General features: G+C 45.2%; 1 protein-coding gene across 1 annotated transcript; it reads left to right on the forward strand.

Moving 5' to 3' along the window:
* The first annotated feature begins 30453 nt into the window (after positions 1 to 30453).
* LOC119385295 (uncharacterized) lies at positions 30454 to 52880 on the forward strand. The gene is made up of 5 exons (XM_037652768.2): positions 30454 to 30555; positions 36434 to 36566; positions 42695 to 42843; positions 47644 to 47776; positions 52480 to 52880. The coding sequence occupies exons 1-5, from the start codon at positions 30513 to 30515 to the stop codon at positions 52733 to 52735; spliced, it is 714 nt and encodes a 237-aa protein (XP_037508696.1). The 5' UTR covers positions 30454 to 30512; the 3' UTR covers positions 52736 to 52880.
* The last annotated feature ends 19209 nt before the right edge of the window (positions 52881 to 72089 follow it).

Below are 72089 nucleotides of genomic sequence, written 5' to 3' on the forward strand. Positions count from 1 at the left end.
ATCGAAGAGAAACAAAGAAGGCTGTCCAGTTCCGCACTTATTCCTTCAGGCTTGGCACCACTACTGCGAGGCTGCCTTACTTTCTTCTGTCGATTTTTCTCTTCCTCTTTCTTTCTTTCTTTCTCTCTCTCTTTCTTTCTTGCTATTTCCTATCTCTACTTCTCTCACTCTCTTTCCGTGTTCGTTTTCGTTTGACACTCGCACCTGCTGTACACCGTAGGGGGGCTTGCCCAATTCCTGTGGCGTATACCCGTCTGAGGAGGTTTCCACGACGGAGAACAAGTTACCGATAGCTTAAACAGCTTCGCTGCTCAAAGAATGTTACACTGAGTGCCACAGATAACGCTTTCAACAATCATTTGCTTATCGTGTATAAGTATGCATGTTTGATTTATAGACATTCCTGCGCACGCAAGAGTGTGTCGTCTATGGTGGTGGCGGGAAGGTTCTGTAGAGTTCATATATTAAGTGCGTGTGTGGGAGGGGGGGGGGGTTACTCGCTTCATGGAGGCTGCTGTAGACTGATACTACAATGTGAGACACGTACACAGCGTAGCGGCATCAAATGGTGGTCTCTAGTCGATACTGTTGAAAATACAAGTGGAGCACGTTCCGTATACGAGCAGGCTTGCGGGGCGCGAACCGGCGAAATGTGCGTCTGTCTCGCAGTGCGCTTGCATGTGAACAAATGATCAACTGCTTGTTCCCCCTAAGTAAGGCATGAAAATATTTGAAGCGCTACATTCTAGGAGTCACTGTTTGATGCAAATGAGAGACCGTTCAACCGTAAATGCCGCTGGAGCCAACGTTTATAATATGATATGAGAACTTGTTTTCGGCAGGACTAAGTCCTTTTCTCGATACGGTGGCCCCAGCGACATTATCTGCTGAACGATTTCTCATCACATCAAGCCTCCATCATCTCCTGAACACGCCTCTCGCTGAGTGGAGATAATGGAGTTTTAACCTTACATTTACCGCTGAACTTAACACCGCCTGAGGTAACGCGAAGCAGCCGCAATGTGACCCGACGTGAAGCGTATACACCCAATTAAAGTAAAATATGCATTGTAAACGCATGGAACCCTCAACAGTTGAATCTCTCAAATGTTGAATTTGTTCGGTTCCCTGCTTGCCTATTTATTCCGTTCGCTCTGCAGGAAGTTCTCGTTTAATGCACGTTAAAATGCTAACAGTAAAAAGAAAGATCAGCATGATCCCACGCACTGGGGTAATCGATGCTACGCGAAGTAGTGTGCGAGGGGCCGGCTATGTCACATTGTTTGACGTTAATACTCAGTTACAAGGTGCACCGACAATGATTTTGTAAATGGAGTAATTTTCCGCGCGATGCGAATTTACCCGGACACGCTGACTACGCAGTAGTGCCTTTAGGCACTACTGCGTATAATCCAAAGAAATGTTGGCAATCGCGTGCGGGCGCAGACATCAGTTGCATCGTAGAGATTAATGATCGAAAACACTGGCGGTGCCTGTCGAAACCAGCATCAGTGGGTTGGGTCGAGCGACGGCACACTCTAAGAGTGATCAACAGCACCGCCCGTGGTGTGTGCAAGACTCGCAAAACGATGGCATACACACGAGAAGACACCGACATCAAAGCGAAGTTTGTTGCGCTGTGAAAAAGCACCAAGCGCCTCAACGCGCTGGACTGTTCGCGGACATCTCTTCAGTAAACTATCAGCGTTGTGGAAATCTCTCCAAACGTTTGCACGCAGGACATATTTGCACACGGGATAGTCTCAAGGGTGTTCTATTCATTCCATATAGTGAGACATGCGCCTCTGGCCTAGTACACTCTATGAAAAAAAGAGTCCTTTGACTCCTTTAGGAGACTCCTGTCTTGCCAAAAATGTAACTCTCTTTCGAGAGTCACGTGAATCCTCTTAGTATATCATTATACTTTCGTCGGAGAGTCGTGGGACACGAAAGAGAGTTAACGGGCCTCTTTTAAGAGAGTAATGTACGTGGAGAGACGGGACTCACCGAAAAAAAATAACACATATTCCTGTTTTTTTCTGTTTCTTATATAAAGGCAGTGTGAGCATCACGTTTCTGTACCGGAGGCCCCGAGCTGAAATACAGCCGTTAAAACATTTCCATTTATTAACATGTAATGACGTCAACACGTTGGAGGTTATAGTCTGTTACAAGCTAGGAATAAGCACGTATAAACTCCGCCCACGAGGCCGCACGGCACTTTTTTTGCATGTCTGCGTTCTGTAAAGGAACTATTTCCTAATGAATGGCAATAATTCTTACGCATAAAGAATTTTTTTTCTCAATACTGCGTTACCATTTAAATAAATACCAGTAAGCTAGAAAGCAAAACTTGTAACGGCGCGGATGTTTGCGTCAGCATAACAATATGTGTTGTTTAAGTCGTACCCACCGCTGCGGGAATTTCTGAGTCTGCGTGCACATCTTAAAGGGGAGGCTTTGAGCAGTGCCGATTACGGTATATAACATACCATAGCGCATTTAATATAACGTATAACGTAAGCTAACTGTTTCTTTCTGTTTGTATAAGACGTAACAACGACATTTGTGAGATTATTAGCAACTGTTGTTCTTCACAAAACTTTCGTCTCTTTCCATCACTGTTTGCTGTGACCATGGTAACTGTGACTGAAAGTGATGTGTGGTGAAGTCATCTGAAATTGTCTTTGTGAGTTTCGATTGCTGTGGCGCCGTCAGCATCGCATCTGCATCTCGAGTCGTCGTGCTTCTGATCGCGTTTGAGGTAAACGCGAAAGCGACATTTAGCGGACTTGTCACATCACCCGTGAAGCCAGCATCACCAATACAAAAAAGTGGTATTGTTCCATGCAAATATTTCAGTAGCCTCAGCAAATGTGCGTTACTCTTGTTCGTGTACTACTTCTTTCAGTGCATCGGAAGGCCCCCAGTAGCGGACACTGCAGCATGGTTTCCCACGTGCGGAGTTTTACAAGCAGTGGCTAGTACGCCATGTATCCCGCAGCAACCGCTTGCCACACGATCAGAAGAGAAATTGGTCGCTCACATCACGTCGTCGCTCACATCACGTTCAAACCGAGGCGATCTACGCGGCCGAAGTGGCATTTACGAAAAAGACAATGTCGGATTGCTGTTACTTCGACAGCATGGACTGGCCTGCACATGGCACTGGGAATGCATTGTGAAGGGAAGATAAGGAGGTGTGACAAAAACATGATGGAAACAGCTTTGAGGCGTATTTCAGGTGCGCCGTCTAGGAACATCTTTATAATTCCGGCCTCACAATGCATAAGACACCCTACCATATTTGCAGAAAACGGTGGTGGTGTAATGTGGTGTGTTCGCGAACCATTTCGGCAGAGGCAGTCACAGACAAACAAGCTTTATGACGTCTATACAAGTTACTTTTTTTCAGCTAAATGATGCACTTGCATACGCAAGACGAATCCGTGCCATGAAATTGCCACCGCACCACTGTGCAGCTGAGGTAATGGTGGACGCTGTGTTACACAGCTCAAGAAAAAGCACTTGTGCAGGCTGGCACCGTGGCCTTGCAGTGCCAATTTGTGAGGTTCCTGGATTGACAGTAGAGCACATTCTACCGCACAAGAAAACCGAGAAGGAAGTGTTCGAGCTAGAAATTGCGTCCTGGTGACCTCCTTAACAAAGATGTAAAGAAGAGTAATGGAACTTTATGGGCACGAAGGCGGTCACCGCATTACATGTCATAAAAGGAGCGATTAAATATTCTACAGTTCGTGATAAAGCAAGACTTCATGAAAGATGACATTTGGGCTACATTAGACCAAGACCGTGGCTTGTCTAATGCAGCTAAGGAAACGGTTCAGCACTATTTCACCTACACTGTGAAAGCAAGGCAGATCAACACAAGTACAGAAACCATGTGGCATTTCGTCTCTCATGCCCTGGTTTTACCACCAGAGCTTCAGGAAAGCTTCAATGTAAACATTACCATATACAGGGTGTCCCAGCTATCACGCAGCACAATTTAAGAAAAAAGGAACGGCGTTACGCGAATCAAACCTACAGCATATTCTTCTTAGTACACTAGAGTAGCCACTGCTATTTTTTTCGTTAATGAGGTTTAATTAATTAGTCATAATTATATTTCTAACTCGACAAGTACTCGCCTAATTGTCAAAATGTCAATGAGGCGTATGTAGGCATGTTCAAATGGCATCTAACTGTGCTACTTTCAACAACGTGCTAATTGCGCGCTCATTTTTTCCGGCTGAAAAAGAAAGCCCGCTAAATATGAAAAATAACACGTGACTACGCTCCCACCCGCAAAGGAAACCAGCGCCCTCAAATAAGCTTACTGCAAACAACCGCTTTGCCTGTTGCCTGTTGCGAAAGACAGCGTTCCGCATTTTGGCAAGGGTCCAGGTCGGGCGCCAGCGATATGCGTGCAATTTCGCTGGGATTCAATCCGTTCGATAGTACGCCGCAATCATCCATATTTCAAGGTCGACTGTTCTCATTGATAACGCGGCAGGTGTTCTTATTACGGCCTGACTCTGTAACACCAAGCGGTGCGTTTCTTAGGGCGGGGAATGGCAGATAGGGCGATGCGTTTTTTTTTCTTTCTGCATTTTTTCCTTGATACTGCCTGCCTCATAGGGCGCCTGTTTGAGGGCGCTGGTTCCCGACGCGCGCAACACTCTAGTCACGTGTCACTTTTCATATTTCGCGGGCTTTCTTGATCAAGCGGAAAAAATGAGCGCGCAATTAGCACGTTGTTGAAAGTAGCGCAGTTAGATGCCATTTGAACATGCCTACATACGCTTCATTGACATTTTGACAATTAGGCGAGTACTTGTCGAGTTAGAAATATAATTATGACTAATTAATTAAACCTCATTAACGAAAAAAATAGCAGTGGCTACTCTAGTGTACTAGGAACAATATGCTGTAGGTTTGATTCGCGTAACGCCGTTCCTCTTTTCTTAAATCGTGCTGCGTGATAGCTGGGGCACCCTGTATATACACAGGAATCTGCAAGTCTAGCTGAATGGTTATATGAAGTGAAGAAATTACAAATGACAACATAAACAATAAACAGCTGCTAACTGTTCAATAGCCGAAATGTGTAACTCCAACAAACATCGCCTATCATTCAGTGAACAGCTCTAATATGATTGGTTTCGTACTTGAACTCTGCATCTCTGTTCATCTGGAAGTAAATAGCAGTCCTGTTAAACAGAACATATTTTTCTCGGACTCTGCATGTTTTGTTTCATGACAGTGTACTGTATAGTTTAATATAAACAATCACTGCGTAATACATGCACACAAATACAAGCCAAATGCAAAAAGGGCGTGTAAGAAGAAAGTAAGAATTTCACATATGATATAGTTAAGTATGATACAACACCATTAAAAAAGAAAGCTTTTTGTTTTCACTCAATAATAGTTTTAGCGGCGTCACTTCAGTTGCGATCACGCCTAATCACGATCGATCACAATCGAAAGTTCCTGTGTCAGAGCGATATTATGTAGCTCGTATCATTGCGGCTTGCAGACAACGATTACATTGCAAGTCGTTTTTCATGGAAGGCGTTCGTGTATCGAGCATAGGAAAATGGCTCACGCAACAGGCACTTTAAGCTAGCACATCCTTTCAGGCTGGGTAATGAACTCCGCTAACACGACTCAACTGCGCTGACAGGCACACGCCACATAATCACACACGCACCGGATGACCACAATTCTCTTATTGTAATGCACAAGCCACTGTATATCCTACACACCTGGTTTGTTTACTTTCGCAAAGTGTGGGGCTAATGTGTTATGTCGATCGCTCTTTTATTGCGATAGCAATTGTATGGGCACTCTCGGCGGGTTTTTGCCGTCAGCGTCGCTGTCGCCGTCAGGTTCCGTATATGTATATGTATATATATATATATATATATATATATATATATATATATATATATATATATATATATATATATATACGTAAGATCCACAAAGAAAAATGTTTCAGAAGAAATATATTCCGAAGCGCGCGACCGGGGATTCGAACCTGCGACCCCTAGCTCCGCAGCGCGCCGCGTTTGACAACTCTGCCACGCAGCATGAGTACTGCAGCATACCAACGCCGAGCTATTTATATACACCATTTACCGCTAGCGGTACGTAGAGCTCGGAGGTGCTTCAGTGTGTTCGCTATCACCTGCGAGATGGCTCTAAGGGTACGCTTTAAACGTCGTCGCCTCACTCGTGTTTCGTGGGAGTTTGGGTGTGCGCACGCCTACTACCTGCACTTTAACCTACAAGGCGTTGTCGTCCGTGCTCGCGGGCTTATGTAGTGAAGAGGGGGGAGGAGGGTTGTACGTCTTGCGCTTTCACCGCAGTTTGCGTTGAAGCTATAGACCGCACGGAGGTCACTTTGCTCGTTGCAGCGGCTACGCCTACGAAAGGAGTGAGCTGCTAGCTAGAAGAGCTGAAGTAGGGGCTAGTTGGTTGTGCATAATCGACACTTGCAGGGCGCTACTGAGACACAAAGAAGTAACAGCTGTGACAGTTGTTACCTTGCGCTCGTCCTGTGTATACCTGTGCGTTCTTTTCGTGCGTCCTTCTCTGCGTTTGAGCAGCGCGCTGCATGTGTCGAGCTGTGACTGTTGTTACTTCGCGCTCGTCCTGCGTGTGTTCTTTTCTTGCGTCCTTTGTGCTTGAGCAGCGCACTGCAAGTTTCCAGCGGCTTGCCGTTCTTCGTGTGACATTCCAATTTGTTGCTATCGCGTTCATTGTTTCGCCCTTGCGGCAAAACTGTGACTTTTCTCTCATGCTATGCCCACCCTTACACCACTCATGTAGGTGCACTGCACACCAAAGCATAAAAGATCACCAAAGTTCCCACGATGCGAACTCCAAGTAATACATATACACATGTGGCAAAGCTAATGCCATGACCTTCGCGGGCGGTCCATCATACACAGACATGCACATTCCGATTTCACCTTCATGTCACTGCACAGGAATGAACACGACAATGGGTAAGTGTGGTGACCCTCAGGCGATATCCATGGCGCATCCGAGTGATGCATGCCGTGTTGCAACTTGCTTCTGCCGAAACGACAGTACGCGATAAAACGTTGTAGAACATTGCGAGCTGCTGCCGCTTCGGTGTACTTCAAACGCGGCACAATCATAAACTTCTACTGCATCGAATAACGGCCGGCGACGATGATGATGGGTGCGTGCGGGTAACAGTACGAAAGAGCTTTTGAGAGAAACAAACACCAAAGGAAAATCGCATTCGCGGCTCTCAGTCTCGGTGCTGCGGCGTGTCGTCCCTTGTCGCGAACGGCGCCATGTTGCACTTTTCATTGGTTTGTCTAAACCGTTACGTCATAGGAAAAAGCGGCCGTAATTGGACGCGTATATTACAAATGGATGGTGATACAGCTTACTTTTTATTCTTAATCTGTCACCGACTCTAAGATAGATAGATGCAGTCAAAACACCTTCAATTTGCGACGGTATGCTTCCCATTTAAAAACAGCGGAACACTTGATTTGTCCGGTCTCGCGTTATACGCAACAAAAATGAAAATAGCTCTCACTCAACATAGCAAGAATTGTAATGGTTTGCGTAAAGCACCACTGTAAGCTTACTAAATTATTGAAATAACTACGCACTGCTTCTACTATTATAACAGCTGCTACTGCCTAGCGCGCAGCACAATTCTGCTCTGGATAGAGTGAGGCCATCAAACCTGTTTGCCTATCTAATACTCTGTTGTTTACTACTAGAGGTTTTAGCAGAAGCTAGGTGAATATATTTGTTGCACTTCCAGAAGCTGTCCGACGACGGATCCACAACATTTCCGGCGTCAAAGGAAACAACTGCGTTAAAGGAAACTAATCCACACCGCACGCCCACAGAGCGGCAGAGTCATTTGGCAAAAGAGTTCTTTGTTAAAGTAAAGTAGGGAGCCACAGTGAGAGAAAAGGATTGATATTGATGCTGACCAGGGGCGGGTTGGGGGGGGGGGGGGTTGAAACCCCCCCCCCGAAATTTTTCAGTTTTGCTTGCGTATATATACACGCGCACATACAAACGCACGCACGAACATACATAAAGTATGGTTGACCCCCCCCCCCCCCGCGAAAAAATTCCTGGCTACGCCCCTGATGCTGACTTTCTACATCTAATGATAACTGTGAAAAAAAAAAACATACGACGTTATTTCTCAGAACCTTGCCTTTGCTGTCGGCAAATGTGACAGCGTGTGATGACTTTATGCACACATTAGAGCTTTTTTTCGGAAAAGCTTAAGCTATCTCTTTTTGATGCATGCTGCAGGCTAGCGGGGCATAATGACACAACCAAGGATAATAGCAAAAGTTACCATTTGCAATTAGCGCATTCTAAGTAGTAACAGCGGCCTTCCACGCATGCCTCACGGGCGCATTCGCTGCTGCTTGTGCACTGAATCCATAGATAGCTTAGTGTTTAGAAGAACAGAAAGTTGGGCGAGTTTGTACTGATCCATGAAGATACTTGGAAGCGCCAAACCCACAAAATACACAAGAAGAACTAGACAAGACGAGCGCTCGTCTTGTCCAGTTCTTCGTGTGTATTTTGTGTGTTTTGCGCTTCCAAGTACCTTCATGGCTTAGTATTCTTTTGATTCGCAACGTCTTGTGTACCGAGCACTGTCATAATCCCCTCGTGCGAGTCGCGTGGTAGACCAAATTTACTTTTTTTCCTAGTTGTTATACTTGTCAACTGAATCAGTGCATTCTGATTCGCTTTGTTTTGCCTTTGTTTTCTATTATTGCTGCTTGGGCACGGTTCTTCAACTTCTGTCAACCAGTCTTCGCTTTGAGATAAGGTGACAATTGTGCGCACCTGTGGATTCTTTTATTGCAACTTTATTATTTTTAGCACTGCCAGAGTTAAGCTCTATAGATGTGTAACGGATTTTTCCCGAATTTCACAATAAAAATTATTTCGACAACGGCTCTTTGAGAGCTCCTTTTTTTGTTGTTGAAACAGCATGGGATGTTCTCGTCTTTATCGCGCCAATTATCCTAGATAAGACGACAGAAACTGCGTACAGCGGCAACAACCAATCAGCTCCATCAGAAATATTTCGCCACCCGCGAAGGCCTCCTTGGTGAGTTATACCCCCGTCTTACAGAGCATTAGTGAGATAATGTAACGACAGTAAATAATAAGCGGCGGCAAGCACGCCCTCTGCAAGAATTTAGCTACTGCATGATGGAAAGAAACAAAAAGGAAAGCGACTCGTTGATTGAAAATGCCACTCATACACTGCAGTGCACTCTCCCGGAAAAGTGAATGAGCTGATTTCTCGATGCTCCCCAGGAAGCCTCCAAGTGACGGGCACTCAGTCCGCATTTTTTCTCCTCTTCAGTGCCCATTCTGAAATCAACGCTATTGTCTGGGCAAAGCAGGTGTACGTGCAGGAGAACCTCCAATCAATATATATCGCGCAACTCAACTGGTGCACTTGCTATAGTTAGGTTAACACTGACGGCTGGTTTGTCCCGTATCCCCTTTTACAAAACTCTGTACCACCAATCGTCTCTATAACACGGTGAACGTTTCATATTTCATACTATTCCCTCTCCTCCTTCAACTGGCACGACAACTTTCCCGCAGGGCACCTTCTTAGTCATTCGCACGGCCACTCTACCCAGAACGTACGCTCGGTTTTGCTTCTCAAGCAGCTTCAGGCGGCATAAGTACGCAGGTGTTTGAGCTAAACGTGAAAGGGACCGCCACGTGCACTATTGCCGCGGGACAATGTGCTTGCGTTTCCTTTTCGATGGCAGCTGACGTTGACAGCCACGTGCGCGTATATCAATAAGCTATAACTAAAATTCAGGCTTTATAATTGCCAAAACAGCATCGAGGAAGCAGCGCGTATGTCACACGCTCAGAAATACTTGTGCTGGCCGCAGCGGTATAGGCGTGTGCATGGTATCCATGAGACAGCTGGTATGGCATCAGCATCGCCACAATCTGCTGCTGTTGACAGGCCGCGCTAATGACATCCCAACGAGAGGGCTCCTGCTTTTTTTTGTTGCAGTCGGTTAAAGAAAACGCGAGCAATGGAGATGGATTCAGTCAGAGCCTTCAGGACATGTCGCGAGTGAGAATGCCCGTGAGCATGTCCTCAAAATGGACAGGAGAGTTGAAAGCTCCCCTTCCCCCCCCCTCCGAAAAAGAACACGCACGTATACCTATACGATGAAAGTTCACCATCTGCGCGACGGCGTTTGTTCATATACGGAGGACGATCGATGAAATATCCTGCACCTCTTCCCCCCAAAAGAAATTCACGTCTAGGGCTCGAAGTGGTAAAACCAACATAGGATGGTGAAGCACGACATAGTTTGCGACCTCGCACTATTTCTTGGCCACTTTGGGTTCTTCAGAGTGCATCTAAATATAAGCCCGCAAGCGTTTTTGTATTTCGCAGAAATATAAATGCGGCTGTCATTGCTGGGAATCGAACCAGCAGTGCAAGGCCACGGCGGGAGGGGTCTGACCCTCGTGTGAGTATTTGCGTGTGTGCATGTGTTTCTGCGCATCTATACGTACACAAACATCTAACGTTTCGAGGGTAAAGGGGGCGCTTCCCCCCCTCTCCTCGTATAGCTATAGGCCTGTGCCAACAATATCTCTGCACATAAGGTAGTACCACTTACGCTGCACTAAATATCTCTAGTAAGGTTGTAGAGGTTTTACTGATTTAAGAATATATCAGACAAAGATATATAAAACGCTAGGCTTGTATTGATGCAGCAAAACATCGTCAGATCAGGCAGGCTAGGTGACTATTTGTCGCTGCCCTGTTTCATAGGGTGCCAATAAAGAACGACATTATATGGCGGCGTATTCAATAAAACGGTCTGTAGCTGCATAGTAGAGGGCAATACAGGTTCGCTGGGTGTGAATGAAAAAATAAAGAAACAGTTCATTAAAAAATCCATAACGCGTTGACTTGGTGAGGCCTATAAATTTACGCAGCTATAGGTTCGCTCATGTCACGAGAAAAGACGGCAGGTTCGAGTGGCTGAATTCCACGACGGTGAGGCCAGATGTTGACAACTGCATTTCCAGATGCGAGCGCTCTATACAATCACAAAGAAAGCTTACTTCAAGCCATCACGGCCTCAGATATACTGAGAGGGCGCTATTTACGCTAGTATTGCTTAATATGCTCCAAAGAACGACAGTCGAATTTGCGTAAACATAGCCATCGTGGTTCGCCCAACTGTACACGTTGATGAAGACGGCACCAGGGGTAAGTGCAAATATGCGTGCAAGAAGCATGCAGGGGTTGGCACGTTTGAGCTTTCGATGTTTGTTTTTATCTTTTTGAACGTAAGGCATAAACAGCTGCTGGCCTCCCCAGGCACGGTGTTTTACGATTGCGAAAGATTCGCTCCAAGGACGACGCCCGACTTGTCTGATGACGACTACGTTGCACACTTTCGTCAACCAGTGTTGCGATGGGGGCTCTTTGGTTTGACATCTTGCACTACTGCTCTGACGCGGGCAGACTGCGACACCAGGGAGACACATTAATGTGCAGGTTTCGTGTGCCTTTCTTCTGTCCTCCTTCGTATGCGCTCCACTATAGTGTAGCGGGATGTTTTTGCTTTCGCCGTCGTTACTGGCCAAACTGCGACTCTGACTATTTTTAGTTCATGTAGACGTCATTTTTTTCATTTTTCAGGCATAGTATGGAAGTCAAGAAGTGGCGCCGATCGCTGGCGTCGGCGTCCTATCGGTATATCATTATCGCGTTTGAACAGTCAGTACGCTCACGCCGTGAACTTGCAGGAAAGGTTCGGCAACAATACCGAAACATCTGGGTGCCTCTTCAGCATCTACGCGTAAGCGGTTCATCTGTATCAAGGTGTGAGATATAGGTGTAAGATTTTTAAAAAGCCCAACAGCTCTAGAAAAATGGAAACAACTGCCGATTAGCAATAGTCGCGTGTACTTGAAACCAATGTTTTTTTTTTCATAATTAAATCATTATTGTACAACTTTGTAATTATTCCGTGAATTGCTGAAATGTCAAATTAAGTTCAGGTCTCCTCAAATAACATCAGAATCAATCGTTTACACTCTAACAGAAAAGACACTCTTTTCTTGTGAGCTCTGACTTGCCACACATGTGACTGTCTTTAAACAGAGACCAGAACACTTTCGATATCGCTGTACTCTCTTCGGAGAGTCACGCGATCCGAAAGAGAATTAACCTGTCTCTTTGAAAAGAGTCATATACGCGGCAAGTAAGGACTCACCGAAAACAGTGACACATACTCTTTTTTTTTTTCTTAGAGTGTGTTTCGTGCTGCAACTTGCCTGGTTGTTATTTTCGAGCCAAAGCGAAGGCCCGCAACTTACGCGAAATGTAAAATAGAGGCGCGCCAGGACGCCTCCGCTCAAGCGCTTTCAAGCGAGCACTTTGCCGTTGTTATGTGGTAAGAAATACATCGGCCAGACTAGTAGATGCGCAAATAAAGCATTAGACAAGTCCCAAACCCACTGCTGCTGGTCTTCTAAACTGACAATGCCGGAACTACGTCATGCACGCTACGTCTTAACGAACCCACCATCGTCGGCGGAAGCCAGAGAAGGATTACAAATCGCCGAAGACGAGGAAATGGCCAATTCGGGAGACTCGTCCGTTGGCTCTGCAGCTATTGAGCTCTCGATGAAGTTGCATTTATGAAACAAACGCGGCAACACAAGCGTTAAGATGCCAACACGTAGCGCGTACGTAGCGCTACGTGCGGCTAGCGCCTAGTTGATATCTGCTTTTGCATGATATTTAATGCTATAGCTTCGCGTGTACGTGCACGTCAGGGAAGGATTGGTACAGATGTCGAACGTTCTTCATGATTACAAGTTATTTGTTGTAGTCAGAGCTTCGTACTCTCTCGTCTTCTTTCCTTGTGTTTATTGGGCATGTTGATTTGCTTTTTTTTTCGTAACAGACCTTTGTCCTCAAGCTCACTTGTATATCCTACGAAGGTGTGTGGTTCCTCCCTTACCCCCAGAGTAGGGTAGCAAACCATGCGCTCGTCTGGTTGACCTTCCTGCCTTTCATCTCCTTGATTTCTCTCTCTCTCTCTCATTTCTGAATGTCCTGCTGATGTTTGCTATCTGGGCCTCAACGACGGTTGTTCTAAAACCAAGTGATACGACCAAATTTCAACTTGTTGACGCAACACACTAGCTGTACGGACCGAACCATGCAGGCGTAAACAACGGCTCTCACTTGCTCCACTAATACTGTAATTCTGAATCGTGAGTTGTGCCCTATCGAAGAGGATAAAAACAAAACACACACAAAATCACTACACTTGAGTTGTTTACCCCTGACGGCAAGTTGTCGTGATTACCAAGTCAAGAGGGAAAGAGTTGAATATCCACTTCTGTTTTCAAACCTTCGAATCCGGCAAGGAATGTGCTACTGTAGCGACGGTGTGTCGACAGCGCTGCCGGTAAGTGCAACGGCCTGTTCTACAGGCTCGGTGGTGGCTTTCGAACTGCTGAACGATGCGCACTTTCAGGCATTGGAGCCCGTAACAAAATGAAGCGTAAACTCAAGATGGCGACTGGCTGAAACTTTTTAACGGCGGGGCTGTTTAAGCTCGCCGTTGGCCGGCGACGCGCGAGCATAAATGACCATCATCGTGAAACGGCACACGCTCTCTTCTTCCTCTTCGTCCTCTTCTTCATCTTGTGCTTCGCGCCCAGAACACATGCGTCGATTTGTCCGGCATGAGGCAATAACTATCATGGGCGAGAGAACGAGTGCAGAGAGAAAGAAAAAAAGAAAGAAAGATACAAACAGAGAGAGGAGGAGAAGGATACCACTTTATTAAAAAGAAACTTCATGGGTTTGAAGCGGGCCGCTCGTCTGTGGCGACCTCTTCTGCCAAGTCAATGACTGTTTTTTGCAGTTTTTCGTCGGGAGACCGTACTAAGGTCTCCCATGTCGTTTCTGAGGGAGCTGGCAGAAGCTCTATGAGTGGGGAAGGCCCTCGCATTCCCAGAGGATGTGATTTTGGTTTGCTATGACATTTTTATCGCCGTTTTTGCATATTGAGTCAACCTCTCCGCCTGTGAAGATCCCTAAACGATGAAGAGTGGTAAGGGTGTTCGAGTCCAGCGGAGGACAGTGGCCTGAGCTCTCGTAAAGTTGCTGTGTGACATGGGGTATAATCTTCTGTCATCTTTGTACATAATCGTAAGCTCGTTATGGGAGGTCACTACCTCTCCTATCTGGGGGCCCGGTTTTAAGGAAAGCGCCACCCGGTTTGCTAAACATCGGGCCACTTTATGCGCTTCCTGGTTACCTAGGTTTCCCGAGTGAGCAGGACCCAGACCAGATAAATTTTAGTTCTGTCATTCTGACTGCAATTTCTCAGGACCTTGGCTGTATTTAGTCTCACACTTCCCCTCATAAAGCTAAGAATAGTGCTCTTAGAGTCGCTAAGAACAGTGTGGGCAGTTTCATTCATGATGGCGAGCGCTATGGCCATTTCTTCGGCCGCCTTGATTGATGCGGCTCTATAGTTGAAGCCACATTTTCCGTACACGGTACTCGGGGTGTAGTTGTTGTGTTCCTTGTTGGCGGCATCCAAAAAAGACCGGGATTTGGTCTTGCTTGCGCTTTTCGCTTAGCCTATCTGCTCTGGCTTTTCTCCTGGCGTCGTGTCTGCCCGCCAGAGTGTTTTCTGGTATTCGTTTAACCTGTAGGTAATGTCTGATTGCGGAAGGCAGTGGTGCTCTGCCTCTCGTGGTGTGTATGGGCTTAATTTTCAGTCGATTCGGGATATGTAGTCCCGTTATTGTGTCTGATAGCCGTCTTTTTGTGCTATTTTGTGTGCTTCGATCAGCTCCTCTAGGGTGTAATGTCCCAATCTAGGGTATTGTGCACTCCAACTTGGAGGAACTTCTCGGTGCTTGTATAAATAGGCCAACCTAGGGCCCATTTGTACGCTTGTCCAATTGTGGCCTCAATTTTATCCTTGTCTGATTTCCTGAGATGATGATAGGGGAAACAGTAGACTATGCGGCTGATTAAGAAGGCTTGAATGAGCCTACCCATCTCCTTCATTCCTCTACGTCTGTTGGCCGCTCTCCTGAGCAGTCCACCAATTTTTTTGGCGGTGTTCTGCAGTTTTGCGAAGGTCATGTTATTTTGCGTGTTATGTTGAATAAGCATGCCCAGCACTCTAATGGTCAAAACCGGAGGAACCGGTCCGCTTTCCAACACAATTTTAGATGCAAAGCAGCTTTTGCACTGGGCTTTGTACGTAGTTTCATTGGCGACCGTCCGCTTTATAAAACCTACAATAGCCATCTGTAACATATTGAGCGAGCGCTCGCGCCAAGGAGAAGTCTTCTTCGTCTTCTTCTTCGACCGCCTTGATGATGATACGTGCAGAGCGCGCGCTCGCGCCAAGCAGAAGTCTTCTTCGTCTTGTTCTTCAACCGCCTTAATTATGATACGTGCAGAGCACTTTAGGGGCCCGGGCTGCCGTATGCTGTCCTAGCTTGGCGTAACGCAGGCAAAACCACGTCTGCTGGCACGTGCTAGCGCGTTCAGGCCTGTGTAAGGGGCTCGGTAAGACGCTGTGGCCTCTCCCCCTTAGACTCTCTCAGCAATCATGTGATGGCGTCTGCGAACGAGATTCTGCAGACGCGCGATGAACCAATGCGTTGTACCCTAGTCAGAACGCGCTGGCACGCCTAGCGCGTTCAGGCCTGTGTAAGGGGCTGGGCAAGACGCTGTGGCCTCTCCCCCTCACACTCTCTCAGCAATCACGTGATGGCGTCGGGGAACAAGATTCTGCAGGCGCGCGAGGAACCCGCGTGGCATGCTCCAACAAGAGTTCGGGACGAGTAACAGCAACTACAGTGAATTCATGGCGTGCTTCACATGCAAGGACGCGTTAACATCGGGCAAGGTGCCCGTGATGAACGGAACTTTAAATCGACCGATGCGCTCTTTCGCATCCCCACATGGTTCCCTTTAGTGGCAGACGGTGAAATTTTTTATCGGTGATTGTTTTTGGGTGTCCGTGTCTGACGTCTTTCTGGCTTTATTTCTAAAGATTAGGAGTTCGGATTTCGAGAGGGAGCATGTAAACCCGTTGTGTCTAGCATACTCTTGCACAACGTTTGTTGTTTCCTGTAACGCGTCCTTTATCGCACCATCCGCGCCACAGTTCCTCCACATTGTGACATCGCCCGCGTATATGGCATGTTTGATATGTGGTATCCTGTTTAGCTGTTGTGGTAGGTTCATCATGGTGATATTGAAGAGGAGGGGTGAGACGACGGCACCTTGCGGGGTTCCTCTTGTTCCTAGCGTAAACGTTTGACCGCGCACGTAACCCAGTTAGGTGGTTGCCGTTCTTTTTCTGAGACAGTCAGAAATGTAGGCGAACGTTCTTTCGCCTATATTCAACTGGGTTAAGCCATTTAAGATGGCCTGATGCGCTACATTCTCAAAAGCTTTACTGACGTCCAGACCAAGTATAGAGAAAGAGAAAGATAGAAAGAAACAGAAAAATTTTTGGCGAACAAAATGTCTGGGTGAAGCCGGATTTGAACCTACGTACTCAAGATCCGAAGGCGAGCATCGTAACCACTCGGCTATCCAGGCATGACACAGAGCACAGCATAGCCTTGTATGGTATAGTATAGTATAATATAGCAAGAGGGTGGTAAAGGGAAGCGAAAGTGAGGAGGAGGAGGGAAGAGAGTAATGCATAGCGTCGAAAAAGTGAAAAAGAGAGAAATGCAGAGAAAGAAATGCAGAAATAATCAGAAAGAGAGAGAGGGAGAAAGAAAAGAAAGCAAGAGAAAGAAAAAGCAAGGAAGAGAAAGAAATAGACAGAGAGAAATAAATACCTATAAATAAGCACAGGAAAAAAGACAAAAACAAAGATAAGCGTGAAAAAGACAGAAAGAGAGAAAGAAAGAAGAAAACTAAAGAGAAACAAAGCAAGCCACCCCAGCTGCGCTCTTCCTTCAGGCTTGGCACCACTAGTGCAAAGCTGCCTTAAACTATTTATGCTAGAAATGCAGCACGCTTGATCACGAGCACTGTCAGTTGTACTCACCTATGCTTTCGGACGCTCATGTTGCTCAGTAACTGTGCAATATTAGTAATTATTATTTGCATGAATACGACAGTGTTTTGTGCCGGGGTCCACCAAGACTTCGCCGATGTATTTCCGTCACGCATGTGACGTCGGTAAAATGGACACTAACGGATGATAAAGAAAAACTAGAAGAAAATATTTTATTGATGCGAACCACCAGGGATTCGAACCCACGACCTCGCAGACAGCGATGCTAGGTGCTCGGTGCGCTACCCACTGCGCTACCGACGCACTTGTGCAAGGCGCCTAAAGCCCGCCTTCTATCTCTAACACGTTCTCTCTCGCACGGTGCTCTTGGTTTGTGATGCGGTGTCGCCGTCTGTGAGCGGTGAAGTGAAATATTGAGTAAAAGCACTAACGAGCACCGATAAGGAGCCATTGGGTGACGGCGCAGTTAGGGCGCCTCGATGCCAGCGAAGGAATGCTGACCGTGCTGGCATCGAGTAGGTGCCCTAGACTTCAAGTTAGGTGCTTTGCCTTTCGCCTCGTGTTATTGTCTGACGGCTCGTTCTTAGAGTATTGCACCGTCCACATGCACCAAAGGTGTTTCTCCGCCACCTACTTCTTCGAGTGCGATAGCGCCGATAAATAAAATTGCTGCAATCAGTGCCGTTGAAATGCTACGACATCCACGGGCGAATGGCGCTCCTTGGTGGAGCGAGACACCCGCCAGCGTAACGCCTTCGCGCGTTCATGGCCCAAGCTACGAACCTCTGTCTCCCGCTTTCCTGAAGAACAGTGTGGTAGTGTATGCATGAGCATAGGTGCAGGTTACCCTATTACTGGGGAGCGCACGCCTTGCCGTTGCCCTCCTCAACTGACGACGCTTTGAAGGAGTGCATATCGAGTACCAGTGTTTATTTATTAATGATCTTATCGATGCATCCTTGCACGAGATTCGGCGATGACGCCACCCATGTCCACTGTGATAAGGCTGCCTTGAAAGTGGATATCGCGGAAAAAAAAAGAAGAGAAAAAGAATGTGTACCTTCCCATATCGGTCGTAGAAGAGTACGCAAAATATTTGCTACCTCGCATAAGAGGAATAACGAAAATTTTCCATCAAAGAAACCCGCAGTCACACTGAGAGTTTCATGCAAAACGCAGCAGCCCCTGTATTTTACAACGCAGCGCATAAACACCCGTTCGTGGGTTTCGCTTCGTTTCTTTTTTCTTTTTTGTTTTGTAAACGAGAGAACGATTGCTACAGGGGAGAATGAAAGAGAGCGAACGCGGAACGTAGCCGAAATAGAATGAGGCTAATAGCTGTAATTGTATCTGGTGTTTTACGTGCAAAAGGCGCCAAATTATTATGAGGCACGTCGTAGTGGAGGGCTTCGTAAATTTCGACCACACCGCACAGTACACGAGCCTCTAGCATTTCACCACCATTGAAACGCCATGAGAGAGAAATGTAAGAGAGCAATGAGGAGGGAAGCGACGGAACGTAAAGCGGAAGCACGAGAAGGAGGGTCAGGTCTATTCAGTACCCACTGCAAGACGAAGGCCTCTCCCAATTATCTCTGTCGTGGGCAATCTGATTCCATTTTATGCCTGCAAACTTCTTGGCTTCATCATCCTACCTAACTCTCTGACTGCGCTGAGCAGCTCAGAGCCGCAGGAGCAGCGTCGGCTGATCCAGCGGGCACGTGGAGTGGCGCGAGCCAATGAGGCCCTGAACAAAACAAAAAAGAATTCTTTTTTTGTGTGTGTTTGCGTTTTCTTAACCTTGTTTTACTTGTTTTCTCTCTCTCGGCTCGGAGGACGATGATATAAAGGCGCATCGAAGCCTGGTAAATTTCGTCTTGATGAAGATTGGTCTCCGACCGAAACGTCGACCAATAAACAGTTTTTTAGAAGCGTATACATTTTTCCTACTTATTTTACGGCAACCGAAGACGAACTCTCTTCATAATATATATATATATATATATATATATATGTATACACATGGAGGCGAAAACGTTTGAGGACTGTTTCCTTAGATTTAGGCGCCCGTTAAGCGTGTATCCACACGACGGACTTCTCCGCGGAAATCTCGTCCGCGGACGATCGTTCCGCCGCCCGTCCGGCTGCAAAGCACATCCAGACGACGGACGAAGCGAGTAGACGGACGCGCCGGAGCAAAAAAACATGGCGGCACTGTCTGAAGCGAGAGCTGCCCGCTTCGAATCTTTAAGCTCTTCGTCGCACATTGCGCGGGCTGTTAGTCCCAAACTGACGATTGCGTCGGCTTTAGGTTTGTGTCCTCAAGCTTCGCCGGCAACGTATTCATGACAATTTGGTACTGTTTCCGAGCGCCGTACTCGTTTTCTGAGAGCTGTAGGCTTAGCGAGTGCCTCTATTAACAGAACATGAGCTCGGTGATCTGCGGTAGCGTGAGTGCTACCAAATCCCAGAGGTCATAATAAAGTGCGAATGCTTGCTTGTTCCTTTTTTTCTCTAGATGGCGCGAGCAGTCTGAAAGTCGAAAACACAATCATCGCTAGCAAAATTATTGAAGGCTTTTATGTTTCCGTCTATGGCGCAGAGTTTCTTTTAAGTTGAAGATGGAGTTCCAGACGAGAAAGACATGAGAAAAAGAAAAAGCAGCGCTTGTTGCCAGGCCGATAATGGCACCTTCGGCTAAATCTGTTGTGTTATTCCGCGCGAATCCGAATGCGAAAAAGAGCTTGGCATTTTCCGTCCGCGACGTCCGCGGACGCGGCACGGATGGCACAAATCCGTGACGCGGGGTCACGTGATGCGCCGTCCGCCGCGGAAAAGACGGATTCGGTCCGTCGTGTGGATACACCCTAAAGAACCCCAGGTGGTCGAAATTTCTGGAGCGAGCCCTCTACTACGACTTCCCTCATGGTTTGTCCATTGCGTTGTATGATATATTCTATTTCCCTTGCATATTTTCGTTCACCGTACATCCAATTACTTGTCTTTTGATATGGTTATACGGCTGTTATATGTCACTGCAGCGCCACGCCCACGCTCCCGCTTACAGCGAAGGAACTCCGAGTGGTCCGATCGCACCACGTGGCGCAATATACGCGCGAAATAAAGATCATATTCTCTCTCCAGCGTTTATCGTGCGCTGACGTACGTTCCGCTGCTCGCCTACACGCGTCTGTCCATAGGCAACGTATATCGCGTCCCTAGAGACATCAATTAATGGTTCCGAGGGAAAAATTTACATAAAATTCAGCGCGTATTTTTTGCCTCGTCATGCTTAAATAAGGCCTTTTACCTGTAGCCCAGAAGCTTACACAAGCTCTCCTTATTTCTTGGATAATGCTAACTCATACTCGTTAACAAAACTGCACTTATAATACGGCTTAGTGTATGCAACAACCACTTGGTAGCCAATAGCTAAGTAATCCAACAACCTTAGTGAAGGAAAAAACAGCGCTAAAAATGGACGAGGACTAAGGAAAAAAACACGACACCGAATACACAACACGCCACAGCGCCTGTGTCGTGTTTTCTTCCTTAGTCCTCGTCCATTTTTAGCGCTGTTTTTTCCTTCACTAAGATGAATCACCAACTAGCCCAAGTTTCTCTTCGAACAACTTTTTTTTTTTGAGAATGCCGTTATGCGGAAGGTGCGTACGGTATTTCTAATCTTTACCGGCACAGCTTCATAAAACTTAATTAGTTCGTGGCCACATCAACTGAATTCGTTTACAACAAGCCTCATTGGAAGGAAGCTTGGTAAAGTTTAGTGCTTTTCTGCTATACCCTAATCAGTATGCATGGCCAGAACTTTATTTTTACCCGAGGACATTATCGGGCACACTGCTTCGTTTGTAAAACGGCGGAAAGTTCCACATAAATGGAAATCGCACTCTTTCAACAGAACTTGGTTCAGTTCGGCGGGGAAATGTTTGTAAAAAGGGTTTACCTGCTACTGCATAGCCCAAAGCCTGGTGGCAACAGCAGAACATGTAGAAAAGTGAATTCAATTCCACAAAGTGAGAAAGGGTGTCATGGAAGCGAGAAAATATCGCAATTTAAAATTGACAAGTAGCGTCAAATAGCGTTTTTTTTCTTCTCTGTGCAATACATAGGTATTAAAGTTCGTCTAACTGTGAGACGTGGCATAATTGGAGCCCTTGAGCTCAATTACTCGAAGCGATGGATATTACTTGCGCAAGAGATTGAGAGAACAAAAGATTGAAATTCCATTAATTGCTGTTTGCGGAAATAGCTTAACGCTGCACATTTCACTTGAGAAAATCCTGTCTGTGAGCTTGCAATCGCGGATTTGGAGATTTGTGCCATCGAACTTGCGATGAAGATACGCTGCTGCTGCAGTTCCGTCACATGCATTGGGAATGAATGTCCCAAACCAAGTGTCACCCTAAAAATTTATTCAGAATGGATACGCTCTGCAATCTCACCGGCGACAGGTCGTAAAGAGGGATAATGGCCTTAATTATGAAATGGTATTGATTTCTTGTTAATTAATGTCTGCGTAGTTGGATCGGCCATGCAAGTAACGCCAGTCGCTTGAAATAATCGAGCTCACAGACTACAATAAGCTATCGCTCAAAATCAATTTCTCTACATTCTGTATTGGCTACAAACGAACTCTTTGCATCGAAACTTCACGGCGCGCATCAACTGCGCAGGTGCGCCATATAATTCTCGTACTAGACGGCTGCACTTTTCTTCCTTATTGTTGCAATAATTCTTGATGAGGTATTCCCTGTCTCAGCGAAGTTACTCTAACTCGGCACAGCAAAGACGACCCGGCATCCTCATCATCGCACAGCCGAGGCAAAGCCGCCGATTAAGCAGCAATGTTACACCGTAAAAACGCTAGCCTAAAGCCACGTGGGACAGCACGAATCCTTGAGAAGCGCTGACATAAATTTTTGTCCGTATTTTATCATTGAGCATTTTCTTTCGCCTTTGTTTACTCATCGAGGCTTGCGTTGAGTGATAGATGGTAGCAATATCTGCAGTACCTGCCATGCTAGCGATAACTGCGGCCTGGCAGCGTGACCTCGGAGCCAAAAGAAAGTGGGCAAGAAGAAACTCTACGCAGAATCTCCTTTGGGAGCCGTCTAAGTGATGTGTGAGCGTACACTTTTAGTATAGGAATCTCCATGGTTACGGCCTTCCTCGCAATGTTGCTGTCGGGCGGCATCGGCACGGCGTCATTAAACTTCTTTCTACCGTCTGTCAGCGTCTGGAACGGCGCATTCCGTCACCAGCGAAACGAGAATTTCCCATCAAATTGTCGCGAAGTCGAAATTTTCCTGATGTGTACAATCCTCCGTGTCGGCTTTACACTTCGTACTAGATAAGTACGTTTATTCCCTCACCACGGAGTATTTCAACGAAGTTTTCGTGGAAAGTATTCTCCTTTTACACCTTTGTGCCGCCGATACAATGCATTCATATGGTTTACATATATACGCATTCTGCAAGCGTGGGTTCATAGCCTTGCGGTTAAGACACTCGGTTTGTGAGCGCGGGGCCAAAGGTTCGAAATAAACAGCCGCCAACGAAATGTATGTTGTTTCACGCGCATATTTCCTTATGGTCATTCGTCTTATCTAACAGAGAGAGGGACGGACACACCGCTTTCTTAGTGAGGAGACATAGAAAAGCTTGCGTATGTATTAAAAAGATAATCGTTTTAACGGATGAGGACAACGATATTATTGACATTCCTTCAAAACGGGGCCACAATAAACAATAACAGGCCTGCATGATGTAATCATGTTGCATTACATCTTCTGTCTCTTAATAAAAGCCGCTACACGCTATTACCTTTACGTTCATTGCTTACCTCCATTTGTTACTTCCAGTTGTTACTTCCATTTGCTTTGAATCCGAGCGCGTCTGGTAAGTAAAGGTTTCCTCCAGTTGGGCGAGTAACGTGAATTCCATTAGAGCCTTCTGAGTTGTTTCCAGGCCTTCGATGCAGCATTCACATGTCTCAAAACGTTTGCGAGTGTTTGCTCCATTTGACCTTTGTGTTGCTCTTCATGCTAGTATATATATCCCTTATTCTGGTTTATTTTTCGCCACATGCACATTATGTTAACATCCATAGGTTTTAGAGCCAGTTAAGCTGTATATGACTTGGACACCAGGATTCTGCCACGTCCGTAGACAGAAAATCATTCCACTGGTGCACCTAGAAATGGGTTATCTCTATCGCAATTCCGCATGAAATATTAAGTAATTTCGCTCAGTTCTTTTAAATGCTTCGTTAATTACAAAAAAAGCTGCACAATGCCAACTAAAGTGTCGACTTCGCCTGAGTATCGTTGACGTTGTCTCACCCTAAATCGGCAGCAACATTCAAGATTTAGTCTTAAAACAATGTACACAAGAATACTTGTCTTAGTATCTCTGTACCTATTATCCCAAGTGCACGCAGCGAAGACCACGTGCATTTACCATACGGCGAAAAACAGGCCTAGCAACTGATTTAATTTGTGTTGTGATAGCGGTATACGATGGCCACGCATAGTTTGAAATCCCTAAGAGGGGTGTGGACGCCATGTTCCAGTGGATTTAATTGTCTCGCCATTAATCATTTCATGTATTGCATTGCAAACTTGTTGAAGGCTACGTCACATTGGTCGATAGGATCAGGTGACATGCATGACATTTTTTCCGGCCAGTCGCATTCTCTGGGTAGATTGGAGCCCAATATTATTTTCATTTCTATCCTTGCACCATTTTGCCTGCTTCCTTCACTTACTCTTGGTCCCTCCTACATGCCTATATACATTTTCGATTACTCTGGTATGAAGTGTCCGCTAATTGAATTGACCTCTTTTTCCTCCATCTACACACTATTGATGTACTAACGTATGTGCACTTTTCATACCCAAAATTTTCCTTTCCGTGTTCTTTAGTCTTCAAAACTAATTTTCATCGGCACTTCTGTGCCTTTAATATACGATGCAGCACCGGAGTCATTTAGCGCCGCTGCCGGGAAGTACGTGCGTTGCCAGTGCGTATGTATGCATTAGACAGATAATGAGAGAAAGAAATGAAAAACGCAGATCGTAGAAAGACTAACCAACGTTAAAAAATTCGGCAGATCCCAGGTACGGTGGAAATCGATGTAATGCGAAGCAAGCGGCGGCAAGGTGACTGTGGCGTAATTTTTATATTGAGCGAAATGTAACGAAATGACGCTAAAGGTAGGCACAAACAGTATGGGCACACATATATGTTTGTCACTAATCCCGTTAATGGGGACGGCAATCGCCGGGCGGATTCTAAGGGCTGGCGTCACGGCCCTCCGAAAACGCACCACGAAAGCGCGGACAATTTAGGGTTGGTCCTTTGGTGCGCCAGCGGACGCCGGTTGTGGTCCAAAGACCGAGTCAGAGCCGAGAGTCGATAATACAAACGAAAACGAAATATATTCTCAGTTAAGGCAATACAAATAACACAAACACGTGCGCACTCGGCTGGTACCAGTTACAACTTCACAATATAATTCAGATGGTGTTTACACAACGGGAGCTAAACAAACAGATCACACGCTACGAATGCAATCGCATGCATTACAACTATTCAACGACAGTTAAAGTCCTGAATAGATAATGGCGTATCCAGTCCACAATACTTGGACGGTAATCGAATGCTTCTCTTCAAGGAAACACTCACGCCAGCTCCAGCGTTGATCGTCGTAGCTCAACCGTCGTCGTGACTTGTCACGGCTCACACGGCGTCGTCATCGGATTCTTCCAAATCGACGATCGGCCGACCGCACACCATCATAAACACGTCTTCTTTGGCTAACGGAGCCACACTTCGCATAACTTCACCATCACCGGGCCGACTGACTCGCTCACTCCACTGCCGTCGATTGCACGCTTTTATCCCTTCTCCCCCGGGTTCTAGAAGCGTCGGGATGTTTCTTCTGCGTGCAGTACAGCTAAGCCTGGGGAAAGGGCGAGAGCTTTCTCGTAGGTTCGAATCGCGGCGGCATCGCTCGCGGATGCGTCCCCCCTTCCTTCTAGAAACATCCAGGATTTGCCGGGCGTTTGATCGTGTCGTCTGCGTCTGGATCGATGGGGTGAGGAGGATGCGGCGCGCCGGCGTCTTTTGATGCTTGTTTTTTCGTCTTTTCGCGCTTCTTGGCGAGCGGTTGGCGCCGTTCTGTCTCGTAGCAGTTTGAAAGCGGCCTCGCGCGCGCTTTATACCCGCTAATTTGTGACAATGTTGAAGAGTCGCACATGTGTTATATAACCAGCTGTTTACAGTTGCGTAACCATGCCCACAGCAACATACGTATTACCAACACCAGAAGCGGCAAGCCGATATGTAGGGCTTATACTTGTCCGTTATGATGGAGAACTTACGCACGTTTCACGAACCCGTGTGCATGTGTGGAAGGGGTTCTTGAAAGTTCTCCCATAGATGGCAGTGAGCGCAATGTCTTTGTTATTGTGATAGATGTGTGCAACGCAGACCTTGCGGATTCCGCTGCTTGTCTGGGTGTGTTCGATGTCTGGCGGCCGGCGAAGCGGGATCCGGCCTACGTTGAAGTTGCGCATCGCCGTGTTCTTATATTAAATATGCCCACGCCGCCGCACCTGCAATGAAGGCGCTTGCTGTGGTCGACACATTGGAATCCCGTGATTGCAGTGGGCTCATCGCTCCAGGTGTCAAAAAGTGCTAAGCCAGCACGCCAATTTCTGTGAGCAGAGCGTCTTTTTCGAGGTCGTGCACGTGCGCGTGCACAGACTGCACGTTGAGAGCGGCGAGCAGGGGGTGATTGTTGTGGTTGTGGCACCGAATGAAGGATGTAGCCTAGTCCAAGACAATGTCTAGAGACCTGTTTGCTAGCCGGGTCATGTCGTGGACAGACAGTGTCGATTGAGCCTGCGACATGTCGGAACCTGAAGTCAACTTTTGCGTTGGTGACGTATAGGCTATCGAGGCTGGTAGCCCTGGAAAGTGCTACGTATACCAACTTCTGTGGATGGCGCTTACCGTATCCGTAGGCTATCTGGACGTATGTGGCCCTTTATGACATATATAGTTATGGCGTTTGTTTCCGCAAGGGGAAGCTGAGTCCTCATAAACGAGCAATTTTTCTGGCGTATGTCTTGGTTGTGGCGGCTCGCAGTCCCACGTGCGCTCATTTCAATTCTTTTGAGGGTGTGAGGTAGTGATCAGCTTCATCCTCGCTGGGACGACAATGCATACCCTGGCCATTAGAAATTCAAGCCACAGTCGCAACAGGTCGCCGTGTTCGTCACGCTTAATGTACCACAAGGTGCCCTTGTCCATTGACGAGGCCGTCGCTTACATTCATGTTGACCGTCATCATGTACGGCTTGCCGATGCTCCGGTAAATTGAGGCCGGCAGGCTACCCATGTCGCTTGCGTTTAAGTTGGCCGCCTTGGACGGGGAATCCCTGTGTACACGCTCGTTGAGCCAGTTATGTTATCGCTTGCGGGATAACATAACACGTTGTCCGCAGCGTCTAGGAAACGTGCGTTTATTACAGCAGTCGACGTCTCCATTTGCTGCAGTATAGCCGTAAGCTTTCAGGGAACTTAGCGGCGGCTTCTTCGCGTGTCACAAAGCGGCTATTAGTCAATCGGATGTCATCCTCGGTCAGCAAGAGGCCATTTTACAGCCTCATATGAAATGAACAGAACACTGCGTCATTCTGGCCGACCATGTGGACGAGTGGAAGCAGTCGAGCGTCTTCCAGGGGTGTTCTGTCTTCAGCTCCCTCACGTGCCTGGCATTTCAATGTGTATATTTCCTTAATGTGTTGAGACTGAATCACCTGTGGCACATACCCGCATAATATGAACTGTGGTATGCGAGTATGTGCGACACGTGACTGAGGGAAAGGATTTCATGACGTACGCGACAAGCGTTTTGCGTTGTTCATGTCATGACCGGTGAATCGTGTGTTCATCATACACTCATCCCCTGGTACGGCAATTTTGGTATGTTACAAATTATGGAGACGACCAGGAGAGCGCCCAGACGTAGGCGGACAGACAGACAGACAGACAGACAGACAGACAGACAGACAGACAGACAGACAGACAGACAGATAGATAGATAGATAGATAGATAGATAGATAGATAGATAGATAGATAGATAGATAGATAGATAGATAGATAGATAGATAGATAGATAGATAGATAGATAGATAGATAGATAGATAGATAGATAGATAGATAGATAGAAACGGCTAAAGTGCCTGAGGTTCGCTAAGAAACGCTTCGCATTTAATATACGGTTTACTACCTTACTCTGGGGGTGGGGTAATATAATAGAATGATAGTGAGGCAAGAGAGCGAAATAAAAACACGACACACGCACACAATCTCTGCTGTTCGAAGCACAATGTAACACTTGTCGTCACCAAAGTCGCCAACGCAGGATTGTTGTTCGCGAGAACTATAATAAAGCATTGATAGCCCTCTGCTCTGACGGCTTGGACTGTCGGTCCTCTAAGATTATTCCTTCTGGCGATGGTCTGCTGTCAATACGCGGTTGAGCAGCCTCGAGAGCTTGCTTCTGGAACGCTGCATGAAAGACAGTCGCGTAAAACATGCTCGAGTGTCTTCTCGAGAGCACATTCATTGCAGGTAGCTAGCACCGGAGAAATTTTAAAGTGCTTCTTAAACAGTGTTGTACGGAACGGCGTTCCAAGGAACGACGTTCCAGGAACTAGTTCCTTTTTGGAGGAACGGAGGAACGCTACCGTTCCATTTAGTATCGGTGGAACTATAACGGTAACTCGTTACGTTTACGTGGGAACGGCAGAGGGAACGGCGTTCCTTCTGTAAACGTTCCTCGGCATTGAACAGTCTCACGCACGCAGCACATTGTGCAGAACAGAGCGGGTGGACGACCGCGTGAGGCGCAAGAATCTACCGCTCGCCTGTCACTTGACTATGCGGCATCTTGATCTTCACTTTAAGGCGCCCGCCGGGGGCGCAGAAAAGTACGCGATGCCGAGACCGACCATGCGAGGGAGGAACAGCAGATTTTCTTTTTTTGTTTTTGTGCGAGTCATTGTGACAGCTATCAAGGGCCGTTCTGGAGTGTAGACACACCTTGCAGAACATTTACTTGACATTCGAGACTCATCGAGGCCCATTGCAAAGCCGCTGCCAGGAAACGGCGCGCTATTTTTTTTTTTACCCCGGTGACTTTTTGTTCGGCCAACTCGAAAGTAGGTGTGTGTGTGGGGGGGGGGGGGGGGGGGGGGGTCGTCCCCGTGGTTTTGTCGGCATAGGAAAAAGTAGAGGAGCCGACTTACCGTAGTCTAGGTGCCTGCGCGTGGTTCTGCGGAGTCCTCGAACGGCGCGAATCATGGTCGCGAATCTGGTGTTTGACGTGCATGGGCATGGAACCAATCACAACGCTGAGGCCGCGTAAAATGAGTGACACCAACGTGCTAACCACCGTAATCCCGCGCGGTGGCCTTCCACTGCGCATGAATGGTCTTGGGCCCCAACGTAACGGTGGCGAAGTCACTTTGGTTCTATCCCTTGGGAGTGAACGCCTTACCGTGTGCAGCATACGCTTCCGACGTTTTATTGGTTTTATGTCTGCGCGCTTGCCGACTACGAAGCTTCGGCTCAATTCCTGGGAAAGTTTTTCTCGTCGCGTGGTTTTTAGCGGCTGGGTCGATCCTCTTTAGTATCTTGTGCATGCGCCGCCGGCAGCTATCGGCCTGCTATATTATTATGGTGCGGGCCGAGGTATTATTCTTTTTTTTTTCATACCTTACAATAAAGAAAAGCTATCGGCAAATGTCTTTTTACACGCGGTTGCACGGATCGCGGGAAGAGGACCGAAACGCAGTGGACGCTGGTGCCGCAGTGGCGCCTGTCCGGTGCCTTCGATGGTTGAGCATGGGCAGGAATACCTTCAACATGCGCGTTATCTCCGCGGCTATTGGTTTTTAATTTTGAGTGTAGTTCAGTTCGACAGCCGCCTCACGGACAACTTCTGTCATGCAATAAACGATACGCGTACATCCAGCGCTACATTCTTGTCGCACCCACTGAGCCTGCCCTCGGCCCTACGACCTTGGTCGACTTTGTTCCTATGTGTGTACAACACGACAGTACCCTCAAGCGCTTAATGAAACGGCTCTTCAACATTGGCAACGAAGTGCTGACGAGAAAACAGGTTCGTCTGTCGGATACCAACATAGAGATGCTACTCCCCCTTGCTGAGTGCGAACAAGAGACTTCACTAAGTTGCGAATGCGTATCCTGGACATTAGGTTCTACTCACACTGCAATATTAAATCAGCACTTCTTAGGCGCATATTTATTGTTCCTTTCGATGTTGTTTCCTGTGCAAGAAACTTATTTATATTGATGCATGTGTGGAAATTTCTGGTTGAATATCTGAAGAGCAGTATTCTGACTGCGCATTTGAAGACTAACGTGGAAAGTGCCCCATGCGTTGCACTTGTTATAGACGAGCACGAAAGTTGTAGTTAGACATGTCTGTAGTGTGGCCGGTTGTCAATAAAAAAATTCTACAAGGAGCATTTCTTTAGGTTCCTTTTATCTACATATAACCTGCTGCCGGCGATGTCAAATTCGTAAAATATGTGTAGCTTGATTTGAGATTTAAGCGCTTACTTTTCTTCTTCTCAGGATTATCCGGCAGTGAAGAGCGCTATAGTTTGAATAAAAATTCAAGTGTAACGTTAATGTAACGACACGTTCCAATTTTCGAAATGTAACTGTAACGAGTTCCTTTCTCTTTAGAGGAACTTGTAACGGCAACTCGTTCCAATATTGGGAAGGAACGAGGAACGAGCTTTTGTTCCTGTTTTAGAGTAACGTGTACAACACTGTTCTTAAAGTATATATAGGGTAGGTGGGAGGGTGTGTTTATCATAGACAGACTGCGCGCAGATATTCCACAACATCTTTTTGTAAGTCGACGCTGGGCATACGTACGCAGCAATCCGTCTTGTTTTCCTCGAGCCCTCTACATATAGTAGTGAACAACCAACACACCTAACTTTTGACACTGACGCTTAATGCATATGGAACGTGACTGCCTCCAGCGGCTCGGGGAAAGCGTAAGTGCATATGTTGTTGAGGCTTCGTGCGGTTTTACCATTTTCGAGGGTGCCACGCCTTAAAAAACCGCCATGCGCAACTTTCGGCACGGCTTCGAATGACGCGAACAACTTCATTGTCGGAGGTTACTTGCGCAAAAGCCGCATTTAAGCGAGATGCAAGCGTAGCGCGCCGACGTGCTGTGCGAGTGGCTTCGTATCGTCGCACTTTGTCGAGTTCGAAGAGGCCGAACTACTCGGATAAAGATGTGGAAAGCAACGGTGTTTATCTTGGTGACCACTTACATAGGTGAGCATAAGACCACCTTATTCTTTTACGTATCAAGAATGTATTGAACCGCACTTATAAGTCGCTGTATAAAATTACACGCAGTAATTTCGTATTTATTGCAATCATCTGTAATCCTGTTAGCTGCTGGCGAGATGGCAAGACACATTGATAATCCATATATAAAGGGTGCCCACCATGAATGATCACGGCCACATAAATATATCCCTTACGTAGAAGTCTTTAAACGTTTTGTGAATGCGACGAGTGCACTTTCCCTTACATTGTTCAACAATATTAAATAAAATATTCACCATGCAGGAAGAGAATAATCTTGACATTCTCGCCATATTATATACATTTTTTTCGGGTTTCGTGAGTGTACGCTTTGGCAGCGACCTGCCGTTGCTGCGCAGTGGCTCATAATAAAGCTACGGCATGGATCAAAGGAATCGTTATATGATAGTTACATAGTGGTCATACATTCGCTTAAGGGTCTCGTCTCCAACTACATTCAGTTATTAGCATTTGTCTCGGTGAATGGCACATGCCGCCCGCAGGGAAGTTGTTGATGCGCGAACATGCATAAAAAAAAGAAAAGAAAGAAACTAAAATGATTTGTCACAGAGTACAACTACAAAGCCGAACTTTACAGTACCCACTTGCATTACTATTTATCAATTTTATTTCTGTTATGCCTTAATGGCAGGTCCCTCGTCCTCTCGCACATATTAGTATAATGTTTATTGACTTTGAAGACTTTGAAGACAAACTTAAATAAAGGAAAGTGCTAACAATGATCAGTTCAGATTCGCGAAGAAGTCGCTAACTGTGCTGTTTCTAAAGAAGCCTTCCGCATAATGGTGCGCACATCGTCAAATTTTTTTTTCTTTTTTAATGGTTCGTAATACTCAAGTCTGTTTTGTCGTATTTTTCGACATGGAAGGCTCATTTATTCACTTACGAACAGCTCGGAGTGCTCTGCTCTGTCGACGAAAAACTTCGCTCTAACAAATTAGGAGAATGTGATAAAAAAAATTGCCTATTGCTAAATGTAGCTGTTCAACGTAGGATTCAGTAACGTTTCTAGCACGTTGTCGCTTCTTTGTGTGCTGTTATGTACCACACTCATTTAATATGTAAGACAACAGGCCTTACGTGCCTTAAATGCGTTCCGTATTGCGAACTTACAGAAAACGTGAGCCTTGTAGCGCAATGAATGATTGGCGTGTTACGCCTGCCCTGTCAAAGCAGGGCAGGCTCCGACATACCGGTGCATACCCGTGCAGCAGGGCATTCAACATGGCGGTGAGGTGTCATGTAGACCCGTCCTGTAAGGCGTAAGCGTCCACCAGGCTCGCCGGATGATCGCACAGACTGGGTGCAACAGCGGCTTACAACTTGCGATTCCTAGCCCGTGTTAAAAATGCGAGAGTTATCCTTAAAAAAATTCAGCCAATCTTGACTCTGGTGCCATCGTTAGCGAAGACTTTAATGATAAATGTCACTAACAAACAAAAATATTTGCAAATATGGTCTTATGTGTGCTTACGAGTAGTTGATTACCAATAGCGGCACGACAATTGACATCCCACACGAAATCTATAGCAACTGGCGCCGGCGCCTGTATCGGCGGTTTATTTATTACCTTGCACAAAACAAAAGATACATTACAGTCATGAAATGACGTTTGCAAGGATTGACTCACTGAGTTGCTTGATTATTAGAGGGGAAAAAAGCGCTGCAAGACGGGAAACGAGGAAACAACACACACTGCGTGTTTGTTATGTCACTGAGCCTTATTATACTCATATCTAAGGCCACGTAATCAAGTTTGTGAAAGTAAACACTCAAGGACGAAAGGAAAAGAGAGGAAAACCGTGGCGCCTAGCGCATTCTTGTTACAATACTGCAGCGATATATTCGGTTTCTTAAATGGACAGCTTTTCTTTTCGATTTCTTAATTGTACATATTTCTGAGACAGATGGGCTCGCGAATTGGCAAAAACATCCACAGTCTGGTTAGAAATCAAAGTACTTCAACGTATTCTCTAGTGATGCTGATATTGAACTCTCCATTTTGGCCGAGTTGAGTGACAATAGGATTGTGTTTAATTTTATTGCGCTATTTACGGAGGTACGCATCATGTAGAGTCGACCATAAAAGTTTATGGACCACGCTAGTGCTTGCCAAACTGCCTCTCTGCGCCCCCTAGCGGTGCTCCACATACCGTCGACCGCAGCACTGGGCCGGCCACCGGTCTTCCTGTTATTCACTGGTACATCAATATTGTGCTGCCGTGCAGCATATTGTTAGTTCGTTCTTTTTACTCAAAGCGCTTATCTGCCGTATGGGCGCCACATTTCCATTTTGATAGCCGAACGAAAGCTATCGCGGCGTGCTTCGGACAGTGTGCCGTTGGGTAGATATCGCTTCGTGAGAAGGATTGCGACTGATAACAGTTATGCTGATAGATTGCTCTAGAGGCAGAAGTCCGCTGCCACGGCTGCTGAAGAGAGCGTCGCTTAAAAAGTGGAAGCAGTGGAAAGTGGAAAATATTTGTGCTCAGTGGGAAAATGGCCGTGCCATCGATTTAGGGATGGATGCGCCTTGGGCGTAGCACTGCTGTCGATCGTCGCTGAAATAGCGGAAATGTAACCAAGAGGCTCTTGGCAACGCGCTCGCGTGGTCCGCAAGCTTCTGTGGTTGACTGCACATGTCACCTTTTGCACGAGATCTTGTGTGTCGGTTTTCCACAATGTTCTTGTGGTCCCACGGACGAGTATGTGAAACAGCGACATCTTGAGTTCCTGCGATAGGAAGCTGCGAGGCGAAAGCTATAGAAGCTGTGGTAATGTTTGACCATAGAATGTTCAGTTTAACCCTTCCCTTCCTCATCTCAAAAACAAACAAAAAACTTCGCCTATGATCGATAATTAAACTACAAGAAAGAACACATGTATTGTTTGAAACCTTTGCGGAAAATATAAATGTAGTAGACACATATGAAACATTCGAGCTTGAAGGTACTATTTGTCTACGTTCGTATATCTCACAAGCCTGGTGCGCGTAGGTCATGTATGATTTCATTGTGTGTTCGCTGGCTTTACCTTACCCTATTGCAAAACCCAGCGCCACTGGGTACCAGCGTCCAGAGCCATGCCCGATTATGGGCCCAGCGTCGCGCTGGATACTGGGCCGCTGGAGCGGCGTTTTACTGGGAGGCGCTGGGTACTCAAGCGCAAAACGGCTCTACGGCGGTTAAACGGCGGTGCCTACGTTCCCTACATAAATATATTAGTAAAGAAAGTCATATAGAAAGCATTAGTGCAATGAAAAAAAGAAAAAAAAAGCCGTACGAAAAACAAAAAGCTTCACCACGAGGATTCGAACTCGCCACCTCTCAATCTCCAAGCTAGGTCACTACCAGTGCGCCACGCTGATTTTTTTGTATTGCAATGGTAATACGTTATATACATATACACATGTGCCACACATCACCCACCAGCATGCGTAAGGCTGGCTGGATCTACTTATGCACTTTTAACTGTTTCAGTGTATCTAATATACAAATCATTTCATCACTTGCCCCTCGGTGCTCCAGCACTTCTCTGAGCTTCGTGATCTGTTCAACAAAATAGGCGTTAAGCGATCGCACTTGTGGCGCAGCGTTTCGTATATCCATACGTGACCTCCATACGCCATAAAGACCTAGAAGCGTGAAGAGGTCATACGAGACTGCGCCATGCTGAAACAAGTCAACATCGCTGTAAAAGGGCTAGTCAATACAGTGAGTCAGCGTTTCGTTTCATATTTCGGTGTCGCGTATTCCAGGAAGACGCGATCTTCCTTTCCAAATCACGCTTGCCTCTTTATTAGACACAAACAAAGGGTGGCCGGCAACGAATGAAATGCCCAAAATGTGAAGAGTGCTAGGTTTCTTTAAGCATTCCCGTTTTAACTCCGAAAAATATCAAATGGATCGAGGAGCAGGGTACAGGTTGGCGGCTGTTACTGCCGATTTTTATTAGCCGTTTCTCGCCCTTGCTAATGATGAACATGTACAGAAGCTTTATGATGACTCGTTCGATGAACACGCGCGTACATGAATTCATACTGAGTAGTTTTCTCGCGCGAGCGACGATATTACTGCGGGGCGGGCGTGCATGTATTCTGATTTGCAGTTCTATCGATCGATACCTACAACTATAAAACCACTCAGCAAAAACAAATACAATTAGTTGAAAAAAGTTGTCGGTGTGTTAGTTCACTAACGCGTACCAGTTGACAGGTATGTGTTCTGACGTATGAGTCAGAGAAGTACCGGCGAGTGCGGCCGGCTGCTTTCGGTGAGCCTGCGTTCGTTGCTGAAAGCGCGTCGCATCGATGGTCATCGCTCCTTATGCGGACACCGTAGACAAGGAAAATGGTTAATTTAAATTAACACATGTCCAGACTGTGCTTTACAGTAATCCTTACGCGTTGGAATTGCGTGTACTTAAACCAACAAGCGCCGGTGGCATGTAGACGGACTCGGCCGGTACAAAAGGCCTAACACTCGCCGGGAGCAGCAACGGGTAGGACCGACCTCGGCGCAGATGAGTTGCGATGGTTGAAGTTTCTGCATTTTACCCTCGAAACCTTTTTAACTGTTACCTAACGTATAGATGAAGTAAGTGGAAGTGCAAGAATTGCCAGAGATGCGTTTCCAGTGTGGGGATATCGAACGACGGCTGTTTTTCTGGCCTCCGTTGGGAGGGGTCGCGAAGCCAGAGCTCATTTACTTCTTGCCAACTGCACGGCGATGTAACTATTTGCTCTGTATGTTCACACCAACGCCTCCAGACGTATAAACATTAGAATATGAAGTCATTACCGCAACACATCACGGATGGAAAACTAATATATATATATATATATATATATATATATATATATATATATATATATATATATATATATATATATATATATATATATATATATATATATATATATATATATGAGCGGCATCCACAAAATGTGTATTCATTGCTTCTACGTGCTCCGCAAAAATTAACGACGTTATTGGCACTGCATGAATAAAAAAAAGCCTGGTAGAAAGCAAAATTATCAGTGTTGGCTGCTTTGGGTTATTAACATATTTTTCTCCACATTCGAGAGGGAAACATTAAGAGTGACCATGATTTCAGTTATATCATATCACGTATATCATGGAAATAGTGCGCATCTCCTCGTCTTTCTCTGCCAAGCTAGAATTTGTGACACATGTTTGGGACCTGTTAGGATAGCAACTATCGGTACCATCGAATCAGACATTCGATATTCAACGATACCAAAGCATTCTGCCGCACACGATACTGAAAGCAGCGCGCGGCACGGGCAGAACAGTGCAGGCTCCGGTATGTGCCAGCGCACGCCAGTGAGAATTCCAGAGTCTCCAGCACTTCCCAGTGAGCGCCAGCGTCACAGCGGCAAAGCCAGTGGCTCTACCAGTGCGACCCAGCTCTTTCCCAGTGCTTTCACCGGAGTCCCAGTGAATTCGAGCGTCTACCAGTGTTCCCAGTGGGGTCCAGCGCCAAAAAACGTACTGGTATCACGCTGGGGGTACTGGAACGGCGCTGGTTTTTGCAATAGTACTCTCTTCAGCGTCATTATTTACTCGCATGTTCTAGCAACGAAGTGTGTGACTGTCTCCAAATTTGGCAGCCTTCTGCGCTTCCTGATGTCATCACGAAAATATAAGGAAAAACACTAAAAAATCAGAAGAGCTGGCACCACAGAAGGCATCAACCTCTTCTGTAAAATATGCAAATTAAAATCTAGTACCTTCATCAGTGTAACATTACATCGTTCTCGCATGCATTTTATTCATGCTTGTTTCCCATAACATCCCAGGAATATGTCATTCCCAGCTGAAACCCGGCTGCGAAAAGGCTGAGCTTCACGCCTGCGGTGAGGACTACATCGTGTACAGCAATAACACACGGATGCCAGACCCCGACGATCCCGAGTTTGAGGCAATCTGCGAGTGAGTGTTTGTTTTTGCGAGTGATGCTTCAGTTAACTATATATAGGCTTTTCGCTGCGTAAAAGCGCAACAATAGACACAAAGAAGCGACTCAACACGAGCTGACACTATTATTCTTCATGTAGTGCGCTGTAAGAAGTAAAGCTCGCTCTAATGTCCGTTCGGTAAAGCTTAACCATATGGGATGGCTTTCTTTTGTTTGTTCTTTTAATCGTGAGTGCATGCCTCCATTTATAAAATTTCAGTGCCTTACAGTCGCATACAAATTAGTTGCCGCAGGGCTTATCTTTCTCACTGATTTTTTCTGCTGAGGAGACTCGGTCCTTGTGTTAATCCCCAGAAAAAGAGATGAAGCCCACTTATAGAAAGATGTTATGCATGTGTACTTCTAAACAAAGTAACTTATACTGGATTAACACAATTTTCAACTTTTGTATACATAGAAATACAGGTACCATTCGTAAATTAGGTACCGTTTATACAGGGCATGTGTTTTTCTAGACGATGCAGATTTTTTCGGAAAATTCTATGACAGCAAGGGCCCTGTCATTTTCGCGCACGAACTCTACAGTAAGCCGGAAATGCATTGACGCAGCTAAAACGACACTGAAGTAACAAATTCACAGAAACTCGTTCATTATTTTTATAATTATTGATTGGAGGGCACTTGTTTCATTAGAAAGTTGTCCTGCGTGACAATTTATGGCATGCCCATTATTTAGAACTCAAACAACTTGCATGTAATTGGATATGTTTATAATCGAATTTTAATGCCGACGTCGAAAGTGAGCTTGCCTGGCACGCAGGTAACGCGACCACTCTGTCAAGTCACACCGGAAGTTGCTGTGACAAGGAAATGACGAAACATAAGCGATGGCGCGTCTGCAGTTATTACCCCTTCTCGACGAGGCCACGCGCTGCCGTTTGAAATGTGTCGCGACCGCCGCAAGCAAGGACGGGATGATCGTGCACCCCATGTGAACAAGTATGTTTGGCGCTCTTTGGCAAAAGACGCCCTTGCGCCAAAAAAAAAAAAAGAGTTCGCTTTCATCGATGTAAACAGACGGTCGATTGAACGCTCACACGACCGCCCATACATCACCTTAGTTTTTATTTTATTTTATTTCTATTTTTTTTATTAAAACAGCGCCCAAACTATAGGCAAAGTAGCAGCAAAAGCCCGAGTTTGTATTGGTTGTACAACCTACCGCAAAACATAAAAAAGGCGAAGAGAACACGCATCTGAGCCCTTACAATATTTCAGGGAATTTCAAGGAAGCTCTTCTGGCGCATTTTGAGAAAGTTTTCTGTTTCCTTGAGAAATGACACAAGGGCAGAGGAAACGTATGCGACCAGCAAAGTTCTTCTCGAGCTTGGGTGCAGGGTTCACTCGTTGCTTCAGCAAAAAGACGCCAAATACATAAAACGTTGCCCAAAAATAACCACATTCCGAAATTCCTCGTGCCATATCTACACCCACAAAAAACAGGCAATGGTGTTTTGAAATCGTGTAGGCGTGTGCCTTAACTAAACTTTTAGTTAGATAAGAACACGTTGAGTGTTTCGTTTTACAACAAAGCTGTATACACACTACACAAAAATAACCAGAAAAGCAAGTCAACTACTTCTCCTTTAGCGCATTCTCTTTTCTGGATTTTCGTTTGCTACGTAGTAGTTGAGGTAAAAATTTAATGTCGTGCTAACTGAGGTTTTGAATGTAGAAACTGTAGTAGTTATTTACCCCGCTGAAGTGTTCTGGGATTATAGTCAGAGCAATCTTTTACTCAGGGTGTCGGAACGGAACGAAAACGGAAAACGAAAAAAAAACCGAACAAAAAAACGATATTTCGGACCGGCACGAAAACGTAACCGAAACTTTATCTATTATTTCGTTCCGGAGTGAAAACGAAATTTTTTCAATCGTTTTTCGGTTCACGAGAAAACTTCGCAATCCGGAGCAACTGAGCTCGTGCAATTGTGAGCATATCTTAGGGTACGGTATTAGCGCGTACCTCAGGCAGGAATTCCAAAGCAAAGATATGTTGAAATTGTGCAAAAAACGAAAACAGTGGCAACTAGAGATGTTTATATTAACGCAAGTGGATTTTTGCGCGCTTGTCACGCAGGCCAGCGTAGAGAGGGCATTGTCGGCGCCGAAGTTTGTTACAGCGAAAGCTGTTATGAGATCACAACAGCTGATTTTGGCGCCATAGTTGTCCACCGCCGCCGGCGTCCATGACCGCTCACGCGTGATATCAAAAAAATAAATAAGAAACAAATTTCTAGGATCGGATGGCATTTCAACCCGCGCCCTCTGCGTGGCCGTCGGGTCTTCCACAACAGTGCCATGCTAGTGCTTCTATGCTTGCGAGGAGCGCTTGGCAAGCGTGAGTGCCGACGAGCAGTGCGGCCCAGTGTTCCGTATTCAATACAAAGGCACAAGGTGCCCGAGCGGTGCACTGTTCCAACTAATACCAGCAGATCTAGAGGGTCTTATTCCTCATTAACCAAATCTTATTTTTCTCCATATTCACAACCGCTCCAGACGCGTGGCAAAACTGCTTAGTTTTCTTGAATACTACTTTTGTCAGCATAAAAATAGGCTACGTCGTCATTTTAGCATTAACACATTTAAGCATAAACAATATTAAAACACCACCATTCGTTCAAACATGCTGACCATGCAAATACTATAGGTAGCGGGAGAACTGCCCCTATGGGAATTATTAGGGTGGTTGTACAGCACGAGATATGTAACCAAGCTACTATCCCTCGATCTTGGTAACCTGTTTTGCGTACTCTTGCAGTTCTTAATGCATCTGATGACATCAGCTTTATGGGGCGTTCATTCTTAACTCAATAAAACTATCAAGATGCCTTGCTTACGGGGAGGAATTACATTGATGGAATTGAACTGCCCGGCCATTCCCAGAGTCCGAATGCGCTAAGTTTTTTCATTCCGAGGAATTGAAAGGAATGGAATTGCGGCAAGTTCTATTTCTCCGCAATGGAATTGAAATGGAATGGAGGCGCCCATTCCGCCACACTGCTTCCCACCCACTGCAAAGTGCTCAGCCATAATTCTTTATCATCATCAGTCACAGCGCAAAGTGCACATAATGCCTTACATATGTGTAGCGTGTACCACGAGACTCCGAAGAATGACGAAAAATGGCATAGTGGGAACTTTTCTACTTCAGAAGAATTGGGATGATTTATGGCGTAGTGGGTACCTTGCATCTGTGCTTGTATTATTGCCCCAAGAGACTCTCCAACGGGCTCTACGAAGTCCGCTCTTCCAGCTTTCGTTGTGACTGTGCTGCGTGTGTCGCGCAGGCCTGGCGATCTCTATCAGAACAGCGGTCTCGCACATCAGAGAGTACACTCAATTACGTGCTGCTTCTGAGATTGTGCTCACTCCCTTGACACAAAGCATTGAGCCCACTGAAAAATTCGTATTTGTCTTTTGAGAAAATAAATACTATGACTTTGAAATTAATACTGGTTTGTGCTAGTTGGTAGAAATTCGTGGTACAGAGACTTCCGCTCCTCTGAAGAACGTATTTTACCCTTGTCCCACTTTCCTAAGAGCAGCGCAAGTAACTACATCACAAATCCAATGTTCGTAATGATTACCTTAACTTCAAATTTTTCTATAAAAAATACCATTACGAACCGTTACGGATGTAGGGGCTTCGGAGCCCAGAACCCCTCAGGAAGGAGACCAAGACAACAGCGGACACATCTTTACTGGTCCGAGCCTCGGCCGCAACTGCCCGCTGCCAGCGGCTGCTGAGCGCGAGCTGCGAGCGCACCCGCGGTCATCGTTCTCTTCTACCTACGATCGGCGCGCTCGCGGCCGGCGCTCCCATACGGAACATTTTTTTTTTTTTTCGTTCCGGAACAGAAACGGAACGGAACTTTTTGCGGTGGAATGAAACTAAAACCGAAACGAAAACATTTCGTTCCGACACCCTGCTTTTACTGCCTCTGCAAAGTTTTTCCGGTGATTTCTTCGAGTTATTTCTCGGTCGAGAGTTCCTTGTGGCTGATGTAGTAGCACTTATTTACTCCCGTAAATCAGTCTTGGCGGCTATTTCTGGTGGCAAGAAAAAAAGGGGGGAGCGATTGCACCGTGAGCCCTCGAAATTCGAATTTAATCAACGGAGAATGACGCAGTATCCATGACATAATTATAATATCTGGGGTTCAACGTCCCAAAACCATGATATGATAATCAGGGACGCCGCAGTCAAGGGCTTCGGAAATTTCGGCCACCTGGGGTTCTTTAAAGTGCACCTAAAGCTAAGTACACGGGCCTCAAACATATCCGCCTCCATGGAAGATGCAGCCACCACGGCCGGGATTCGATCCCGCGACCTTCGGTTGAGCAGTCGAACGACATAACCACTAGACCACCATGGCGGGGCCAGTATCCATGACATATACAGAGATAAACATATACACAAACTCACACACAACCAATGCAGAATTAAACACCACATAAGCCTACAGCTCGCGCTAAACAAACTTTCACTGGCCACCCGGTATGTATAGGCATCGCGTCTTGACCTGCCATCTAGTGCCGGCAGGATGCTTATGTTTTGCGTGATTGGACAATAAAGATTCTCAGCGTACGCGTAAACTTAAGGCGAGCTGCAAGTCGCCATGAGTCACACCGACCTTTTAGTACAAACCCGCCTGATCTCACCTTTTTCATTCCAGGTGGTCGAAATTTCCGGAGTCCTTCACTACGGCGTCCCTCATAATCATATCGTGGTTTTTGTACGTTAAACCACAAACATTATTATTATGATCTCACCTCTTTGATTATCTAATTATTCGCTGGCACTCCGTCGCAATGGCCGCACCCGCGTTAGCGGTGCTGATGCACAAGTCCGCAAGTATACCTAAGCACACACAGAGCACGGCCGCTCAATAATTTTGTATTGTAGCGGTGCACAAACACAGCAAACACAGTAGCAACACATATTGAGGAACGCCGGCAAAGAGCGGCGCCGTGCCTGTACCGGCTTATTACCGACGGAGTCACTCGGCCTTTTCGAGGAGCACGGCTATGCGATGAACGACAGCTGGTGATCACAGAATTAATCTCCTGTGCAATTTTTGTCGTCATTCTTTGGCGGCTTTTTACGGCACGATGTACTTAGAACGAACGAGACGGCTCGCGCTCGCAGCGCACCGGCGGCCGCACGTTGGTTTCGTCTGCCTCCTATCGGTGCTCGCCCTCGCGCTAGATGTTTTACAGCAGTTGCCGCACGGAGCGAAATACACAATTCGGACTGAACTTTACTCCAGGAGACATTATTTTCTACATGCCGAAACACTGCTTCGCATCGCCTCATAGTCCCCTTTAGCGGGAGATGGTGTGTTCTATCTGTGCGACGGTTCACCATTCCAAAAGAACAAATACTAGGAGCACCACTTTGAAATCTAGGCATTCAAATAAAAAAAAACTTACAGGTTTCCTTACGCATTCGCGTAAGACGACTCAACGGCGAAAGGGGTCTTCTTATTTTCCTTTTCGATCGATTTATTGATTCTCCCCCGCCCCCCTCGGAAGTTTCCTGCATCTAACGTGGTGTTTCACCGCCTCCAGGATCGGAGGCATTGCAAGCTTTCTGCACCTCACCTGGTTTTGCACTGCCTCCGTGATCGGCCCACCTTTGACCAAGAGACAATGTCATGTGGTGACGTTTCATGTGACATCATGCTATATGCCCTCACGATGACGTCATATTGTGACGTGGAAACGTTATCATTTTTTGCGTCACACGTGATGACACCGCCGACGCAGGACGCCCACGCCGGCGATGTTCGATTTCCGCGCTTGATGCGGCATCAAAGGCTTTTGCCTTAATAGAAGCAGTTATTCTTTGGTTTGATTCTTCTGCTGTGGCATGCAGCCGCAGGCACGTTTACTTCGCTATTAAGCAATTTCTTAAAGACTGTAAGAATGTCGTGGTAAATAGTATTCGATTTCAATCATTCATTATTGATCAGACTGGTCAATTATGACGGAAGGGGCAGTGGTGGAGCCAGATCCCCCCGAACTTTTCCACATAGGGCCTGTTTTTTTTTGTTTTTTGTTTTTTTTTCTTTTGCAGGTTGTTTCGTGAACAGGTTGCCTGCACGTTCGACTTCGCCCAGCGATGCCTGCAGGACGGAATCCCTCGTGTCGTGGCACTGGTGAGTATGGAAGCGGTCGGCGATGACTTCGAAGCCGCTTGCACCGAAGGCACTAACGAACACGAAAGTAAGTCCCCTCTATACCCTGTAGTGACAAAGATAAAAATACTGGCTGACCGTCTCAGTATAGGTGAACTCAAGTGTGCTTTATGAGAAATGGAAGGCGTTCAATGATCCTGAACATGGAAGACGAAGCATTTAGGAGACAGTGTTACGTGATGCTAAATCAGAATCAGGATTTTACTCAGGTTAATAAACGATAATAATTGCATGGTATGAACATACAAAAAGAGGCCCGTAGTTAGAAACCGAAATGGGACCTGCTGTGCATGATGACAATTATTATGACAATCAATAATGGCAACATGCAACTTTAACAGTAACGAAATCAGTTAGCAGGCATGGCAAAAATCAGTTAAATGTATAAAGAGCTACAAGACATAGGAATACGCGAGACTAGTGAAAACTGCAAAGGTAACATTTTTCAAAGCAGTACAGAAATAGGGGTTAAAAATAGAAATGTACATAGGTGATCACAAAAGAACAAAATAAAAACATGCTGCAACGATAAAGCTGAGTCTGAGGAACCTAATAACACGTTCCTAAGCTCAATATTAAACCAGTGAGCTGTCAGCTATTTTAAAGTTAATGGTGATGTGTTCCAGAATAATAGTGCTGAAAAATGTAAGCCACGTGTTTGCCGCAGTTGGTGCGAATGCTAGGTAAAGTGAAGTTCAAGTTTGCAGCAAATCTAGTAGTGTTAGTATTAATAAGGGAGGCCTGTGGAATAATGGTTACTGGAACAATATTGTTTAATACCCCAAGAATGAATATGGCGACGTTATGCTTAAGATCAGTCGCGGACAAAGTGTAATGTGCGTGTAATAATTCATTCGTGCTTATTATACGTGATTAAAATGTTAAAATCAAATTGCTGGATTTTCAATTACTTGCAAATATATTAAGTGAATTTTATTCAACGTTATAGTTAATATTAGAATGAACAAAGACATAATGAAGTGACAAAAGTGCAGAAAAATAGAAATACGAACGAGCTTTAATGAGCACACGTACCCCGTAATCCATGTTCTTTTTTACATTAGCAATTTGTAGGTTGAATTTAATGTGGCGATCAAATTTCATACTTAAATAGGTACAATTATCAACAGACGCGCCATGGTGGTCTAGTGGTTATGGTGCTAAACTGCTGACCCGAAGGTCGCGGGATGGAATCCCGGCACGGTGGCCGCATTTTCATTGGAGGCGAAAATGCTTGAGGCCCGTGTACTTAGATTTAGGTGCACGTTAAAGAACTCCAGGTGATCAAAAATTTCCGGAGGCCTCCACTACGGCGTCCCTCATAATCAAATCATGGTTTTGGGATGGTAAACCCCCACAATTATTAATTATTATTACAATTATCAACAGCTTTGATAATGCATTTGCTAATGAAAATGGAGTGAATGTGTTCCGGCGATGGCTGATGCGAAGTTAACAAATTCAGTTTTGGTATGATTGATCTGCAGCTTATCGCTTTCACATCCCTTGAATATTTTAACAGGATCACCGTTTAGCTTGCTTGTTAGTGATGTCACACATTTCTTAGAATTAAATATAGTTGTAGCGTCCGCGTACAAAATGAATTTCGATGAAGAGACGCAACTAGGTAGATCGTTAATATAAGGTAGAAAAAGTAGGGACCTCTGCTGTACGCCATGACCGCTTCTTTTCAGTGGAATCCAGAAATGATAACGACTTGTTTTCTATCTTGTAAGAAACTGCGCACTAATAGTAGTGATGGACCGGTTAGTCCGATGGCTTCGAGTTTAACCAAAATAATTATGTGATTCATAGTGCCAATTATCCTATAAAAGTCTATAAATAATAAGGCTCCAAATTTACCTTCGTCAATCGCTTTTTAAGGTAATCAGTTAAAGCTGTAAGTGTTGAAAAGCCAGAACGAAAAGCAAAGTGAAAAGGGGAAAATGTATTACATTAATTTAAATATTTCTTGGACACTTTTCAACAACTTTTCCAATAACTTTATTTTTAAAAAATAGAACAACACACATGGATCTAAATTCTGCATGAGAGTGCGATCACCTTTTACAAAAACAAGAATTACTCGGTCATGTTTGAGTTCGCGTACGTGAAAATACACCAGTTTTAAAATTTAGGTTATGATAGCAGTTACAACATTAGCAATATGTTCTGCAATCATTTTAATATGCTGGGCATTAAATGGGTACTGACATAACATTTGGCGGCCGAGATAACCTGCGGGATCGATTCCCGTGAAGATGCGTGCATCATCTACCAAATCTCAACAGCGAATACACCTTGGAAAGTAATTTCTATGAATATTGAAGTTCGCGGGCACGATCCAGTATTATACGCCGCACCTCACGACAGTGACATCATCTAAAGTGACCTGAAGGGGACGCCTTACCTCCGCGACGTCCCCATTGCTGCCGAGCTCCGAGCTGGCGCAATAGTCCCACTGCCATATTGCAGCGCTTTCTACAGCAGCCTGCTATTCGGCGGCTGCTCGCGAATCTGTGCCCGAGTCGAACGTCCGGAAGCCTGAAGAACGTCGTAGCTACCACATGACGATGATGATGATGACGGCAACAACATTGCGCAGCATGCGGCAGGCGAACGAGCGCGAGCAGAAGTGCGTCACAGTTCTTCGTGCCGTTTCACGCGCTACAGGGCATTAGTTGCACCCGACGGCTTGTCGCTCTCGAAGCTCTCCGCAACAAAACTGGGACTGGTCGGTAATAAACAGACTGTAATTACTTATCTGTCGCACACTGCAGCAAGCGATGTGCCGTGTTATGACGAATAGGCGTCCAGCAACATAATACAGCAAAAAAAGAAAACACGCCACACCAACATTGTATTAGCAGTACCCCTTTATATTATCGAGTCCAGCGCTCGCAGCTTTAAAGGCCCAAATTATTCAACTTGCTTCCCTAGGGGTGGCCGGAAAAATAAAAAAAGAATGAATGGGGTAGGTGGTTAAAAGAGATGTTACAGCATGAGGTGGAATCGGGAGCGGTAATGAAGGAAGAATCACAAAAGGCATTAGCCATGTCAACCTCATTACTGTATTGTGAGTGCATGATTCTCAATATGACGTCCTCCATTTTTCGATTTAAAATGGTGGTAACCTATTTTCCACTTCTTCCTAGTGTTATTGGCACTTTCTGCAAGTTTTTGTTCGTCATAACTAACCGGCACAAAATATGCGCTAGAATATTAATCAATCTTGAAATCAGAACTTTATTACATAACCGTTATGGACTTCAAGTAGGCAGTGAGGGGCCCCTGGAGGCATGATACTACTACAAGCTAATGAGAGTGAATATCGTCTTGTGTTGGCTATTGTTAGCTGTTGTTACTGGTGCAGGTATGAAACGGTACTGTTTCGCACAGATGATAGTATCTCTGAGAAGCATTCAAAACAATTTTTATTTAAAAAAAAGACACTGCGTGCGTACTTTGCGACGTACTTCGTTCGTTTTTATGAAAGTGTTATTACTAATATCCTTTGCCAGGTAACGGCATTCTCTTTCATGTGCATCACTGGAAGAATCGGAGATTACTATACGGGTGTATTTCTGCGTTTTGGTAGTAACTGATAAATATATGCTATAAATATTTTAGGGTCAGTGTTCAAATAACAATATCAAATGTGGCCAGTAACGAACTGTCACCTGTTGATTAAAATTTTCCATATTGCCGTCAACTTTACCATGTTGCTTCCCGAAATATGTATTACAAGAAATTGATGTTCTATTTGATACTGGAAAAAACCCGCTGTGGCAGTGTAGTAAAACAAATATTGCCCAAAATACTACCACTCTCCTTTCGCTAGAGTGATTATTACGTTGCTAGTGGTCTGCTCTCCTGGGTTTGTTCCCATCAATTAAAGCATGAAATCATGACCAATTAAGAGATCTCTCGGTACTCACAGTTTTAGCGATGTGCTGGCCACCATCTAATTTAGCCTTTTGCGAGTTTCAACGAAGCTACATTGCTAACTTTCGTTTAGCGAAGACTTAAAATTGATTAGCTGAACTTTGTTTATCATGCGAAGTGAGTTAGCTACTTGTAGGTGGGTAATACACGTATTTTAAGGTACTCTACTTGACAAGGTAATAACCAGACTTATAACAGCCACTGCTATTCACCCTTATACCGAGGCAGCATTAAAGGCGACGAGAAGCCACCTTCTCCGTTTACCCCAATATTTCGCACCGAACTATGCGAGAATCCTCTGGAGTACTACTGCTTGTATTTTGGATCAAAATACATGCCTAGTCAAGCAATAGCTCGCGCACTATAGGTCATTCATATACTTTTTTCTGGTGTAAGTGATCAGAGTTGCCATGGCGACAGGTTTTTTTATTGTTATTTATATGCCGGAAATGTTTGCTACAACATTGTGCGCTTAACAAAATATAATTGTGATTGGCGACACTTTCACACAAGACTAACCTCTTTCCCTTGTTTCGATAAAAAAATGAGGGGGTTATGTCCATACAAAAATACAAAATCAATGAAACTTGGGAAAGACAAACTACGTTCCAAGACTCAGTAAGAATAGCTTTTCATAGGTGGAGCGTGTACATCAAAGGCATGAAATAATTATGTTAATCAAAACGGCATACATGTAAACTCTAATCGCTGCTATGACGGCTGGATTTGGTGCTGTCAGCGCCTTTTTTTCCTGACATATTAACAGCCTGGTGAGAGATATGTGTATATCAGACAGATATGATGTGTAAGTGCTTGTGGACATTGTATGCGAGGCCGGTGCCTTGTCACTCTTGGTCATATACTCTGATCTCTACATCGGCAGTGCTGAGGAACAGCATCAAGTGCCTGAACGCCGTCGAAACCAAGCTGAATGGTTGCTTTGATGTCCTTCGTGATGGCTTAGGACAAAGCCTCGCATCTTCTAAAGGAATAAGGACCATCCACTACACGTGCTGGTAGGTCGCGCACGGGGGCTCACTTTTCCAACTCTCGCGTTTTTTAGTGCTTTTTTTCAGTTGGTTACACATCGATGTTGTTGTCATTTTTAATAAATTGAGCGCTTGAGCATGCGGGAGAGTGCTTCTATTGGTACGTGTGCTATCACGGACAAGGAATCATGCAGTAACTTTTTCATTCCACGTGCAATGAGGCGATATCTTTTTAGTTTTACGTATCTGAGACCATCTTTTTTGAGACTATGTTATTTTAGTTTAAGAGCCGCACTACTAAGTGGCGACACAGCTCCAAAATAAAAATCTGCCTCAAGCAAGTTAGACTTGAGGGCTCGAAATGAAAATTTACGCGTCATGACTGGGGAGAGCCTCGTGAAACGTAGTAGTACCGATGACCATTTGCACGGAGAGACTTCCTCAGCCCGAACAAGATCACTCACGCATAGAAACCTCTTGATGAACTTTGGCCCAGGGCTCTCCAGATGCAATTGTGACGTTTATTGTAGCAAAACTGCATCTATGTGCCGGCTTTCTTTGCGCTAGCCAGTTTAAACAATTACTTTTCCGATGAAACAGTCTGATTTTGTGATGGATTGCAAAGCGTCACGTATCGCAAAGCGTCGCAGCCTGAAGCTTTCACTAACAGAAAACTCTTTGTTCTTGTCTTTCCATGTAACAGTGAGATGAACGCGATTGAGAGGAGGGGCATCCAATAATTATCTGCGACTCTATCTATTTTTAACAGGGTATTATTTATAACAGTGTCTATGGGTTCACTTCGAAATTAACGATAGTAGGCCGACCAATTTCAGCAATCTACAACGTAATCTACAAGCAGCATCAACTTTTTCGTGGACCCTGCCTGTTTTAAAGAGAACTTTATTTTTCCAGTGATAAAAAAACACATCTAGAACTGCTTATTGTGTAGATTTCTAAATAATACGCAATTTGCACCACAAGTTATCTTTTAAATAAATGCTTCATGAGTTATGCCGCTCCAACAAGGCATTGTTTAACGAATCTTCTCCACACTTGCGCAAAATATTATTCACCTTGAAGTTTATTGCGAGCAATTTTTCTTTTACTTTTAAATAGAAGACAATTTATTTCAAATAAAATATTTGGCCCACGGCCAATTAGGAGCTTTGAAAAAAGGACCCGTGCTGTTTTGAGAAAGTTGTTCGAAGAAACCAATCTTTTATGAAAGTATTAAAGTTCAGGTAATTCTAAATGCAAAACGAATTATATAACGTTATGTTTTCAAAATTGTGTTATGTTGGGATCGTGCGTTTTATCTTATGTGCAACTGCTTGTCTTTTGTGTATTGCTGTGCATTGTTGGTCATACAAAATGTTTAATGTCCCACGTGCACAGGGGAGATGAAAAAAATGCGAACAGCGTGGCATGTTAGTGCTCCGCTGTACACATTTGTTTTGATTGCGCGTTTCCTTTGGTGGCAATAAAAACACACTATAGGCGCGAATGATTGTATCATAAATGAGTATGTTCTAGCTATCACTATACAAATTGCAGCCGCTTGAAAAGAAGTTCGAATGGACGAGCGTGTAGTACCGCACTATTCGCATTTCTTTTTTATCGGGACAGTGCTGGTGAGCTTATCTTCCTTGCATGAACTCGAACTTGAAGCTTTGTGAATCATGTACTGTAAGATTTCAAGGTGTTGGTACATTTACTGTTCTACTGGGTTATAGATATCGTGGCATTTTTCTTTGTTTTTGCTATATTACATTTCATTTGCCTAGCGCTTAGGAGTAGCGGGTGCCACCCACAAGGCGCCAAGTTCTCATAAACATCCTATTAAAAAAATGTAAATTCGAGCAGGTGATTTAAATCTGCCATATTCTTGAACTTCAAGATTTATCCGCCAGCGTCCGTTAAAACTCACTTTTTGCCGTGTTGCTAGGGCCCCGATGCAGACTGATGTTTTATTCGTTGTGGAATATTGTATCACCACGCATTACTTCACATTCTTTGTCAGCTTGCTCTCCCATAAGGAGACAAACTTTCGAAACTCAAAGAAAGGTCTTCGACGAAACGTGTTTATCTCAAAAAAAGGACATGAACTCTCACTTTGCTGATAATTTAAGACACGTGCGCACGATGTTTCCGAAACTTTAAGGACACTTGGCGGGTTTCTACCACAACAATTCATTGCTATTCAGAGCCTTCTGTGGCCAAGTAGCAATGTGTGCCTCAGAGTACATGTTGTTCTGTCTTCAGAGAAAGATTTGTTTATGCAAATAAAACTATAAATCTGCACGATTCAGGTGATGTTGGTAAAGTACATAGGAATTTCAGGAAACTTTTATGTGGGCTTATGTTGGCCTCTAATGGTGGCACCTGCATACCTCAGAAAAGGTATTCGGAATGCCAAAAAGCTGATTTGGCAGGGTCGGCGTGAAGCATAAATGCATTTGGCCTGTTGTTGAAAGGGGGCGCAGCATAATTATGCAGATATAGCTGCGGAATGCAGTGTTGCTAGAAAAGTGCACGCAATTTCTCACTATTAACCCAGGTGAACTTCTCTGCTTTTTAAGGCCGTTGTAGATGCCGCACACTAGTCGCGTGAACCATGCGTGGCAGTGATAGCTCATTCCGTCTAATGTGTGTCGTTGGTTTCTAATAAGTTTCATTTTATCATGCATGACCGATGCCGAGATGCAGCCGTCCCTTCGCTTTGCATCTCGGCGACTGCTCTCTTGCCAGGCGTAGGGCTCTGTCAAAGGAAAGCAATGAAGGCTAACTGCGTATCGGGAAGAATGTTTGTAAAGTGTCTGCCTACCGATCAGGGAACAAATTAACAAAAGGATGCTGTCAGGAAAGGGTGGTTCAATAGCGGATGGCTCTTCCAATATTATGAGAGCGTAGCTTCCACGCTCAGGGTTCCGGTGACTGTATACACCTGGGTGAGCGAAGCAAACACTGGCATTTTATTGATTTCTTTATCAGCGTTTCTTGAATGATGTCATTTTGCTTTCGGCCTTAGGCTCTTCATATATTTCACTGCACATCGTAAAAAAAAGGTAACGGCGAGAGGAAAGGCGCTTGCGGAGACGATTCGTTAAAGCGGTTCGAGAACAATGGTGCGGAAATACCAAGGGACCGTCTAACGTTCATTTGGCTGGTACGTTTGCTGAGCATTCCACACTGATTAAACATATATATATATATATATATATCTTTTTGCTAAAAATCGCGCACCTCCACTTCGAATGATTTCAACAGGAAAATTTAATACAATTCGGCATGTGTTGCACTCTTGTAACACAAGAAGGCCAAAGCCTCGCTGCACTCATATTAATGAGAACTAATACACAATAATGCCAAGGAATGTATAGGGGATGTAATTTGTAGCAATTATTGTATAATTGTGAAGAAAATAAAGTGGACGAAAAGATAACTTGCCGCCGGCAGAGACCGAACCTCCAACCTTCGAATTACGCGTCCGATGCTCTACCAATTGAGTTACAGTGGCGGTCATCCTCACGGCCACTTCATTGGTTATATCTGTGCATTCGAACCTGAAAGAGTTAGGCAGAACCGATAGCAGCCATGGCGGCAAGTGTGGCACACTCTTTTTCTGCCTGCTGGCGACACGTAGCAAGTGATCTTTTCTACGAGCTGACAGCTGACCAATAATCCCTCGCATACTACCTGAAGGCATCAAGTCTGCCACCACGAGAGCCTCCCTATGAATGAAGGAAAGAAGGGGATTTTTGTGGACTCGTTTATCTATGTTAGACACAATATTAATGAGAACTAGCAGTCAATAATGTCAAGGAAAGTATAGGGAATGTTTTTTGTAGTAACTATGATATCAATGTTAAGAACAATGATTGCAGGTTTGGTCCCGGCCGGCGGCAAGTTATGTTTTCGTCCACTTCATTTACTTCACATTTATATCGTAATTACTACAAATAACATCCCCTATACTTTGCTTGGTATTATCGTCTATAAGTTCTCATTAATATTGTGTCTAACATAGAAAAACGAGCCCTTAAAATTGCCGTGCATTTTTTCGCTGCACTCATGTAGGACAGTTGAGCATGTGTATTGCAATAAATCGACCTTTTGAACGCCTCATACGAGCACGTTTGCTTGTGTACGTCGTTTTCAAAGGTGTGAGAATGTAATAAAGTACCCACTACGCGTCTGTAAGGCAATGCGCGCATCTACGAAGCTGCAAACTTTGTTTATGTGGTAGCTGACGTTCAATGACGATGATCAGTGATGGCTGAGCGCTCCGTAATGGTTCGGAAGCTTTGCAGCAATCACACATTAGGCAATTCTGATTGTGTGGGGCGACTCTAAGCTTCTGCCACGCAATATTGCGTCTGTTAACGCGACTCCTCACCCGGCATGACGCCTTTGTATAGTCTTTTTCTAAAGCAGTTTTAAGAACTAGCATGGCTCTGCGTTAGAGCACTCTACTGCCTCGTAGAATGCCTCTGTTCGATTCCGGCTCGAACCTCGTTTTTTTTTTTAAGGTGAAGCTTTAGAGGTCACGTCATTTGTTGTACCGCATGCCACGTTTTTCAAGGCCAGCATTTGATGGTGCACTAAAGGCTTCGCCTTAATATGCATTTTAATGTGCCGCTACTTCGTGGACAGTACACTTAATTACCGTCAGGTCCTTTTCAATGCTGCGAAATAGATAATCTTTTCATTTCTTTTTTTTTTTCTAGCACGTACAACAACTTTCTGGATTGCGTAGAGCACTCTCTTGACCGGTGCGAACCTGGCTCGAAGGCGAAAGATTACCTGAATACCGCCATGGACCGCATCTACGGACAAATCTTGAGCTTGGCGTGCGGACGATATACCCGCAGTTCAACACACTGCCGGGACTTACCGAAGCTTCCGCCCTATATGGGGCCAAAACAGAACTTCATCGAGTTGCTCATTGAAATATCGAGTGCCTTCAAGAACATAAACATTTAGACTGTGTGTTCGCGTGTATCAAAGTGTTCCTCCAAAATCTATGTCAGCCGCATGCGCTTCATTATTTATTGTCGTATGCTTTTTTTGTTATTTGAAGCAATAAATGGGAAGTTTTGCACGTGATCATGCAATGACACCCAAGTTTCATCAGTTGTTTTTTTTTTATTCTTTTAAATTAACCTGAAAAATAGCACGAATTCTGCGTGCTATTTTTGCATTATGAAATTAGTCCAATAAATAGCTTCTATGCCAGAAAATTGTGAGAATGTGCGCGGTAGGCAATTATAATAAAGATAGAAGCACATTACGCGATCGAACCTTCGCTTTCTTAGTGGTGTGAACTGTCAAATTAGGAGTTCGTAAAGAAGCAGTCTATATTAAGTGTGTTTACGGTATCAATAAGGGTGATTTACGGATTCATACAAACATCTGTGCTTTCTCTGTTTTCTGAGTATCAAGACAATACCAGGCCCGCAATATGTCCAAAGCTTTACCTTGTTCAGGTATGAGCCGCGCAGCTGGCGCGTGTCGTTCAAATAGAAAAACAAGTATGCGATTAGCACGGATAGTATAATTTGTATATGTGCTTTCATTTTAGCCTCAAGCCATACACGAATGCTGTCTAGCTGGCTGAAAGCCTGTTTGCTTCCGCTGACATGTCCTCGAACTCGGAAAGATGGTAGACAAACGCGCTACGCCCTTCTAATCTTGTTGAATTATGCGCTGTCGCCTTTGCGATGCCTAAGCCGCAGAGTAATGAGTAAAACAAGCGACAAGTAAACGAACGCGCTCGCGACGTGCGAGCAAGGCCACCAGCTTCACGTGCGGAATCCCAATCTTGGAAAACACGCGAAAGACACAATATTCATGAATGGAACCCCCGGACATTTCGAAGTTGCCCCTTTATTTGTTGTGTCCCACTGTTTGTTCAGCTCATTACGGCCCGTTACCTCAAATACGACCGGCAGTTGCCCGCGAACAAACCGTACGTCGCAATGCTATAAATGAATAGCGCACTAGAGACAGATGAACCAGCCGGCAGCACGGATGAGCAAATGCATTTTTCAAAGCGCACTTCACGGCCGTTGGTTGCAGAATTTGTAGCGCGTAGCGTGATACAACCGTGGCGGTGGTGGGATGCTATACGCTCGCATCACTTTGCGACCTCCCGACGTCGCTGGTTCGTGTTTGCGTAATAAAACAAAGTGACGACGCAAACAGACACGCATAAGTGCATCACGTCACTGTGGTTTCTCTTGTATTAACAGGGGTGAAAAAGTGCAAAGCTGTTCGACGCATCATGCGCAACGCGGTATTGCCACGGGAAGGGCTTATGACGCATGCGTGATATCTTCCAACTTGGTGGCCGCAAAGGTGTACCTGCTGTGGTTATGCCACGAGGAAATGTTATGCCACGAGGATAAGGGGGTCTTGTATTCCGAACGTAATGTGTAGCCTCGCGCATGCATAATTTCCAAAGACTCTACACGATCTACATAGTCCTCGAGGCATAGTGCTCTGTTTATTCCTTCCACGGGGTTTCCCTTGCCCGACATAAGCTTGTGTTACCGGTCACAACTCACCCTGCGTGCTTTTGCGGTGAGTGCAAGCTCGCGAATCATCTTCGCTTGCAATGCGGGTTGTTACATCACTCAAACTTCTAGACAGTTTACTTTTTCATATTAGCAAGCAAACGGAATTGATCACGCTATGGTCGCTCTATCAATTTTCAAGCAATTATTGTGTCGTTCGCTGTAAAATATGAAGAACAAATGAATTTTTTAAATCTTTATTGATATGACGTAAAAGGATATGTTGTCGCGCAAATAAGGAACCGGCTGCCCTTAGCTTTTGAGTGGATGGCGCCTACAACACAAGAACTGAACATACAAGCAGTAGTACATGGAAGATAAACACACGAGAACACAATGTAAACATGCACATCCACACATATCAAACATCAACATAGCAACGTAAAAGTAAATGTCCGAAAGGTAATTATTATTGCCTCTGATAATGTATCTGGCCATCATTGAATCAAATCCCCATATATGGGAACATAACAGCCAACACGTCTGGTCATTGTCGGGATGAATCCGCACATGTGGGCAATAGAACAGTCAACACATCATAGATTTCAGCACTTACGCATTAAAATTATTATATTGTAATTCATATATAATGAGTGGGAAATACATATAAGTGACATAGTGTAATATGAACATAGAGTCCTTAAAAATTGCCAGCAATGCCGCTGTGTTCTAAAAGTGTTTTAACGTTTTTAGAGCGCACGTCTGTAAAGCTCTGGTTTGCCACGGGCCCAGAATTTTCTTTATACTGAACGGTCTGCGGTCTAATGCAATTAGTTCCCATTTCATACGGCGTCTCGGTGTGTCATGACGTCGGCAGCCCAGAAGAAGGTGACATACATCTTCATTTACAAATCCACATCCGCATTCGGGAGTTGCAGTTCTGCACATTCTGTGTAAAAATTTTTTTTGTTTGTATGTGGTGCCCAGTCTTCACCGGTGAATAAGTGTTTCCATAGTTCTATCCAAAGTTAGCGTAATTTTGAATTTAATCAGCGGACCAATATGGTTTAAATCACAGCTCCTTGAATTTTGGAGAAACGAAATATCTTTACTCATCGGTACAGATACTGAACTGCTGCTTATATCTATTTTCCGTACGACTGAACAGTAAAGAAAAGGCTACTTGAGACTGCTAGGATATAATGTGCAGCTAATCACACACACACACACACACACACACACACACACACACACACACACACACACACACACACACACACACACACACACACACACACACACACACACACACACACACACACACACACACACACACACACACACACACACACACACACACACACAAAACATAAGCGCAAGTGCAATAGGCGCAACTCTGCGCTCTAAGAACAGTTGTCGTCGAAGGTGAAAGCATAATTGTTCGATGACAGGCCCCATTGGCGTATTGTTGGTTGATGTTATCTACAATGGTTACTGCCAATTAAACCATTTCTAATTTTGACTGATACCGGATAACCTTGGTTATCGGCTGTTAACGCCAACATCTTTTTCATTAAATCTTTATCCAAATGTATTCTTTACCAACTTTTAAAACAGAGATGTGTCGTGAAGGCGCAAATGGCCAGCGTCTCCACCGACGGAGTCCTTATCAACGAAGGGCGTGACGGGTGTGTTCTGCTGCTCGACCGGTCTTAAACATAACTTATATGCGCCTGACAGCGGGAACGACCGCAACTATTTACGATCGGTGGGCTACAAGTAACGCGCAGTGTTATTATAGGGCATCGATAAGACAGCCGGTATTCGGCAGATGCGCGCTCGGCGAACGTTACGACCGCCGTTTGAACACACCTTTAGCGAACTGCTTTTCCACAGTAAGTTTTAGTAGTATTATTTTGTTAGCACTAGAGTGGCTGTGCTCTCTAGATTTGCGTAATATTTAGAGTGCTCCAACAGACGAAGTGAATCTTGGTTACAGTCCTTCCTATCTGGTAGAAGTGGTCATTTTCCTAAGGACTTTTCTTTACAACTTTCTCAGTTTTATTTATTTAATGATTTTTTTCAAAAGGTAATAACAAAAGCTGTACAGAATATGACGATACAATCGGCTCTGTTTTATTATTTTTTTCCACTTTCGCGTTTCATAAAAAAGACATGGGCAATAAAATAATTTAGGAAAGAAACCTGCGAAAGTATTACTCTCAGATAAGGCATCATCATCTGAAAATCGCCCTTTTTAAAATATTTAACGCACATGACGTGCCATATAAGACACCAAAGAGCTCCTCATTTGGGGCTCTGTCAAAGCAGAGCCTCAAAGCGGAAGTCATTCCCATTTTTTAGTTCTTATTTGAACGATCATTTTATTGTTGGCTCGCTGCTATGAACTGTTGCCATGGAAACCGTATGCGCAAGCCTAGTCAGAATCGAAAATAACGTTCCCACTTTTAACGTCACCGCGAAGTTCTGCTTCCGCATTTTTTAATCTTTTTTAACGCGCTTTAAACGTTGTGCATGTTTGCTTTTAGTTCAGTCTTCTAGATCTCTGCGCTTGATGTCGCAGTTCAGTGGGTAGTACAAAGGTCCTCTTCCAACAATGCTGCTATTGAGTTCTACTCCTGTCTGGTGTAAATGGGTGCTCTTTGCGGCAAACCTTCTATAATATTATATAATAATTATTATACGAGTAAACACATGGCTTTACGGTCAAATGGTAATGTACCTAAAATATGCGCATAGCTCCCGTTCACTTATCAGAACCACTTAGGAACATACGATGCTCATGAGTGTACAATGAAGGAACAACTTCCACGCAAATATCAAATGACTGTGGCCTGCTTTACTTTCCTTCCAGCTAGAACGTTATATTTTCTTGTTTTCTTACTTTAAGCCCACTATTTACTGCGAAAAATTCGGCAGATCCCACGTGCCCCGGGAATCGATGCTATGCGAAGCCTGTGGCGGTAACGTGACTGCGGCGTAATTTTTCACATTAAGCAAAACGTTAAGAAATGACGCTAAAGATATGTGCAAATGGTATGCGCACACACATATGTTCAAGAGTCGCATATGTGTTATGTAACCAGTTATATAACCATGCCAACAGCAACATGGGCATTACCAACACCAGACGCGGTAAGCTGATATGTAGTGCTTATACGTGTCCGTTATGACGGAGAACGCACGCAAGTTTCACGAACCCGTGTGCATTTGTGGAAGGGGTTCTTCACGGTTCTCAGGTAGATGGCGGCTAGCGCAATCTCTCTGTTGTTGTGATTGATGTGCGAAACGTAGACCTCGCCGATTCCGCTGCTTGTCTGTACGTGTTCGGTGTCTGGTGGCCGGCGAAGTGGGATGCGGTCTACGTTGAAGTTGCGGCATCGCCGTGTTCATAGGCCTGCCTGGCTGCCCAGGCGGCGCTGCGAAAACGGTGCTAAAAGCGCCCCCTACGATAAGTTCGTTAGTTTCGAGTAGGCAGACTGGCGGCTGCATGCAGCGCTCAGCTCAGATGCACAATGGAGCCGCCGCTGTCGGTTGTGCTGCGTTTTGGATTTCGGCCAATTTCTGGCGTGGCTGAGTTCTTCAGGCCAAACAGTCTGCGTAAAGGCAAGAAGCTCGTCAACGTCAAGTATGTTTACGACGTGCACGAGATTGAAGGAACCGTTTCGGCGCGCTGCAACTCGCAAGTGCAGCGAATCTCATACGACGTTGAACTCGAGGTAAGTTCTACGAGGCATGCTCGCGCGATTAGCGACAGTGCATAAACGAAAAGATTGCTGTTAAGAAAGCCAAAATGATGTGCATTACACGACGAAACGGAATTAAGAAAGGTCCAGCGACGAAGGCTAGCCGCCGGCGGCCCGAATGAGCGCATTCGCGCAGTGTGCCATTTTCTGCCGCATTCAGTCGCAAACACACTTTTCATCATCATCATCATCATCACCATCATCATTTATTAACCCTTAAAGGCCCCTGTTGGGGTATTACATAAGGGGGGTATTACATACGTGCATGGACTCACATCTTTTGACGCTTAGTTGCATGAGCCACTGAGTGCACCAATTTTCAATTGTAGAGAGATCACGTCGCAGGGTCGTAATTTTGAACATTTGCTTCCAACCGTTGACGACCTCCTGTTCCCGTCCGGATACCAGTCCCCCGCCCTGCGAGCTTTCCTGAAGTTTGCGGATGAAGCCGATCTCGAGACCTTGTGAGCCCTGTACCTCAACAGACCTCCTGCCCCCCACGTCTACTGTGCTGGGACTATGACGACCTGCTGCTGAACTTTCTACCTTCTTCTTTCATCTTTACCTCCATTTCCCCATCCCACAGGCACTGAGCCGTGTCCCCAACTGCGAGACAGAAATAAGTGCCTTATTCTTCCTCCAACAATCACTATATATATAATTCGTCAAACTCTGTCAGCGTGCGCTGGCGGTCGAGGAGCGACGGCGCGCAATGTTTGCTGTGTGGCGAAGCTTCGCTTCGAAGGGGGACCTGGACCTCTCAAGTCCAGCTGAGGGGTCAGCTGGAAGCGGCCGGCTGTAAGCTGCCGGAAAAATCGTAGGCACATAATATGCAGGGTGACTCATGGCATCGTTTCTTTCGTTTCCCACGAAGTGCGGGCTGCATATCATCCTGTTCGCCGTCGACAGCCACGGCGTGCCGTCAAGACTGCACACAGAAAATATATACTTATATAGAACGCGTGCAAGAAAAGTAATCAGCACGTTACGTAGCAGACCGCGTTTTTCTCCCGTACTCCAGGCGTCGGACGGCACGTATCCAGCGGTTCCGTCGTTCCACTTCGTACGGCTTTCAGGGGAACCGGTAGAATCGCGCATTAGGATCCTTACCCTCATGTACGTGGCCATTAACCACGCAACAATAACGGCGGCGACCGCGCTCAGAGCCGTCGCCCGGTCCACCTGCTTTCGGCACGGTTTGTTAACACACGGATCGCTCGTCAAACATGTCAGGCTTTGCAGGCATAGCGGACTAGTTCCTGCGTACGTTTTAAGCACTTTTTGAGTCTAAAAACTACGCGCAAAATTAAGTAAAACGCTCAAAGCAAGTGAAAACTGTGTAACTCACCGGTCGGTGTTCATTTTTGACTAACCAACCAACTTCCGCGCACGCCACCAGGCTCCGCCACAGTACTGAAAACTCCAGCTCGTCAGCCCTATATATAGAGGGTGTTTCAAGAAATGTGTCCAACCTTCTCAAAAAATTAGGAAAATGCTATATTTGATTGCTTCCTTCAGAATTGGTTTTTCTGTAGTGGCAGGGATTTTAAGATGGTTAAAGAAATTATTTAGAACTGTAATTAAAAAAGTTAAATTAAGTAAATTTTTAATTAGTGGAGTTAGGTGGTGACTCAACGCGAACCATGGGTTAGGGGTCCAACTCTGACTGTTAGGGCTGCTGCTTAGCGCTGTGTCAAACGGGAGAATTAAAGTTCATGCCAGAATCAAAACCCAAATTTGAGATTTCGAAAACGTGGCATCTAGTAATAATTACGAAGCAATGAAATTCAACCAAATTCAATGGCGAAACCTAAACAGAAACATGGAAGAACGCAACTGCCATATTCTTCTGAGACGTCCAAAATGAGTGAATGACTTTTTCTGTAGCAATAGTCATCTTAAGATGGTTAGAGACATGACTTGAGACAGTAATTAAGAAAGTGAAATTAATTAACTTTTTAATTAGTGGAGTTAGGTGACTGTGTCAAATCGGGGAATTAAAGTTCTTCGTGCCAGAAACCCATCCCAGCATTGAGATTTCGGAAAAGCGGCCTTAGTAATAATTACGAAGTAATGAAATTCAATCGAATTCGATGGCTTTCGCTGTTGAAAGACGTTGCATTTCGTTGAATTTCATTACGCCACAACAATTACTAGAGGACGCTTTTTTGAAATCTGAAAGCTCGGATGGGTTCCTCGCATGAAGAACTTGAATTCTCCCTTTTGACACAATCACCTAACTCCACTAATTAAAAAGTTTTTTTAATGTAACTTTCTTAATTACTGTCCTAAATGATGCCCTTAACTACCTTAAGATTCCTGCCGCTACAGAAAAAGCAATTCTGAAAGCCGCGAGCAAATATCGCATTTTCCTGATTTTTTGAGAAGGTTGGACACATTTCTTGAAACACCCCGTATATACCTGCAATGAAGCCGCTTGCTGTGAACGACACATTGGAATCCCGTAATTGCAGTGGGCCCATCGCTCCAGGATTCATAAAGTTCTAACCACCCAGTTTCTGCGAGCAAATCGTGCGCATGCACAGACTGTGCGTTGAGAGCGGCGAGCGTGAGGTGTTGTGGTTGTGGCACGCAATGAAGGTGGTAGCCCAGTCCAAGACAATGTACAGAGGCCTGTTTGAGCGGCGACATGTATGTCGGAACCGCAAGTCACCTTTTGCGTTGGTGAGGTATAGGCCACCGAGGCTGGTAGCCCTGGAAAGTGCTATGTAGACCAACGTCAGCGGATGGCGTTTATCGTACTCGTAGACTACCTGGGCGTGTGGGGCCCTTTGTGACATATATAGTTACGTCGTTTGTTTGCGCAAGGGGAAACTCTGTCCTCTTACACGAGATTTTTTCCTGGCTTATATCGTGCTTGTGTTGGTTTGCAGTCCCAAGGGCACCCACTTCAATTCTATTCATGGGTGGGCGGTAGTGACACGCTTCGTACTGGCTGGGATGACAATGGCTACTGCGGATGTTGAAAATTCAACTCACAGTCGCACGAGGTTGCCGTGTTAGTCACGCTCGATGTACCACAAGGTGCCCATGTTTCCATTAACGTGGCCGTCGCTTGCGCCGATGTTGGCCGTCATCGTGTACGGCTTGCCGATGCTGAGGCAAATTGAGACCGGCAGGCCACCCATGTCGCTTGCGTTCATCTTGGCCACCTTGGTCAGGGCATCCCTGTGTACCTGCTCGTTCTTATAGCCAGCTATGTTATCGCATGCGGGATGACATAACACGTTGTCCGCAGCGTCGAGGCAACGTGCGTTATAGCGGTCGACGTCCGCATTGCTGTAGTATATCCGTAAGCCACCAGAGCACTTAGCGGTGGCTTTTTCGCGTGCCACAAAGCGGCTCTCAATAATTCTGACGTCACCCTTGGTCAGCATGAGGCCATCGCCTAGCATCGTGAGACATGAAGGACCACGTGTACGAGTGGATGGCGGGTGAGCGTCTCCCAGGGGTGATCTTTGCTCAGCTCCCTCACTTGCCTTGTGTTTCAATGCGTATGTTCGCGGTTACCGTGTTGACTGAGACTGTGAATCACCTGTGGCACATACCCGCATAACATTAACTGTGGTATGCGAGTATGTGCCACATTTGAGTGAGGGAAAGGTTTCACGACGTACGCGAAAGGTGTTTCGCTTTATTATTGCGATAGCAATTATATGGACACTCTCGGCGGATTATATATATATATATATATATATATATATATATATATATATATAATATATATATATATATATATATATATATATATATATAAAGGCACAAAGAAATATAAAAGAGACGAAAAAAATTCCGAAGCACTCGACCGGTGGTTCGAATCAGCGACCCCTCGATCCCCAGCGCGCTGCGTTAGACAATTCAATCACACGCCATGCATGCGCCGGCGAAATAAGGGCGAGCTAAATATACACCATTTACCACTAGTGGCACGCAGATCTCGGAGGAGCTTGAGCCTGTTTTCTATCACGTAACGCTCCCATATTTTCTTTCAGTTTGAAAACTGCCCTTCAGACGCGCACGACAAAGTGGCCCTTTTCTGTACCCACTCCTGATGTGGAACGAAAAAAAAAAAAAGAACACTAGGCAAACCTTGCGTCAGACGCCCCCGCGTGGCAGGAGACGCAGAGGGGACACGCGCTCCACGCGCCGCAGTTTAAAAGAAAAAGAAATATGTAAGAGGGTCTGATTCTCCATTGTCGACCCTTGCAGTGCGTTGCTCAAGAACAAAGACGCAACAACTGTGACAGTTGTTAGTTCACGCTTACCCTGTGCATGCCTGTGCGTTCTTTTCGGGCGTACTTCTTTGTGCTTCAGCGGCGCGCTGCAAGTATCGAGCTGCTTGACGTTCTTTGTGTGACATTCCAACTTCATGCTATTGCATTCATTGCTTCGCCCTTGCGGCGTAACTATGACTTTTTCATGTCATCACCAGTGAATCGGGTTCGTCATACACTCATTCCGTGGTAGGCCAATTTTTGTATATTACAAGTTATGGAGATGACCAGGAAAGCGCCCAGACGTAGGCGGCTGGATAGATAGATGGATACATAGATAGAAACGGCCAAAGTGCCGGAGGTTCGCTTAGAAATGATTCGCATGTAAAAAAAGGGGGGGGGGGGGAGGCTGTCATTTTCTAATCTGTGCCATGCCGGAAAATTGACCTATACCGTATTTCGCTACAAATAAAATAAATTTGGGGTTTGTGTAAGAGAAACTTGATGGTTGAAGAAGACTTCAGATGTTGAGGACCGCATATGTAGTATGAAATCGCGTGAAAAATGCTAGGCCTAATCTAATTAAAAATAGAGACGGCTATGGCAACTAGTGAACACAGGCAGTCGATATTTTGCATGCTGTCAAGAGTTGCCCAATGAAGCTGGACAAGCAACAAAATACGAAGGGATGATACTATCGTGTGTACCAGATCAACAAAATGGTGAGTTGACTAATATTCCTTTTGACTTTTAGTTCCAAGCGCTCCGAAGTCACGGACAAAGAAATTATACAATACAGCGCTTACTGTCACAAGAGAATCTTTATTGAACAGACAAAAATATTTTTTGAGGCAGTTACAGAATTTTTGTTCATGCTTATCATAGTACGACATACCATCGCTTCAGTTATTACTTGTCTCGCGACGCGTACTCTATATCGCAGAACGCAACCGTGACCTCATGCAATCAAGCCCGCCTTTTCTGATGCAGTATGACATGACGTGGTGCAACCAAGTAGCGTTCATGCGGTAAGAAGCACATTGCTAATGCTTGTGGGTGGGCTAGATGATTTGGTAGCATTGTAAAGAAAAACCAGTGCAAGAAGACAGGGACGGAAGGCGCGCAAACACAAAGCGCTGTGTCTGTGCCCCTTCCATTCCTTTCTTCTTGCGCTGATTTTTCGTTACAATGCAAGGACATATTGCTGCCTAATGGCATTGTATCTATTACCAATGGAACCACGTTGTTGTGGACATTTTATTGTTCTAGAGTGCTCGTGCATGTTCGCAAGCGCGTGAATATTGGGGTGCTATGCAGGATGGCCCGAGCTTCTCTGGCACATGAGTTTGCTCCGATTTCTCACTACGGCGGTCATGACAGGAAGACAGTGCGGAGCGCGCGACAGCAGCATTGATGAAAACGGCTACAAGAACGAACATGGCGTCAAAAACGAATGTGCGGCATTTGCAGCGGTTTTCAAAGGAAAACCGCGTGCCTCGCGTACGAACGCGTTTGGCCTCTTTCGGAAAGTTCTTTCGTTCCACCTGCAGCATGGAAATTTCCACTCTCGAAGGCAACAAGGGCGCACACGCAGCACTCTGCTGCAGCTCGTATTGCTTCTCTCGAATATTACAGATAAATAAATGGACAGGTTACAGGTAATAAATGCGAAGCATTTCTTAGCGAACCCAAGGCACTTTGAGCGCTTTTATCTATCTATCTATCTATCTATCTATCTATCTATCTATCTATCTATCTATCTATCTATCTATCTATCTATCTATCTATCTATCTATCTATCTATCTATCTATCTATCTATCTATCTATCTATCTATCTATCAAGCCGCCTACGTCTGGGTGCTCTCGTAACTTGGTGGAGGCTGAAATTGGCATGGGAGGGTAAGAGGGTCTGACAAATATTGCTGTCTGGTCGTGACATGGATTAAGCGAAAATCCTGTCGGGTACGTCGTCAAACCCTTTCGTCCAGACACGTGTGGCACATGCCCGTATGCTACGGGCCGTGGTATACGTGCGCCACAGGTGATTGACAGTTTAGATCTACCCAGGATGGTAATTTAAATGCGAGAGCGTAAAAAAACCGGCACCGGCAGCGTTGGCCCAACGACACAAACAATAAAAATTTGGATCCCAGCAGGTAACGCACCCGGGCATTCAGCGTGGCAGTCAGGTATTGTACCACACAGCCACGTCAGGTCTAAAAACTGCTTTGGAAAATGACCGTATGCGGACGTAATGTCGGTGCAACGTCAATTGTTTTAGTACTGGCTACCTAATTTTATAACAAATCAATAAACACTACATATGTATTCCGATGATACAGGCGTCATGTCGGTTTAACGTCAATTACGGATCCAGTGTTGGCTCCACTTTTAAAGCAAGCTAATGAACATTAACTTTTGTATTCCTATGATTCAGCAAGCTATATTCAAGCGTTCCTCGACCCCAGAGGAATACGCTAACGAAAGTTGTAGATGATATGCACATCGTCGCACCGTAGCATGCACTTTGTTTCGATAACATAGACGTCTAGCTGTGCTTTAAGGTGAGTGCTGATACTAAGTCAGATCATAAATTACCACATAAACGTCAGTCTCGGCGTGCCTGGCACGCCCACATACGCACACAACCCCTCCATTTACAAAAACACGTTGATCCACCTCGTAACGCTTGGCTCAAATCCAAAAAATGCAGCATAAAACTACTCTTCGTCAGCGTCGCATGAAACTGTTTCCCACAAGGCGTGGGATCTACCGAATTTTAAGGCGAAAACCATTAATGTCTCATACTCGCGGCGTCCGTCCGTCCGTGCCCTGCAACGGTGCCAGCTGTGGCCTCTCCACCTCACTCTCGCTCAGCAACCACGGGATGGCACAGCGGCAACGCTCCTTCGTCAGACCTTTCGTTACAGCAGTCGAGTTAGTCGGATGGCTCGCAAGCGGCTCGGTGATGATTCCACGGCAAGCGGTTCGGAGAAGCGCCCGAAGAATGTGGATTACTCCGATACCATGGCTTAGTCAGTCGAATGGCCACAGGCTTTCGCCGAAAACACTTTGGAATTTACAAAGTGTCCTTTAATTTTCTTTTTTCTGCTCGCGTCACGCTAGAAGACAAAAAAAAGTGTTCCAAAGTCCCTGTCATGGCTACGAGGGGTACTGACTAACGCTCCGAAGTTTACATGTACAGGAATACCCGATAATGTGAACGAGAGGACGACCGCCCCTGCAGATCAATTGGTGCATCGGACGCGTTAGTCGAAGGCTGCAGGTTCGGTCGCTGCCGGCGGCAAGTTTTCTTTTCGTCCACTTTAATTTCTACACATTTATATCCCAATTACTAATAACGTCCCCTGTCCTTTCCTTGGCTTGATTATCGGTTAGTTCTCATTAGGGATGTGTTTAACACAGAAAAACGAACCCTTAATTGCCCTTCTGTCGTTCATTCACTTGTATATGAATGCTCATCATTGGTAACAATATATAAACTCTGCCTTTTAGTGGTAGAAGTAAGATAAGTAAAGATTGTAGAATGACCTGGCTGCTCATCATGACAGCGCGGTGTCACCTTCCAATCGCTAGCAGGCAAAAACGGTTTGGAAAATGGTGGACTGACACAGCAAAGGTTACCCGAGCAAAGATTATCTAACTTGCTAGCAGCACTTTTGAACCAAAAGAAGATAACGGAAGCAGCGTAATGAAGTAATTTAGTCAATAACTATTATTAGTTATCATTCTTTCATAGTCGAATCATTCACAAAAACGTATGTTAACTGAAATATATTAGGAATGATGTGCGCATTTACAAAGCTACATATTTCCACTTGAGAAATCGAGAATCCTGGCGCTATTTTACATAATTATGATGCACAAAATATTTTTGAACATCTGCATGCTTTTATTCTTTTTTAACTCTAGCTGACACATGATTTTAGAAGAAAACTTCAGGTCTTCAAGCTGCGATAAAATAGTCGAGAAACTCAGCATTGCTTTTATGTGATAGGTGAAGTTTCTATTCAGAATGTGACATTATGGTGAGAGAAATATACATAAGATCGATTTACGACGTTTGTTTTTTTTACGGAAATCGCCGGAATTGCAAGAAATTGGAAGTATCAAGCTTATGACGTTGTAACACTAGCCAAAAAGCAGGCATCCTAGTTTAGTGGAGCGGCACTTGTTTGTGTACATCTGAACTTCAGGGTTACCAGGTCGAAAAAGCAAGAAATAGCCAGAAAATTCAAAAATTAGCCAATAAGTAGCCAACTAGAGCTAAGAGTAGTAAAAGTAGCCAAAAGCAGCCATGCGAGTGTTAAAACTGCGACATTCATTAACTGACTAAATAAACTAGCATTTTGGCGAAAATGTTACTGAGTGTATATGAACCCTCGTAAATGAAAACTGATAAGACTCACGCATAGATTTTTTACTTAACATTTCGCGAGGATGTCGAAGTTTGGTGCGCTGTTGCAAAAATGACTCTTTTCACACGTGTTGCGTTACTCTTCTTAAAAGGAATAAACGTAACACCTGTGGCGACAATAAAAATGAGTAACTCATGAGTGTGCTAAAAATCAGTTTCTGAAATAGAAGCATAATTTGTAGGGTCACAATCAAGTATCGCGTGATGACACAAGACATAACAGTTGACACGCCAAGCATGTCGGATATCCGATTTACAAATTCAGTGAGTCAAGAGCACCCTGGACGCAAATGCCCTGCTCACTTCCACGTTTCCCTTCCATGGTTCAGTGGTTCGATTGGTATGCTGACTTGCAATTACCATTTAAAGACGCGTTCAGCAGCAGGTGGCCTGCGAAATGAGGCGCCACACAACAGTTTTCCGCATCTGCCAGCCATGTATCGAAAAGCCGTTTCTTTTGTGTAATGCAAGCGCCGAATTCAACTTTCGGAGCTGGAAAGACACCTGGGCCAGCATGTTCCGACACCGCATACTCGAACACCAGTGGCTGCGACATCACCAGATATTGATAATTTGGTTCAAGTTGAGTGAACAAGAAAGTAGCCATAAAGTAGCCAAGTAGCCAATACGTGTTTTATGCGGCCACCGGCTCAGAAAGTAGCCAAGTTGGCGCAAAGTAGCCAAACCTGGCAACCCTGCTGAACTCTTTCTTCTGTAAAGCGTCGATGTTTCTTGTGTGCGAACGTTTAAGACGTCTGAACATTGCCGTTGTAAATGGATATTTTCATGCGTAAATACTGCATTGCTTTGTGGTTATTGACAACTACATGGTGCGCATTATTATGTAAGAGATTACGAGCAGCCCAAGCAATTAATAGGCACCAGCCTCTCCTTAAACACGTTTAATAATAACACAGCAAACAAATCACACATTCATACGGAACATGACGGCGACGGCAAAAACCCGTCGACAGTGTCCATACAATTGCTGTCGCAATAAAACAAGCACGATAATGTCAACACCACTGTAATGATGGAACGAAATAAGGCCGCCAGTTTCTGCGAAAGTCTTTTTACGATACATTTGAACTGTACAAAACTCAGTACTATCTATATAAAGCTACTTTAAAAGCAAGAATTTGTCATATTTTCTGTAAACATTATAATAACTGCATGTAGCGGGCACACACACGCACGCACATGCACGCACACACACACGTATATATATATATATATATATATATATATATATATATATATATGTGACGCTATGAATGAGAGACGGGCCCTGGCTCATACGCCATACTTTTATTCTATAGCACGCGCACTTCTTCATCCTCGGCTTCTCCTACCATGGCTTCATACGTCACATGATTCCCCCTCCCCCCGAAAGAAGGCGTGAGTTACAAAGAACGAAAAGGAAACAAGGAGAGGCTTAGAAGTGACAAATCTCAAAATGCACAAATCGTTCCGTGCCCCAATGTAGTTCCGTAAACTTGCAGAAAACTTCAAGGCAGAGTGCAGCAGTCCGATGATGTTGAGAAGAGCTCTGGTGGTCGAGGCTGGCTGTTGCGTTCTGGAGGACACAAGCATGCCTTGCACATGGACACTGATCTCAACACAGTTGTTAGACATGTCACAAGTGAATCATATTGGAACACTTTGTAGCGCCGGCAGCTCGGATGTCGTCGGCGTCCGTTTGTCGTGACCGTTACACATTCGGTGTTTCTACTCATTCTATCCGTTGAAGGAGGGTGATGGGGCGTTGGCCGTGTTCTTTCAGAAGAAAAGTTGGTGGTTTTGTGCCGGTTTCGTCGTTTGTTGTGATGTTGTCTCAGATGGTTGATTCGTAGGCACATTCTTGATGCCTGACATTGAAGGCGTCTCTGACGACGTTCCTTTCGGTGAAGTTGTATTGAATTTGATGGCTTCTTTGTCTTGAGCGAGGCATTTTGAATTTGTCTTCGTTTCAGTTGGCTCGCTTTCAAACGTCTTTCCGATTCTGCTTCTGATATTTGTAGTTGTCCTTGCCGGAGGGCCTCTTTCTGTCCCTTAATTTGGTCGATTTGCTTGGGTAGGCCTTGCTGATGATGCTGCAGAAATTGCTGAGGCGGCAGCCCTTTTGAAGCATGACGCTGATTTTCTTGGCAACTTGTAGTGTGCACTTGGTAGCTGGTGCAATGCTTTTCGGGCAGTGAAGTTGGTGTGACCTGTGAGACTCCTGCAACGCCGTTAATTAAAGACGCTTGTGGCAGACGTTGTCGCGGAAGTTGATGAGGTTCGCTTCTCTTGGCAACTTGAGTCTGAGTTTCCTTGCAATTTGATGTCATGTCTAGTAGGTATCTGGTGCATGATGTGTTGTTGTCTTGCTTGTCGGGCAGTGGAGGCTTGACGAATTGCGAAGTTGTGTCACTTTGCGGAGCCGCTGAGTTAAATCCTTCTGAATCATGACCTCTTGAGGAATGACAGTGGCTTGGCAGGGTATTTTCCTGATTTTCCAGCTGGTCTCTCGCGCACGTAGCCGTCTCATGAGGCGTGCGATGAGAGTTGGAAGCACCAGTAGAGCTCCTGGACGGAAAACCAGGTGGTGGGCCACGTATGAAAGACGAGCAATCAATCAAATTGGGTGGTTCAATATTGACGTTATTTTTGTAATGCACTGAAGAGGGACGCGATGGCGATCTTTGCGCATATGAGAAGCCTGGTGGAAGGCCGGATCTTGTAGGAAAACGGCCTTGATGTCTTTCCGTGAGCTGAGGCTTTGCTTTGTCTCTTAGAAACTGTGCATTCCTGCTCGTCGTTTGAATGTGCTCCGTATATTCGGAAGATTCATGAGACGGGGCTATCGTCGAGGGCTTTCTAATATGAGGCCACATTTGGCAAAGATGCCTGCGGCGCGAACACTGCTTGTTACTGTGATGACCGAGTTGAAATGTCTCCTGATATGGCATTGTAGACGAGTCTTCATGGTATTCTTTGAAACGATTGATCATTCCTTCTTTGATTTTTCTCCATGATTCTTGGTTTTCAAAGATGTGTGTGAGGTAAAATTTGAAAGGCTCACCGGTGACGTAGTCGTTAAAGTTGGCGACCATGTCCCGTTCCGACCATGATGCAGCGGCAGCGTGGAGCTCGAATAGGTGGAACCACTCCTGTACGGGTCCATCGTCCGCTGATCCGGTGTACTTGGGGATGTCAAGGTCAACCGATGGTTCTGTCATGATGCTGGTCGCTGTGGGCAGCAGACACTGCTTCGGTGGTCTGCATGTGGTCAAGGTGTCTTGCTGATGGTTTTGCTGCTGATGTGCGTCTGATGAGTCGGCTGCCAGGTCTCCATCCTGTCGACTTGTGTGACGCTATGAATGAGAGACGGGCCCTGGCTCATACGCCATACTTTTATTCTATAGCACGCGCACTTCTTCATCCTCGGCTTCTCCTACCATGGCTTCATACGTCACACATATATATATATATATATATATATATATATATATATATATATATATATATATATATATATATATATATATATATATATATATATATATATATATATATATATATATATATATATATATATATATATATATATATATATATATATATATATATATATATACGTGTGTGTGTGTGTGCGTGCATGTGCTTGCGTGTGTGTGCCCGCTACATGCAGTTATTATAATGTTTACAGAAAATATGACAAATTCTTGCTTTTAAAGTAGCTTTATATAGATAGTACTGAGTTTTGTACAGTTCAAATGTATCGTAAAAAGACTTTCGCAGAAACTGGCGGCCTTATTTCGTTCCATCATTACAGTGGTGTTGACATCATCGTGCTTGTTTTATTGCGACAGCAATTGTATGGACACTGTCGACGGGTTTTTGCCGTCGCCGTCATGTTCCGTATGAAGTTCAAACCGTATATTCTACCCGCGAGGGAAAGCGCGGGCGGGGGCAACGAACGCGGCTGAAGCGGAGATGAAACGATCCGGCCGATTTCCGTCGCATGGAGGGCGCGTGCGATAACATACCCTCGCGTGCGAGGCCTACCGTCGATTGGTGCTCAGGCAGAGAGGAAACGCCCCGCCCGTCTTGAAAGAGCATGAAGGGGCGCCGGGGGAGGGGGATGGTCTGTGTCGTTCGAGCAGCAACTTTGAGCTTTGATTAGGGTGCGGTATCGATCCCTGGCGCGTGTGCTATCTCGGCAGGCATCTGCAAACGGCTCGCATACCTTTCTACATGCTGTGCTCTCAACGCGAAAAGACTGCACGAAACCCGATTCCCTCCCTGGAGCGGCCGTGTTCTCTTACACTAGCGTTTTGTGGAGTTGCGCGAGATCGGACGCAAAAGACTTAGCTGCTAGCCTTACTTCGCATAACATTACAATTTGATGCTATCGCATTCATTACTTCTCCTTTGCGGCGACACTGCGATTTTTTAGTTTTGGAGCTTTCAATATTTTCCAGTGATGAATTCACCTAACTAAAAATTTCGCTTAGAAAAGTATATTTAGCATTTATCCCAAATACAACTACACCATCAAATTCGGGGCAGTGGCTTCTAAAAATGGTTTATGCATTTTCAAGTATCCGACGAGGAGCCGACGTTAAACCTTCCCTTTAATGTGGCTTCATTATCGAGTTCTGCTACTGCTTTCTATGAAGGAAGCTGTGTACTTTGGACAGGCCGCTCTCATGCAGCAGCTCTTGCCAACAGCCTCCCTATCCTATAGAAGCGAGCGAAAAGCAATTGTGCGAAAACCTCAATGAAAACGATAAGCGGCTTACGTAAAATTTATGTGTTTGAAAAACGCTACTGCCTTTGGTGGGAGTGCCGCTCAGGAAACCGTAGGCTCTCTATTGAACACGCTATATGTGGAAAGTGAGAATTCGTTTGTGCAGTGACGGAACTTTATGAATTATTTGAATAATACGGCACTTTAAAAAAATTTCTTTCTTACTCCAATTGCTCGTGTCGCAATTATTGAACGGGGAGCTTTAGCGCTTTAAAAGCATACCTCTTGCCCCGCGAATTCACCGGCACACACCGTCTTAATGCAAATTCTGCGCAGCAAGGAAGTAACGTACTAGAAAGGCTTGGAGAGAAATTCCAATTCTGGGCACTGCCACGTATTCTCAAATATATGTAGGCAAGTGGAAATTTTTATATAATCAAAGATGGGAATATAAGAAGGGAGGGGCGGTTATATATGAATATAGACGAGCCAAAGGAGCGCTGTTCCGGTGGGAATCGAATTAGCGTATATAAATAAGCAGCGCTAGGATTAGTTAGGAGAGGCCCTGTCAAAACGGCTCTACAGTTTGAAACAAAGGAAAAAGTCGGTTGTCTCTTGTTGAAAATAAAATAACGTCAAGCTTTTT

This window comes from Rhipicephalus sanguineus, chromosome 1, assembly GCF_013339695.2.
Source record: "Rhipicephalus sanguineus isolate Rsan-2018 chromosome 1, BIME_Rsan_1.4, whole genome shotgun sequence".
In the NCBI taxonomy this organism is placed as follows: Eukaryota; Metazoa; Arthropoda; class Arachnida; order Ixodida; family Ixodidae; genus Rhipicephalus; species Rhipicephalus sanguineus.

Excerpts from the sequence above, each read along its gene's own strand:
- LOC119385295 (XM_037652768.2), top strand. The coding sequence starts at position 30,513 with ATGTGGAAAGCAACGGTGTTTATCTTGGTGACCACTTACATAG. Across the intron at positions 36,567-42,694 it reads GAGTTTGAGGCAATCTGCGA|GTTGTTTCGTGAACAGGTTG; the intron begins GTGAGTGTTTGT and ends TTTCTTTTGCAG. Across the intron at positions 47,777-52,479 it reads ACCATCCACTACACGTGCTG|CACGTACAACAACTTTCTGG; the intron begins GTAGGTCGCGCA and ends TTTTTTTTCTAG.